Below are 71,298 nucleotides of genomic sequence, written 5' to 3' on the forward strand. Positions count from 1 at the left end.
CATTGGTCATAAAATTTAATATTGGTAAGGAGGAATATAATATACTGTGAATATATATATATATATTTAAAGGTTTTATAACTATTTTTTTAAAGAAAAAAAAAGAGCTTTTTTATCCTAATAGTTTTTGGTTATAAGTATATCTTAGTTTTATTAGGAAATTGAAAATAAAAATAATAAAGGGTATTTATTCTATTTTGGTTTTATAAAAAGGAAGAAAAAATATATTTATTTTACTTTTACGTTGTTTTCAACTTTGTGATGCTAGGGTATTGGGTAAGTCTTCTTCTTCTTTTTTCTTCTAATCCTAAAAGCTGTTAGGGTTAATATTAAGGGCTTCCAATCTTAATTTAGGGTTTTGGTATCCATTTAAGATTGTTAGGAATCCAATATTTTTGATCAAATTGTGGGACATAAAAAGGAAGATCTTGAATCTTTGAAGTTGACCAAGTTGGTTTTTCTTATCTTTTTATATTATATGATATTATTTGAGATGTTTTGGAGTTCTAGAAGTAATGATTAAGATTGAATTGAAGAGTTATTATTCAAACCGTAATCTAGAATTTATATGGAGATCTATACAGAGTGACTGTTTGAATTTATTTAAAATATTAAAAATTTTATTTTGGCACTAAAATTTATATGGATGAAAATAGACATGTTTATGAATCCATAGAAATTTATTTAGGTTAATTTAAATCTGTTTTCAATTTATTACAAAATTTTGAATTTATAAATTCTATCTGGTTTTTCTGTGCGACTGCAATATGGTTCGTATGTAAAAATTTCAAAACAGATCAAAATAGAATTATTTTTATCTGAAAATTTGTAAGCTAAATCCTCTACATGTCTCATATTAGTATAAAAAAAAATGTTTCAAATTCATGATATTTTGGCTGTGGTGATTTTATAAGTTACCTATACACTATTATCTAAATTTATTTTCTGGTCTATTTAGCAAAGAATAAAATTCGATTTAAAATAGTTTTTTTATCTTTATTTGACCTAATAATTTTTATATAGTATTCTTACTGTATATAGTTAAACTCTGTAAAATATTACTGCTTTTATATTTTTATTTTATTTTTAATGAATTTTTATGTAGATCAGACTCCCTGTGAATAAGAGTGTCAATTTGCCCTGCATATCCCAAAAACCGCAGTGCACCGTCCTTAATAGGGCCGTTTTTTTCCAAAAAATTGGAACCGTTGGGCGGACTCAGGATAAAACTTTAAAGCCCGAATTGGGGATGGAACAGGACCGCAAAATAAAGAACGCGACCCAAACCCGCCCCATATATATATATTTATTAATATTTTATATATTTGGATTATTATATTTTTTAAGGATGCATTTTATTATAAATGTAAATTTGGACCTTGATGTATTTTATTGTATTTTCATTACATTTTAGTCACTTTATTTACATTTTATTCATATTATATAAATTTCTCAAAAAAAATTATATCAATTATAAAAAAAATAAACAGGAAAAACATCCCCGTCCCGTCCCCGATTGGGAAATCCTCATCCCCGCTCTGCTTCTAAAGAAACAGGAAAAACCATGGGGATGGGATAAAAGTTCCCCGTGGGAACGGGGATGGGATTTTAAAAACCGGCTTCGCCCTGCCCTGTTGACTTTCCTACCTGTGAAATGCTGATTTTCAGTTTCCGTCAATTAGTTACTAAATTTAATTTGACCATGCTTTCGACCCTTGTTTGGCTTTCAAAATTTTATAGAAGTATATATAAGTGTTTAGTTTGAATCGGTAAAATTTCAAATGAATACAAAATGTCATGAAAGAGAAACAAATTGAATATTAAATGAAGATTTCTAAAAATCTAATAGTTTCAGTATTTATTTGTTAACTTTTCAATGAGTTTTGAATAGTTTTTTCATTATTATTTTATGAAATTGTTTTAATCACAGTAACTTATGCATGTGTACAGCACCCTCATAATTTTTCAGGCTTAGATGATATCGTTTGAATAAGGAATTAATTTCTTGTTTAGAGACTGTTTATGGATTAATAGATTTTTATTTGGCTTTTGGTGATTTGATCTTATTCTAGGCTTATGATTTTAAGATTTAAGAGTTAAGCTATGATGATCTTATTGTATCAACTCTTATTCATTTAGTTTGGATTTAAGAGCTTGATTTTGGGATTTATAAGTAAAATAATTATAGTATATGATGGTTCTGCTTTATACTTATGAGAGATTGTTGGTATTATCCACAGGTTGTTAATCTTTTATGGAGTTTGCGGATCAAGGTAAGTTACTGGACTTTTTAACTGAAACCATAGCAAATATGTACTTATGTTATTGATTTATTTATGTTTTTCTATAAATTTATGTTGTATGAAATATATGTATTGTACAAAGAAATTATTGGATTATTGATATATGTATTTTTGCTCTAATTGTTGGTACTTAGTAGGCATTTATGTGATATATTATGATATGTTATGATATGTTTTCGGGTTTTAAGATGAACCATGTAAAGGTATTTTCTCTAGTAATTTATGTTTCTTTACCTTCGAGTTTAGACGTATTGTTTCATGTGGAAGGACCTATTGATGATCATAGTAGAAATATGACTTATATCTTTAAGTATGAGTGCTTGTTTTTAAAATTTATGTTTCCCCACTTGTTACATGCGTCACACTCGAGTTTTTATGGATTACTGATGGATAATATTATGTTATGCCAAGTTCTACTAGGTAGTTAACAATCAGAGTTTATAAGAAAATTATATTTACGTTATTAAAGATTATTTTTGAATATTTATTTACTATCATTTTAAATATTTTTTTATTTTTGTATTTATGAAAAACTCGGTAGCTTGCTGAGTTTTATACTTATTATTTATTGTTATGGTTTTAGGTACACCATAATTTCAAGATAATTGGATTTGACATACGATAATGGTGTTTAGTTGTTTTTGTTTTTTTATATTAATTAGCGTGAAAGACCTTTTAGACGTTAAAGCTTATTTTTGTTCATGTTTTTTTGGAGATATTTTTAGGTATTCTTTATAAATGATGTTTAGAGAGTTTTTGTTCTTTTTTTTCTTTTTTAATATTCCGCAATATAAGTTGTACTAAGTGTTTTAAATTTGACTTTTATTATATTTCAAGTATTTTCAAATATGACTTTGATTACATTTCAAGTATTTCACTTGGGTATTATGGAGGCAAGTATAGTCCTAATATTTTATCTAAAATAAAAAAAATTGGAAAGTTTAAGTAAAATATGATAGAATGAGAAAAAATCGTGTGTAAAACCAACGTCCCTCAGTTACCGGATATAAGTTGATGCACAGGAGACTGATGAATATTCTCCCGTCCAGACTTTTATGTTTCACGAAAGGTAGCCTAATTTGAAGATTACAATCCTATTGAGCAACTTTCTTCAGAATTTTGACCATATATAAATCGGTGTTTAAGGTTCATAAATATATCCAGTTTTCAACAAACAACACATCCAATATGATTTATATTTGTTACCATCTATTGCAAATTCAAAACCAAAAAAAAAAATATATATATATATATATATATATACACATGTTGTTAACCATATGGATAAGAAGCCCATTTGAATTAATACGAGTATTCATATCATATACACCCCCGAGTTGATCATTCAAATATATATCAAGTGACCAAAAAAAACAAAAATGAACATAGAGATATCGATAGCTGAATAGCTCCAATTTTGATTTTGTTCCAAAATACATTGCACTTCTCATTTGTGCACAAAGTTCATACGCAGTTGAGAAATACAATGACCAATATTTCCCCAAGTGTAAAAAAAAAAAAAGTTTCTTTTTTTCTAAAATTAACAATTTAAACATTATATAATACATAATTTGTTTAACAAATACTTGAAAACACCACCCATGGAAAATTACCTACAGAAAGAGAGAGAGAGAGAGTTGTCTCTATTCCAAAGCATTGGCACCAGCCACAATCTCCAAAATCTCTCCAGTAATCTTGGCTTGGCGTTGCCTGTTGTAAACAATAGACAGAGTCTTCTTCAACTCCATAGCATTGTCAGTCGCATTGCTCATGGCACTCATTCTAGCAGCGAGCTCGCTAGCCAATGACTCCTGCAACGCCCTCAGAATCTGACTGTTGAGGTACAGAGGCAGCAAAGCGTCCAAGATCTGAACTGGGTCTTGCTCGAATTGCAAAATCGGAGAGAAATCCACCGTCTCTGTTCTCACGACGCCTCTCTCCACCGTCAATTTCCCTTCCTTGGTCGTCAACCTGAAAAACTCATCCTCCGCCGCATCCACACAGTTTCCGTTCACGTCGCAGATCTCACCTTTGGGTGACAACGGAAGCAGAGTGTGGATCACCGGGTCGGATTTCACCAGGGAGACGAATTTGGTGTAGAGAAGCTCCACTTTGTCTACCTCTTCGCTGACGAACAGAGAGAAAACGTCGTCGGCGATGGCCTGGGCTTCTTTGGCGGTCGGAAGAGAGCCGCCTTCGAGGAACTTGTCGACCGGAATATACGGCCGGCGAAGAAAATAAGAGTTGCCCTTTTTACCAACACTGATGACGGTGTAATCGAGACCAAGACCTTTAAGCTCGGAGATTCTGGCTTCTGCTTTTTTGATAATCGCATTGTTGAAACCCCCGCAGAGACCCCGATCGCCGGTGACGACGACGAGGGCGACTTTCTTAACGGGTCTAACGTTGGTTAGAGGGGCATCGATGTCTTCAGTCTGAAGCTGCTCGTTGATGTTGTAAAGGACTTCAACCAGAGTTTCGGAAAAGGGTCTGCCATTGACGACGGCTTCTTGAGCTCTACGGACTTTTGCAGCTGCGACAAGCTTCATAGCCTCTGTAATTTTCTGGGTATTCTTCACCGAATCGATACGGCCACGGAGCTCACGGAGACCGCAGTGGATTGGGGTGACCGAAGAAGAAGAAGAAGAGGATCTGGAGGGGTTGGAGGAGATGGGTGAGTTTTGGGAAGGAAGCTGAAAAGGGCTGAGAAAGGAGCGGAAAGAGAGGGAAGAAGAGTCGGAAAGAGAAGGTTTTGAGGAGACCCACATTGTTAAATTGGAGCAAGACATGGCTGGTGATGGATGAGTTGGAGAGGAAGAGGAGGGAGAGGAGAAGAGCGGGTTTGTTTAGGGGTTGCTTTTGCTGGTTTAGATGGTTTTTGGCGAGAGAAAGCTTATCTTCATGTGTGAACTTCTGGTATGGAGTAAAAGTGGTGGGAATGAGTGGAGGGAGATGGAGGGAGTGGATGAGGTTTTGGGATAAGGATTTTGACCGTTGGTTATTTGCTCTTCGGACTGGAATTTTTCATTTTTAGTTTTGTGGGTCCTATCTGACGTGGAACGATCTGAGTGGGTACCAGAATGACAGTGAATTTTTTTTTTTGGAGACTGGGAGGCTCTCTCTTCACTTGAAGAAAAATATAAATAGTATATGCGGCTCTGCGACTCAGATTCTCCCATCGCTAAAAGTGAGAACAAGTTCTCTTGGAACCCCAGTAAAAAAGTAATAAGTCTGTCCAAACAAATAATAATAATAATAATAGTAAAAAGGTAGGAAATGATTGAAATTCTTTATTCATACAACTCTGCAACAACTCCCTTCTATAATATTTTTCTTTCGACGCGTATTAATTATAGATTTGAGATAGTATACACAATGTAAAGACATAACTGTCTGTAAAAATTTTCAGTAAAAAAGTCTGTAAAATTTACTTTTGACACACACTAATGGGCATTCACCAAAAGACACAGACTAACAGGTAATTTCTAGCTTAAGATATGGAGGAATTAAGCCCTATATAACCTATCTTTTTTAAATTGTCTAGTTGTAAGTTATTTTTTATGCTTTTCCGGTACTAGTAATATCATCTTCAACTTCTCAATTATATAAGCCAAGTCTTTAATTTTTTCTAATTTATGTCAACTATTAAAATAATTGAAAGAAAGAAAATTGAAGAGCCACACACTCACACTGCTATATGTAATTGGTGGAGAAGTCCGTCCAAGAAAAAAAAAAAAATATATATATATATATATATATCATTTTTAACATTTATGGACACTTGCACCCTAATTCTTGTAGCTAGCTTGTAACTTGGATTGGAAGTTCCTTTTCTCTTGACATGGTTTTCTGTTATGCATGATAGCTAAAATGCAAGGAATAATTTCCGTATGAAACAAGAATATAATTAATTGAGTTGGCAAAGATCATATTTTATTTTTTATTTTTTTCTGTTTAGATTCAAATATGTGGTAAGTCGGCAAAGCCGTTAATTATAAAATATATATATATATATATATTCTCATATGAAAAGTAAAACAAAACAATACTAAATTTAGAAAGAAAATATGAACTAATTCTAATTTGTGAAATCATAAAAAAAAACAATATGAACTAATTCTAGTTTGTGAAATCATAGAAAAAACAAGTCTCGGAAATGAAAAAAACTTGTATAAAGTGGTGGTACCAAATCAGCTGGTAATACTTCCAATTATTTAAGTGTCATATGTTAAAAACATGCCGTGATATAACTTAGGTTAACATTCTAATTAATTGTTTTTCATTTGTTTTTGAAAAACGTAAAAGCTTTTGCAGGAGGTGCTATTAGGCTACAACTTCCCCTTATGTATGAACTTATGAATAAACCAAGAACTAAAAGCTACTAATTAAACAAAAAAGTATAACCATCCTCTATGTAAAAAAATTTCAGTTTCGTGTAGTGCGCCTTTTGCAGCAGCTTTCTTCTTGTTTTTGATGTGGCCTGGCTTTTCCATTTCCATGGTGAATAAGAGCTTCTCTCATTTCAGATCTGAAATCTCTTAACCCAAGCTTTTGCAAAGAGAGGTAATTGGAAGTAGCTAAAAGTTTGATTTCATGAGAGAAAGAGAAATGTCTCCCACAAGGAATATCTTTTAACTCTTTTTTTAATTGTTACTATAAGCTCATGAAGATACATAGAGAACCCATGAAAATGGTGGATTTTCAATATAATTTTCCATCACCAGATTGCAAAATATGTATCTTTTTTTTGGGAAAAAAAAATGATTTAAAACAATCATTTTATCTTTTCTAAAAATAAAAATCAAATTTAATAAAAAATCATGTTTACCTTTCCAAAAGCATAGAAACATAATTATAGAAAAAAAAAAAAAAAAATCGCTGCTAATGTTTATGGATATGAAAGCCACAGTCAAAGGAAGAAGAAACACTTTATACACGCTCAAAATGTTTCAACTTTTTGAAAAAATAAAAAATTGATTAACTGGAAGGAGGACATGGAAAATGGTTAACATGTGTCACACAATGACTTGGAGTGGTACCAACTGACCTGGTACCACCGTGTCATGCAAATTTTTCTCCTCAAGAACAGATATTCATCCTGGTGTAATTGAAGCAAGAAATTGAATTGGAGAAGATAAATGGCATGCACCTAAATGATATAAACAGGATTATGACTTCAAAATTCACAGCACATGTTTAATCGAGGGGATAAACATTTGCTTTTTTCAACTATTACGAAATAATTACATCCAACATTTGGTATAATCTTGTAGTGATGCAAACCAAATGTACTGAATAAACTCTTCCCACACCACTATTCTTCACACCTTTTCCCCTTGAAGCAGTGGGCAGACGATGTCATTGTATGATTGCCTGTCAGGAATTACTCCCTCAATCACCATGTAATCATGCAATTCAATAACTTCCTCTGGACTGCAATTCTTACTAAAACTGTTCAGAAGAGTGGTATATGTTACAGAATCAGGCATGATTCCCCTAAGAATCATCACCTTCACAAGCTCCTTTGCATGTTGGATATATCCCAACTTACACAAGAAGTTGACAAGTATATTGTAGGTGACTATATTCAATGAAATTCCCACCTTTTTCATCTCTGAAAACAAAGTAAATGCAGAGTCAATATTTCCACTAATGCAATACCCATTTATCAAAGTGTTATAGGTTATGGCATCAACAATACCCATCCTTTTTAATGCATCTAGCAAAAGTTCTGCAACATTCACTGATGCCCCCTTGCATAAACCATTCATAACAGAATTGTAAATCACCAAGTTGGGTTTTTCCCCCACCTTGACCATTTCATCATAAAGTTGAACTGCACTTTCTATGTTCCCTTCTTTGCAGTAACTATCAATCAAAGTGCCATAAGTGATGATGTCAGGAACTATACCACGAACAACCATACTACCTAACAACTGCTTGGCTCCTGCCAGATTTTTGCTTTTGCACATATAATTTATGAGGATATTATGAGAAAAGGCATCTTCAGCAGGATTCTTCTCAAGTATTTGGTTATGGAACCTGAGAGCTTCAGTCACATGCCCAGTTCTGCAGAGTCCTTTTGTGAGGATTGAGTAGGTGAATTGATCAGGGAATATACGCTTTTTGATCATGTCATCCAATAGCAACGAAGCTCCCTCCAAATCTCCTTCTTTGTAGAGCCAATGGATGACTGAATTATAAACAACAGTGTTAGGAATTAAACCCCTACTGACCATCTCATCACATAGTCGAAGTGCATTCTCCAAGCTCCCTCCTCTTGCATAACCATCTACTAGAGTAGCATAGGTCCTCACATTAGGCTGTATACCATCCTTGGCCATTTCATCAAAAGCTTCTTTTGCAAATGATACAGTGCCGACTTTGCATAATCCATTAATGATGCAATTGTATGAAACTGAATTAGGCTTTATACACTCCCCTGACATCACTCCAATCTTTTTAAAAAGCTTTAAGGCAAGTTCCAAATCACCCATCTTACAAGCTCCATCAATCATCATGTTGAAAGTAACAACATTTGGCCGAACACTGCTCTTCAACATCCGGTAAAAAACTGAGATTGATTCAAATACTTTACATTCTTTACAAAGAGCATATATTACCAAATTTAAAGTATTGATATTTTCAACATAACCATATGAAACCATTTCCTTGTACACCTTCCAGAACCTACCAATATCATTCAACTTCAAAAGGTGACTAAGAAAGTTATTCCAAGCATGAATAGTGACCCAACAACCATCCGCTTTAAGCTTCTTGATGACATCATAAGCGCCTTCAGTGGCTCCGCATTGAGTACAAGCCCTCACCAAAGCATCAAACACAGCCGGACTCGAATCACAGGTTTCATAACTTTTCACCAAACCTTCCAAAACCTCCAATGCCGACAATTTACTTACACTCATTAGACTTCCCATAAGAGACAGGGCATCCTCAAACCTCCTTGTATTCACCAATACATGAATTACAGTGCAAGAAGATTCAAGCGAGTGGGAAAATTTCATGCCGTCTTCAACCCAATTGTAAAATTCCAAAGCCAACTGGGGAAAGACCCTGAACTCGCCGACCACACGACTTACTAATGAATTGGTGAGACTGGGTGATATTTGCTCCAAGAATTTCCATTTCCTCTGTTTCAGGTTAATACAAATTGCTCTGAAAACAATGTCCTCAGCACTTGGGTTTGAGAACTTCTTGCCCACGTGAAAACCACGGGTTAAAAGATAGCTTCTTTTGGGTAAACAGAAGCCTGAAAACATAGAATGCTAGGAACCCAGTTCATCGACTAATCCAGTTTCTTCAATATTATGCTCAAAAGTAAAGAAAACCCAATAAAGTATAACATCAGGGAAGAATAGAACTTTACAAATTGAATGATTCTAAGATTATAGGCAACCCCAAAACAGAAACACCTACTTTATGGCAAAGCAAAAGCCCTGTGATTTCTACCAAAGGCTATGCAAAGAAATAGTTAAATGATTTAAAGGAGAAGAGAGTGAACCGACTTAAAAATGTTACCTCTAAAGCTTCTCGCTTTGAAGTTTGAATGGAAAGGGACCGTAAAACTGTAGCAGGAACAATATGCTGTTCAAACTTCAAACCCCAAAACTCTGTTTTGCTGGAAAAGCTTCGGCTCTCTTTGTTTTCGGTATATGCGACACTCAAGTCTGGGCTTTGGTTTGGATTATCGGCCTTGAACCCATTATGCTCCTTCCTTTTCATTCATTCATCTATTTATTATTATTATTATTATTTTTATCGACTTAGAATGGTCGTACAGCATGTCCTTGGTGCAACTATAAAGTAATGTTTCTACCAAAAAAACTATATGTTATCATGTATCATTTAATAAACACTTGCAAAAAACAAGGAAATTATCCTGAAAAAAATAAATAAATAAAAAACCCACAAATTATCCATCGGACTGTTTATGTAATGAATTAAATTAACCTTCTATTACTAATAATGAAAAGCCACATGGGCATCTTATGCAAATGGTCTAATAAAGCCCACTAAATAATTTCTGATACATGAAATTCTATGGTGAGGACGGTTCGCATGAAAATCTCAGTATTAGTAATGTTTTTTTATAGTATTAACGATGGTTTTTTAGAAAATCGTCACTAATACTATGAAAAACTGTCACCAATATTATGGTCCGCATGAAAACCGTCCGCACCATAGATAGACTACATAAACATATATCATGTTTTTCACCAAAAAAAAAAAAAAAATTTGGTTTTTACATGTCTAATAAATATTGTTGTATTGTTATTAGTTTGTTACACCGCACAATCTATAAATGATTGCACACAATGTTTGTTTTCTTTACCTAAATATATAGAACAACAATCTTTTTCTTCTTTTATTTATATTTATTACTTTATTCTAACACAAATGTCATCGCCTTTATAATCCTTTGTATGTCGCCACTCTATTTTGTTTTATTTCATTTTTCTTTTCTGTATGTTTAATGCTTTGAAAATGATCGCCTTCAACTTGATAAGTTTTCCATTTGTTATCATACTTCTGGCTAAGAAAAAATCGTCTATTCTACGACATGGCTTCCTTCTGACATTCTAGGAAGATTTTCAGCTGCCTTATCGAGAACCGGAAGAGAATTATGATACAAACCAAAATTGTCTGTACATAACTTAGAGCTTGGAAACCACTTGCCAAAAGGATTGGTGGCATCCAAGTAGAAAAAATATGCTAATGAACTAAAGCTAGTTATAGACAGAGCAGGGACTAACTAACTTATTTAAACAATCACACCTGCAATTTTCTACTCTATGGTCGAGCTTGTATTATTTCTGCAAGCATGTTTTCTGGGTTTCCTCATTATAGGAATTGCAAGAGGACCCAAGCTGAGTTGGTGTTCCATGTTCAAAGCTTGTTTCTGTGTTGTGACTTCTTTTGTGCTTGGTTTGGTCTTCTTGCAAGATCTGCTGGGACGACACGAAGCCAAATTTTTGGTAGCATCACCTTCACCAATTAGACTACCATCATGTTTGCGCAACATGTGCGAAGGGTGATCTGGTACAGATGAATGTAAACTCAACCATGAAGATTTACAAGCAGCATCCTTTGCTTGACTTGTCAAACCTAACTCCAAGGAAGGAATTTCCTTCCCAGGGATGTGAACAGTGCCTTGAGAATTAAAATCATCAGTTCTTGATTCACATTGTTTATCACCACAATCTGCTCTAGGGGCGTTCTGTTAACAAAAGCAAGGAAATCGTAGGTTAAGACATTGAAAACAACAATTAGCCAAGAACAAATATGGTTACGGACAAGTCTTACTTAACGATCAAAAGGAGCAACATGACCAACAATATGTTTTCAAAAACCAAATTGGCCTAGCATTTGAGGTCGCCTTCAAAACAAGTTTTATACTTCCCATGTAATCCTTTATTTATAAGACTTCATATGGACAAATCCAAAGCATGTGCAATTGTTCTTCTCCAACCCCGAATCCTTAATTCTTGCCTATGTTCATCCTAAAGGGGTTTTTGTTTGTCTTTTTTAATTAACTGTGCTAATTAACACCGTAATGCTAGCTTTCTAAGACACCAGTTAACAGAAAAATTTCAAGCAAATGTGGAAGGCCTTTTTCTTTAAAAGTTGATATTCATGGTTTGTTGGGACAGTTGGACTTTTTAGGGTTGATCACCTATCCTCTACTAATATACATTTTCGTAGAAAAACCTCATTGTGGTTAATTTATTATTCATTTATTTCTTAATTGGCAATAAAACATGTTGTCAGTATAACATGCTTTCTTGTGAAAAGAATTTGGACGCCTTGACAACAAGGGAGACAAGGTGCTAAAAGCCTAAAATAATATAAGGCTAGACCAATTTCAACATGACAGAAGGAGATTCTAGATAGAAACATAGTAATGAATCCCAACATCTCAGATGGCAAAAGGACGAGGGACAACAGAACGGGGAATAACAAAGTCTGCATCTCGTTGAGTATTGAGAGATACAAATGTAGTTATGCATCCCAACATATCAAATGGTATAACAGGGACAACAGAACAAAGAGATAGCCATGCCCATGTGTAAATCTTGGTGAGAAATAGAGACAGAAATAACATACTGCATCCCAACACGTTGTATAGCAAAAGAACATGGGACAACAGACAGATACACCTAAGTGTAAATCTTGTTGAGAGATGGTGAGAGAAATATAGTAATGCATCCCAACTTGTCAAATAGCAAAATAATGGGGACAACAGAGCACAGAGATAGATAAATGCAAATATGGGACAAGAGAGAGAGAGAGAGAGAGAGATAGAGATAATATTCTTGCTAAACCAAAATAAGACACACAACAATGTATTATTATGTGAAATCAAGCATCAAATCAGTCAAGTGTCGCACATTGTTGAATTTCTTAAAAGCAGAGCCTGGACTTTCTCTTAAATTGTACTGGGGAGGAACCAGGGAGGAAAAGGACAGGCTAGATCTTGGGTTTGAGTTCTGCCTAGCAATAAAACAGGCTTATTGTGGTGGAAATCGTTCAAAGAGGACAGGACAAGTTATAAGAATAAACAGAAGAGAGAGAAATGCTCTCTGCACAACTAATTATCCCTATGGTATTGACTAAAAAATGGACCTACACTACGCAGATTTGAAAGAAAGGAAAACAAGAAAATAAAAAAAAATAAAAAAATTTGCATATCCAACCCTAAGTAAGACAGGATATAAGACTTTGCAAGCAAATTTGTTAGGTGCATCTACAGCTGGTTACCTTGAGAATATATTTAAGATTTGCTTTTAGTCTTAATGTGTTACAACTTAAAAGAAACTTATGGAATGCCAGATGGTGAAACTGAAGGACAATACTATGTGTCAAATGCCATCATCCTATGTTGCACAGAAAAAGGGTGACAGTGAACTGTCATTAACCACCATATGAAAGGTGAAGCAAATTACAATGAGGCTACATACAAAATTAGTGGCATTAACTATCATGTCAATCCTAAGCAGATATATTGCATGCTTATCACAACCGATCCCGATATTAACAAAACAAAAAGGGAGAAATCACCTTAGCCTTCACCTCAGCAATTTGCTCACAGCCTGATCCCTCCTCTGCTTCAGAATCAGCCATCTCCTCACACTCAAATTCGACATTTTCTTCATTTTCTTCATCAGAATCACTTAACTCTTCCTGTTCCATCACAATCTCTGGAAGAGACTGGTCAGCCATATCGTCCACATATCTTCCACTATTATTACTTGGTACAACCAATGTGTGGCCACCTGAAACAAGCATGTGGCTATTTGATGGAGAATTTTCAGCATGCTGATATAATAAACTACTATTATCTTGAGCTTCCGGCGCACCTCCAGAATCGGCAGCATTTATTATTGACTTGACTGAGTTATGTGTGACATCTCTACCCCTAGCTTTCCCCTTTCTAGATGTAGAACTCAGCTGGATCTCCAAGTCCAGTTCTTTCCCTCTCTCATCAGAACTAGGGTGTAAGCCCCTTGCAAGTTGATTGCCATCAATCAGCGACTTATTTTGACCAGCATCAAAAGAAGAATGAATTTGATTATATTTGCCTCCTGAACTAACAGATAATTGTGCAGTTGAACATGCACTTACTGAATCACTATTAAGATAATCGGTTCTTTGCAGAAGAGGATGGAAATCAATACCCCGTGAGGTTGATGACTTCAATGATGTAGTACAAGAACCAACATGGTTTTCTTGGTGAGGATTGTGTAAAAGACTTAGATTTAATTGTGGTTGATTTCCTGAAAAGAAACTGAAAGAACTGGAATTGGTGGTGTTGTAGTTCAATGGGTAACAGGGCTGTTGTCCATCTTCAGGGGTCTGGAACAATAATGGATGCATCTGCAGATCAGAATCAATGTTTCTTTCTTCCTCTGTACATTTGTCTTTGACAATTCTAGATTCTTGTGCATGAAAAATTGTAAGACTATCTTTCATTAGATTACTATTTTCCTGTCTATATTTTACAGCATGGGTGATTCCAGAACTTCCATCATGAGGAATTCGAGAAACTATATTTGGAGTTGCAGCATCACCAATACCACTTCCATGAGCAGAAATCACTGAAGCAGCACCAGAGAGTGAGCCTTTAAAGGCTGATTGAGGGAGTATGCGGGCAGATGGTGGAAGATTGACAGGGGGCAAGTCTGGTGCTAATTTAACTAAGTGTGCACCATTAGTTCTTCGAGCTCGATAAGGCCGAAGGTGAAATTGGGATTTCGATGTGCCTAAAGACTTGGAAGATACTGAATTATTTACTAAAGTGGTACTAGGCCCTGATTCTTTAACACCAATGGAATGAAATGAAGGATGCCGGGGATTCTTAGATAGAGATGGAAACTGCTGCACATTACTAATCTGGGACTGAGGAACTTCTCCAGGCCTGTAATTATTTAGCTGTTCTTGTGACAGCATAGCACCATGAGGGTGTCCATTATTGGTATTTGGTCTCCAATCTGCTAAAAAGGCCTCATGGACATAAGTTTTGCCTGAATTATCTATGTAATCATCTGCAGTATTATTCTCTCCACCAGAATTTTCAGCATGGCAGTCCTGCAGTCAACACCAAACTCTATAAGAATATTACCATCCACTAAAAGAAATAATCAATAATCCAAGCTCAAACATAAATATTTTAAATCAAGTACAAGGCTGAAGCCAAATTCACTTACACTCCTCATAATACTCACTGGATTAAAAACACTTAGACCATATTACATACAAATTCATATACACAAATTATAAACAAATAATACCATGCCATACAATGGTGGTTAGTCCTTCCCCTTCCATAGGTTGAATCCAAAATCTTCAATGCATCACATTTTGATAGTTAATTTTGATTTCCATATTCTAGAGTTCTAGAGTATATTGAACCTCAGTTTCAATCTATTCAACAAATAATAGGTGCATAATATATATAGCCCAACCTACAAAATTTATAATGGAAATTTGAGGTTGTGACTAAATATGAGCCACTAACACCACTTCAATATACAATTAAAATTGATTCAGTTGTTCAAGCCTTAATTAAAAGAAAATATACCTCTTTATTTTGCCAAATTGATGAATCAGCAATTTTGCACTTTCTTCTTTTTGATTCGTATAATCGCCGCTTCTCCCTTTTTGCTGCATCAAGCTTATATGACTTCTGAGTACCAAGGGCAACCCGCCACTGTCGGGGCAAGAGGGATGGATCTCTATGTGGGACAACGAATTGCCATACGGACATCCAATTATATTTAAAAACCCTAAGTCCCTGATAAATTTGGGCATATAATAAAACATGTGTCAGAGTCAAAAATAAATTATAGATCTTCATAATTTCAAGAGAATCATATTCTAGATATATAGATGAAACACACATAAAAATTTGTATATTTAGATAGAAAAGAAATTCTATGCGGAAAGACATACATACAGAGATATATCTATATGTCCATACATTTAGTATGAAAAGCTTTGAATAAATTACCTCCTGAATGCATGCTAACTCTTCTGTAGTTAAAGGAGAAGTTTTCATCCTCCTAACTGCCTGCATGAAGTTAAAGATAATTATTGTAAAATTTTCCTTATAAAAATTGTAGACTGTTTGACTACCAATTTAATAACAAACCAAGGTTCATAACTGTGACTTGTTATTAACCCGAACTATTAAGTCCACACTCAAATCTTGAAAGTTGATTGCATAAAATATACCATATGAAATAATCATCCCAAAAACATTCATTTCTTTGGTTAAGCATGATAACTTGTTTTATAGAGTTGTACATCCAAATCCAATCACATTCTAGAAAGATACAACACAACTATAGTTTAATTTTTCTATTGATATATCTAAAGAGTTTGAGAAGAGAAGCGAGATAGAGGGAGGGAGGGAGGAGGGGAGAGAAAAGATTTAAAAAAATCACACACAAACACATTTTAAAGGGTTTGGTGCGTTTCATAGAAAAGTAAAGACATTGATCTCTACCTTCAAAGAACAGTACAATGCTTTCATACTGAATCACCTAATAATGACCATCACCGAATATAAACATAAATTGAAATTTACATTCTATATACTTTCCACATACCTTTATTGGATTTTCTGGCGCTTTAGATGAGCAACGATTTTTCTGCCTAACAAAAATCTGTAACAGAAACAGCCATGTTCAATGAGAAAAGGTTATAGTCACTGAACCACTAGATGTATTTTATAACTACAACAGATCTCCAATTGACATTACATCTATCTTAAGAAAACCGATTAATAACAACCAAAAGGAGACCTAAACAACCAGAATAGCATCAAGTATACACGGTGGACAGGTGCAAGAATATATAGAAATCTCACATCCCTATCCCATATTCTAAAACCCTCAAACTAAAAATCAAAATTCTGAGGAATTAAAAAGTCTATGAAAAATAATATTTTCTCAGCCAGTCAGAGTAATATATAAAATATGCCAAAAAATCAAAGGTAAAAAGAAAACAAGCTGATTCTAATATCATAAAACAATGCCATAGTCACTAAGCAATCAACCTACCAGAACATGCTATTTTTCCCTTACCAAGGGTTAGAGAAGCTCTCAAATTTTCACTAAATCATGATAAGTCAAAAAGTTTCTAATTTTCAGAAAAACCTTACTGCTTCATCAATCATCATATCACCTGTTCTAATAGCTTACCAGTTACCACGTGATTGCAGCACTAAGTTTTATACGAATTAGTAAAACTAATTAGAGAAATGATATTTGGCCCGCCAAAATAAAACATCAAATTGATTTTCAAGTGAAACACTTTAATATATACTTATAGTTAAATAAATAAGATGAATTTAATTTGTAACAGTAATATATGTCCAATTAATAATTTAATGTGCTTTTTAACTGTTAACTTTAAAACTTCTAAGTCAAATAAATAGAATGAATAATTCCTAATGAGAAATATTCAGTTCATAATTCAATTTGCGTTTCTTGTAAACATATTATAGTTAAATAAAGGTGAATAAATATGTAATCATATTTGTTATCTTGTCTATAACTAGATTTTAGTTTTGATTTTAAATGTAATCTTTTTCTATTTGATAACTTATATACATATATATATATAGGTGTATATTTTAAATAATTGCTACTAGTTAAACTTACTACATGTAATAATTAGTCTAAAAAACTAAATTAACTTACCTATGGATGTATTATTATATTAACATTGTTACAGTATGGCAAATATGTCTATATATAATGTATTTTTTCAACTAATTTCTTTATATCTGTATATTATATTTATGCCAAATAAATATGTTATTCTTTTCAAGGTTTTTTTTTTAAATATCACAATAATAATCATATATTCTATAATTGTTCATATTAACTATTATATATGAAAAAGAAAATATGTATATCATAAAAATAAATTTTATATATATATATATTTACACTATGGCCACCTAAGCAAATTATCCTAGTTTCACCCCTGCTCATTTGAGTCAGACCACATTTCTTTTATTTATTAAGCATCAAACATATACAAATCTAACTCAAAAGATACACACATGAATGATGAATGAAATATCATGTAAATTTTATCGCTGACTGATTCATGAAAATACTTTTGACTTGCAATTTCTCTGCCAACCTCTATATCCTTGGCAGATAATATAAATGAAGGAAAACAATAGCAGAAAACAAGAGTAATTAACAAATCTTGATGTACATAATATGGTCTAGAAATGAATTACCTGATGCTTAGATTTGCAAGGAAGAAAACGCTGTTGAATTGCTTTCCAATCTGTATTATATTCCATCAAGCCTAGTGCCAGCAATCTGTATCGAAATACACATTAAAACTGTCACAAGCAAGTCTAGTGAACTATACTGTAAAAAAACTATAGGTAGATGAACAGAAGAAATATATAACTTAAAAGATCAATTTCAAGAATTTTGCATCTGTAAAGCTTACATTCAAAACAATTATCATTTTTTCCAAGCCACGTCACATGGTTTTATAAACATGACAATTTGAAACCTAGGGGCTGATTTGTAAGAACATATGCCATAATGCAAGCTAGTCAATATATGTTAATTCCATTTTAAACAGAATAAAAAATACTACCCAAAAACCCAAAAAAAAATACAACTATAGGCCCATAATTTCTTTCTTTTTATTTTAAACTAAGAAATAAAAAAATCATATTCAGAAGAACAAGCAATGAGAAACGGTTGGCTCCATTTTTCCTGTGGCATGGATCATGACAAGGAATTTACTTTAGAAAAAAAGCAATCAACTAGATAAAGTTTATCATAATGCTAGGCTAACTTTTTCAGTAAGAATGCAACTCACTCATCTTCTGCATCTGTAAAGAGCACCCTATTTGCATGCGCTGCAGGCGGTGGTTTATGTGGAAATAATGCTGGATTAAACAAAGGAAAAAATCTCTGAGACAATTTTGAAATTTCCCTAGGGACTAAAGCAACTGACTGTTTCTTGGTATTTTCAACAAGTGTAGCAGCCAATGTCTTCTTGGGGGGTTGTTGACTGGAAGGAGGTGAAACTGTATTGATAGCTGAGGAAGCGGTTCTGCTTGAACCTTCACAATTAGATTGAGAAACTGATGGGAAACTAGGAAGGGGGAATAAAGGCTCCCTCTCAAAGCGAGTATCACAACTAGACTCCACATGACGCCTTCGACTTTCCTGGACCGCTGTCAAATTAATTCCAAAATCAATGGAAAAACGAATAAAGATTAAACTTCTAACCAAACATATGTGTACAAAAGCATGAAAAATACTCTAGACCATCATGACATACCATTCTCTACTTCATTCATATAGTTTCCAACTAAACTAAGTGGAGCTGCATCCAGTATGGTTAGCACTGGACCACTTATATAAGGCATCCAGAAAGAGCCCTCAACATTTCTGAAAGAACCCGCCTGAGATTTAGAAGTACTATCACATGTTCCTTTTGAAGGTGAAACATTTTCAGAAGTGGAAGCCTGATTATTTGTAGAGCACATTTCATTTGCAGTGTAACTAGGAGACGATTCTGAAATGCATTGTGTGGGGAAGAATTTAGGGACATCATTTGGAACTGATGAGAAAATATATGGAGTGCAAAAGCAACTGCTGGGATATGATACAGATTTCCATGCTAGCACTTCATTGCGCTTATGTAGCATCTCAAAAATCAATTTCTGAACCTGGGAGGCAATGTGAAGCCGAGAAGAATCAAAAGCACACAAAGAAAATACTTGAATGAGTAATTGTACATGCTCATGGATCAAACAATGCAACTGGCCTATTTGGTGAGGTGTGAATCCATTTATATAACCATCTTGTGCCCGTGAAGAGAGACAGTTTGACACCGTCTCTGGCATAAAAGTTTTCCCATCCTGAGTGGAGAATGATGAAATTGGTCCATTTGGAAAAACAGGTAAAAGGGGACGCAATGGTCTCCTTGTCTGTGCTAAAAACTTCTTCTTACAGTGCGAAGAGGATTTTTTGCGACTATTTTGTCTAGTCTCTGGCCTGCGTCCACTTATCTCATAATCCTCTTCAGTTTTGTCCCTTCTTTCATCGACATCACTCTCAAGTGCCTCTTCAAGTTCAATCTCAAAGTCTGCATCATTATCCTCGTCATCATCAGCAATTTCATTTTCTTGTGTTGACTGACCTCCACTATCTCCACCTAGCAATACAGCAGCAAGAAATTTTCTGTACTCCTCTTCATCATCAACATTTTGAAGGTCATCTTCATCATCTGTTTCCTGAAGAAAAGTTTCAAGTTCATCAAGTGTAAAACTTGCTAGTGAATAGCGAGCACGGGTACGTCTGCAGATTGCATCCTCATTATCTAATACAATCATACGTTCCTGGGAATCAGTGGTAGCACCTGATTCTCCTGCCCTAACATCATTAACACCAATTCCACTGCTTGAAAAGTTACCCTTTTCTTGAACAATTTCACCTTCTGTGGGAGAAAGCAATGTGGACACTCTTTTCTTAAGATCTCTGGTAGAATTATTTGGGAATTCCTTTTCAAATGTACCTTCAGAAGAAGCTACAGTTTGCATCACCACTTCTTCCTCACCATGATCAGGATCTCCAGCACAATTTTGCACTTCACAGGTCAGCTCTGATGAATCAACACCCACAGTACCAATAATGTTTTTGCCACAGTCAACAGCATCTAAACCTTCTATCTCAGAACTTAGACTTGAAGAAGCTTCTGGTGAAGGGGTTTCCTTAAGAAATGGATTGAAATCTATATCCTCCTCCTCATCCTCCTCTTCCTCCTCATCAGGTTTCGTGGAACTCTCATTGCATTCAGACAAATTTGTGATACTAGGTAATGCACTATGATTGCTGAGATACCCAAGTTTGGTTGATTGGGGATTCGAACATGAAGCCATTTTTCACATTGACTATAAAAAAGTTTCTGACAAGTAGGATTGTAATAGAAACATTGAAGGGGTATGCGCGCAAGATGACAAAGAATCACCTATCACTACCTGAAGCAATGCAGAAAGTAGAAATAAAAAATAAAAATTCAACATCAACAACAAGCATAGCATTGAATTGATCAAACAAATATCAGGATTTGCATCCATGGTCAATTCGATAGCTCATTGACATGAAAGATAGGAAAAAGTAAATAGTTAAACAGCATAAATTTTTAACAAGTCGAATGAAAGAGCATTGCTATTTATCACTAGCGGTGAATATCAGCGGTGGGATCCTTGCTTACGTGTTAATTAGTAATCGGTTATGTTTAAATCAATTTTACCTTTCAAAAAACTAAATTCCTATATGGAAAAGTGAACTCTTAGCATGAACTAATTAGTAATCTCACGAGTGATATTTACCAATGGTGACAAATATCATTTTTCCCAATGAAATGAGCATGCAACTCTTATTCATACAAGTATTTAAGCATCTGTTTGACATCCTGAATACCAAATTTCTTTAGCAACCGAATGGAACGGGTAGTACGAACTCAACCTTAGGAATGCGAAACTTTCATAAATTATTTCAAAAATAAAGTAAATAAACCAAGTCTATTGCATCAAAATCGAAAAAAAAAAAAATAACAATTACAGTAACATGTTGATCCCGAAATCGAACTAAACATGCAAAGCCTACGTTTTTCAGTAGTAATTTTCAAAAGCTAATCTTTTTTTAACCAGCGAATATGCAACATTCAGAAGCATAGTTGCAATTGGAATAAATTGCATTATATATAATCTGAATACCAAAAAACCCTAATCCGCAAAAATTTTGAAAATCACGGGACGAACAACAAAAATAAACGGCAAAAAGTAATCTGATCACAATTTTGCAATTCACATTCAAAACATAATTCAAAACCAAAATTGAAAAAAAAAAATAAAGAAAGAAAAAAAATGGGGTCGATTTACTTACCGACTAGAATCTCCGTTTGAAAAGATTTGGGAAGCTTCGAGGGAGGGCTTCAAGGTCTGTAACTCAGGCAGGTGTCGGATAAACGAGCAATTGTTTTTTTTCGTTTTGTTAAAGTGCGAGGAGAGCAGCGACGAGAGTTAAACGCTGCGTTTTACCATATCTAATTTCGTGAAATTCCAGAAGTACCCTCGAGGCGTTAATCGTCTTTGTCTCCCCGATAGAGATTTTAGAAGGGTTTTCAGTTTTCCAGAAAAACGCAGAGAAGAGGAGGCAGAAAAACGATGGAGTTCGAGAAAAGGAAAGCGGCGACGTTAGCGTCACTGGGGTGTACAGAGACAGACAAATCACCGAAGGGCACGTTGGACACCCCAATCATACCCCTTCTCGACGCAATCAATAGCCACCCTTGTTACTTCACTACCAGTTCCTGCTCTGGCCGTATCTCTATCCTTTCCCAACCGTCACCCACCGCAACCTCGAAGCCAAAGAAGAAAGCCTCAGGCGGCTCATGGCTCTTCATCACTCACGACCCCGCCGATCCCGACTCGGTGCTAGACCTTCTTTTTCCTTCTTCCCACTCAACTCAATGTCATCCTCCATCCCAGCTTGTTTTCAGATTCGAGCCCTTGATAGTCGCCGTCGAGTGCAAAGACCTCGCTTCGGCTCAGTCTTTGGTTTCCATTGCTATAGCTTCTGGGTTCAGAGAGTCGGGCATTACCAGTGCTAACAAGCGGGTTATTATTGCAATTCGGTGTTCGATACGTTTAGAGCTGCCACTTGGTGATACCCAGAAGATTATGGTGTCTCCCGAGTACGTTCGGTACCTTGTTGAAATCGCTAATGAGAAAATGGAAGCCAATAGGAAGAGAACCGAAGGGTTTCTTCGGGCATTGCGAAGTAATGGTTTTGTGGGGTCGAGTGTTGATGATGGAAGCTCCGTGAAAGGTTCAGTGGAGGATAATAAGAGTGCTTCAGTGTGTGGTGGCGGCGGTGGCGGTGTTGCTTGTAATGGTGATCAAGATAGGGAGCCCGAATTGCAAGGAAGAGTTCGGGATGCTCATTCTGGTCAGTGGTTCAATAAATATAATATGTGATTTGGTGATGGAATTTGATGATTGCGAACTGTTTGATTTAGCTGTGTTTGTGTTCTACTTCTATTGATTAGCTGTTGGAACTAGAAATCTCCGCGCTTGGCCTATCCTGATTCCTGAATGTGAGCAATGATGAGGACCATGCATCATATAGTTTGATTGCAATAACAACATATTTGTAGTCTTGAGTATTACCATTGCGTACTAATTTGCATTTGATTGCAGGACAACTTTCCTTTTAACGTGCAATGAAAGCAAGTCTGAGTCTTTGAAACATTGGCAGGGTCAATAGGAGTTCACAGTTCCAGTTTGTCTATTGTTCCGATGGTGATTGTTGGTGAACCTGTTGAGAGCCTTTTCATTTGGGGTCACTCAGCTTGTACGTTGGGCAGCACAAACCATAATAAAGTTCTTGTGTTTGGTGGCTTTGGAGGCATGGGACGACATGGACGAAGAAACAATTCTTTGCTGCTCGATCCATTCTTTGGCACATTGAAAGCATTTGGTGTAGAGGGTGGCCCGACTCCGCGCTTAGGCCATACATCTTCTTTGGTTGGGGATTCTATGTTTGTTATTGGTGGTAGGGCCGACCCTGAGAAAATTCTGAGCGATGTGTGGGTCCTCAATATAGCCAAGAAAGAATGGAAGCTCTTAGAATGCTCTGGGGACGCTTTTCCTCCCAGGTGATGTTTTACTGGCTCTCTAGCGTCTGAAATTGTTCACCTTTTTACTGCTTCATATTTTTGAAATTGAGTTTTCATAGCCATGTTTTATGGGTTACTTATCAATGTAGTAGTTATTGTGATCGAAGAAACCAAACTTGCCATATGGAAAATTAGAAGGAATGTATTGTCTTCCATAAGTTTTGTGAATATCTGATCTATCTGCAGTATCACTTCAAGCTTTCCTGAAATATTCTATACTGTCCATTTGTTAGGTGAGATCAACTTAATCTTACAGCAAATTAATTTCAAATCCTTTTTACATGTTTCGGCTATATAGGCATCGGCACGCTGCAGCAGTTGTTGGCCCAAACATATATGTCTTTGGTGGGCTTAACAATGACACCATCTCTTCATCTTTCCACGTTCTCAACACAGATAATTTGCAGTGGCAAGAGTTATTGGTTAGTGGGAAGCAGCCTTGTCCTCGGCATTCACACTCTGTTGTGGCATTTGGATCTCAGCTATTCCTTTTTGGAGGATATAGTGGTGAAAAAGCACTTGGAGACTTGTACAGTTTTAATTTAAAAACATATCAATGGAAGAAAGAAACTACAGCAGGAAAAAGCCCACATGCAAGGTTCTCGCACTCAATGTTTGTTTACAAAAATTATCTTGGTGTTATTGGTGGCTGTCCGGTTAGACAACATTTTGAGGAGTTGAGTATACTGGATTTGCATTACCTTACATGGAGGCATGTGAAACTAAATTCTGTTGGCAAAGATTTGTTTGTTCGTAGCACAGCCAATGTTGTTGGTGATGATCTTGTGATGGTTGGGGGTGGTGCGTCCTGTTATGCCTTTGGAACGAAGTTTAGTGAGCCAATGATAATTAACTTGCTTCCCCTGCAATCTTTGGATGATAATCTTAAACCAGCTGAAATTCAAAGAGAGCATGTTACTCACAAAAGTAACGGGAAAAGTAGAGAAAAAGATGAAGAGCTTCAAGATCCACAAACTGAAAACATGCAAACCTTAACTGAAGCTCATGGCCTAAATTTTGAGATGGTATTACCTGTTGCAAGTGACGGAAATGAGCAGCTTGCTTCATATTGGGTTCTGCAACTTGAAAGAAAACATGCTAAAATGGGAAAGGATATATTGAAGAAGTTTCAATGGTTAGATCTCGAAAGGAAGGTCTACTCTAGTGAAGATGGAACATATATTTGTTTTCCGGTAAATGAGAAATTCTGTGAATTGTTTTGTGAAAAGCAGCATTCTTTGAGATATGGAGTTGAAGGACAAGATAATAATATAGTTGAATCAGTTGAAAAAGGATCTTTTTTTAATGAGGTCGACTGTTTGAAAGCCTTGAACATTCTGAAGGAACATGGTGCTACCAAGCAGAGAGATGAGGTTGTTGAAGTAAGAAAAACTGCCAAATCTCCCTTGAAGATAATGAATGAAGCTGTAGCCTTTCTAATAAATAATAACGGTCTACCTGTCAGCCTTTTAGAGGAGCTACCCACAAGGTTTGTTTTCCTTACTTCACTTCTTTGATATTTTTGTCTCCATAATGATGTGAACCATATAATATCATATCATGTATGCTCTCCAGTTAGAAACATGTATAGATGAGTTTCCTGGGGAGATTTTTATTGCATAAATAATTGACTATTCTACTTTGGAGGATGTCATGTCTATTTAAAAAATTAGTTTCACTCATGAAAATTTTGTTTGCCTTTTCACTTTTCTACTTATTTTTAGATGGGAGCGACTTGGGGATATTATTGTGCTTCCAGTATCATCTTTTAAAAGTCATTTATGGGACTCAATTGGAAAGGAGCTCTGGCCTACTATTGCGAAATCACTTAACACTCACCGTCTTGCTAGACAGGTTAGTTATGTATGATTTCACAGACAGATATTTCTGCTGACCTGTTCGTTTTCACTGCCTGCTTTCTTTTCATTACCATCTAATTGTACTTGTTTGTGATGATTTGGTAAATGTAGTCCTTATGGTTCTGCTGGCTGACAGCCTGACACTGGATGTTATACCGTGGATTAGTTATTTTGACTATTACTAAGTTATAAAAGAAAAAAGAATGTATTTTATATGCTTAGTACAGTGCCAACAATAACATAGATTCGACTTTCATATAGCAATATATTTTTTCCCCTGAAGTTCATACATATTGACTTTTTTTTTTTTTTTTCTCTGTACTTATGGGGATAAATATTTTCTAATTCTGATCTTGGATGGAAATCTTTTCACAAATGTTTCTATCTATCACTCCATTTGGCCATTTGCTGATGGTATTTAATACAAAATTCAACTGGGGCCTAGAAATTTAATACAATATTCCAGCATGAATTACAGAAAGTTTTATTTGAAGTTTCCTTGCTAAAATTCTTTTGTTATTTTAATTATTGGTTAGTTAATTTTTTTGCTGATATATCCACAACTTTAATTTACTGGTACTTGGTAGGGCCAGGTTGCGCCAACAGGTACAAGGGATAGTAGTTTGGAGATTCTTGTGGGGGATAGTGGCTGGGTTGATCATCGAGAAAATGGAATTATCTATTCTTTTGATGCTACCAAGTGCATGTTCTCCTGGGGCAACCTATCTGAGAAGCTCCGAATGGCCCGTCTAGACTGTCGAAATGAGGTTATTGTGGATTTGTTTGCTGGAATTGGATATTTTGTGCTGCCTTTTCTCGTCAGGTATAGCATAATCAAATTCTGCTTAGTTATCTTATGCCTGAATCTTCAATTGTATATTTGTTTCTCTCTGACAGTCTCTCTCTTCTCCATGTATGTTTTATCTGTTTGGAAGTTTAAAATCTTGGTTTGTTGGTCCCTGATGGTAAATTTCTTCAAGTTATGAAATTCTAACATGTTGTATCTGTCAGTCTTGTCAGCCTATGATAAAGTTTCATTGAGCATATGGAGATATTTTATATCCGAGGGAAGTCAGAAGTAGACGACACTTAAATTCCAAATGTTTTGTAGAATTACAATCTGCCTAAAAAATTGTTAAAAATGGGAAAGCCATTATAAAAAAAGGTTGCGTGGAGCATTGGGCTAGTACACCTTGGGTTCTACCCATTGATTGGTTGCTGTCATGGATGCTCTAGATATGAACATTTCCACTGCTTTATTAATTTCATACTTAAGGTCTTGCTTTTATTGCATTTTTCAACTGGTATTATTTTGAGTAATAAAGTTGGTTGGTCAGGGCCAAGGCAAAACTAGTTTATGCTTGTGAATGGAACCCCCATGCTCTTGAGGCACTACATCGTAATCTGCAGTCTAATTCAGTTATTGATCGTTGTATCATACTTGAGGGAGACAACAAGATCACAGCACCGAAGGTACATTTTCACTGTTGTTGTTGTTGTTTTTTTTTTTTTTTTTTTTTTTTTTTTTTTTTAAATATACAATAGACTAGTAGTCTAGTATAATTGTTTTCTAAATTCTGTTTTGTTCACACTTAGGAAGTGTTCATTTATAAATGACCAATCTGATTCTGATTGTTACTGATTGAGAAAGGATGATTTATTATGGAAATTGCATATACTGAAATGAAAGTCCATTGGACTTACGTCAGAATTAGTTACGCCTTAATCAGAAGTAATTGATGTTTGTTAAATGGATCATTTTTCACTGTTTGTTTTAGGCAAATCTCTGGATAAAGAAACAAAGATATTAGTTGGTCTGCTTTCTTTCAATTATGTTTTTGGTATGTCTGAAAGCAAAGTTGTGATTGCTGAGTCTTGATTGTTTTCTTGCAGGGAGTGGCTGATCGAGTTTGTCTTGGTCTTCTTCCAACAAGTGAGGGTAGCTGGGTTACTGCTGTTAGAGCATTAAGGTGAAATGTCATTCTTTTCAGTGTTCTTTTTGTCAAATGTCAGGTTATATTATGATAATGTCTTATAGCTAAATAATAGATGCAGTACCTTAGTTGGAAAGTATTAAATCCTCATTAAAAGCCAAAATATAGTTTTGGCTCATGCACGTGCTCTTTCTTGTCGAATGACATAATTCTAGATAGTTGTTTTGTCATGTTATTATAGATCTGCTTAAATTTTCTTGTCTTAAGCTAATAATAAATTGTATAAGCGACTAACATAAAATGTTAGTGATATAACCTACAATAATAATTCCTAGTTGGTAGATATGCGTGTGTCCCTCATAAAGATTATCGTTTGCTGCCATCTTAGCATGGACTCAAGTTTTGGTTCATACCAAAGATGGCTCTAAAGTTTTACCCAGTGGGTACCTTAGCCTCGGGTCAGATTAGGTTTGTAAAGCTCTTCAATATGATGTAAACTTTATCCAAATATCAAGAAGTTCTCTGCTATGGTGTATCTCCCAGTTTAAGCCTTTGTTGTGGATTCAGCTGTGTTTTAACTCTTATGATATTCGTCGGCTTCTCATATCTACTAGTGTCTTTTTGTTTTAGTTTTGTTTACGAGCATCATTTTTATGATGGTCATTTTAATTGTATAGGAGTGAAGGTGGGATACTACATATACATGGGAATGTGAAGGATTCGGAAGAGGGTTTGTGGACTGAACATGTCTTAAACTCAATACATGAGATTGCTAACAACGAAGGTAATATTAGAGAAGTACAACGACATTTCATGGAATGTATCATTTTGTGCCTACTAAACACTGAAAAAAAATGTTTGTAAGCAGGTTATTGCTGGGAAATTAAAATAGAGCATTTGGAGAGAGTGAAATGGTATGCTCCACACATCCGTCATGTTGTAGCTGATGTAAGATGTATACAGACACAGAGATAGCAGTTGAAGGAATACCTATTGAAGATGGCAAATTTTTCATAACCCACATTTCCAAGGGGTCCTGGTAACACAATGACCATATATTAAGGTTAGATGAGATTCGTAGGCTTTGATAAAATATCAAAGAAGAGTGTGAAAGTAGTAAGCGTTTGTAGTGAAGCTTTCTATTGAGCTTATGTTATGATTTTAATGCAGCAAATATCCTAGGATGAAACGAGCTTTATTTGGTAATGCGTATTCCTCCATTGGCTTTTGGAACCGGATTGCTTGGAGCTCTTAGACTTGGTGCTTGGCTAATGGGTATATGATGTATTTGTTATTTCCAAAATTTTGATGAATATCTCAAGTGTGACTACGGTGTTGATGATATCTGGTAGCAACAATATTTAAATTTAAATTTAGTAGAAACGAGAAAATTAGCTCTTTATATCTTAAGTAGATTGTATTTATACGAATTATATTATGATGTAATATATTATGATGTTTGAATTATGAGTTTTGTTATTTGTCAGTATTAAGGATAATTTTCTATGACAGATTTTAATTTGAATATTTAATTTTATATTTTTATATTAAAATTTTAAAAGTAAATTTTTTAATGATAATTGCCTAAATTATTAGAATGTGATCTAACAATGTAGATTTTATTAATAATTGTTTATAGTATTGATGAATAACTTTTTTCTTAAGAGTTAATATAGAAGGGTAATTAGATGGATGACATGTGGATTTCATTTTGAAAAGGAATTGAAACAGATATGGTTCAGGGACTGGGAGATATGCTTTTTTCACTAAAATGTTGCTGCAAAATGCAAACCCCTTTTAAAAAAAATAAATAAATAAAAAGATAAATAAAACCCATGTCTTTCGGATTACGTATCCTCAATTGTCAACGACAAAACTAATGCTAATAAAACTTTTGCATGCCAAAAAACGACATAAAAAGCTTTGCTAGTATAATATAATATAAATACAGAGTGGAGTTATGAACAAGCTTTATGGGTATTTGTTGCTGTAGGTCAGTTGGCAAGTGTAAGGTAGGTCAGTCGGCAAGTGTAAGGTATATTGATTGAGCTTATTAATTTGATTCTCATAAAATTGGACTCATGTGTTGGCTTTTGGGGTCTTGTGCTGCTTAATTTTGTTAACGTAAACAAGCAAGAAACATGGCCCTCATTCAAGTTTGACTACAAGCTACCAAGTAATTTTTTTTTGGAATCCATGCTAAAGAAAATTAGCCCAAGAAAAAAAAATTTAAATGTTTATCCCTATATTTTAGGTTCTACTAAAGAAAATAACAACAATAATAGTAATTTACTTTAGTATTTTCAGTTTAGGAATATTGTAGATCATCTAACATCAAATCAAATGTAAATTAATTTTGAAATTGTTGTAACGAGTAATTTTTATTTTTAGTTAATAATAATATTAGATTTATCAAAGTATTAATTAAATTTGTTGATTAAATAATATGACAGATGATGTATCAATATTTAATTAATTTTTTATTCAAAAAATTATTTTTTTATATTTAAATTATATAAATATACTAATCAACAACAGTTAAATATTATTATTTGATAAATAAATTTAATAAATATTTTAGTAAATATAATATTACTATCTAGCTAAGTAGTAGTTAATAGCTTCATCCTACGTTACCATGACATTTTGGATGGTGAAATTCACTTTTTCAAATTAGAGATATTAATTTGACAAGGGAGATAGTATAGTAATAAGCATTTCAAATCTAATACCTTTCTTTTAAGGTTGAAAACAAAAATCGAACCAAAAAACCAAAAAAAAAAAAAATGACTTTAATTTGTAAATACTAAAGTTAGATCCACAAATATGTATATTTATATACATTTATTTTTCATAATTCCTTGTACAAAATTTTTTTAAAAAAATTTACAAATTTCATTTTTTATTTCCTTTCATTAATATTGAACTCTTGACATTAAATATGTGTTTGGGAGCAGTTCCTAGAGGTCCAAAAACATTGAAAATAGGTTAAAAAATACTTTCTATCACGTTTGCAAAAACCAAAAAAAATAAAAAATAAAAAAAATCATATAAATGATTTTATTTAATTAGTTTTAGAGAAATTACTTATTTTGGTGATTCCCCTTTTGGTAATTCCTCAAGAATCATTTCTTATCGATAAATGAGTCTACGTAATCATTCCCAAACAAGTTAAGTGATTTCCACCTAAATTATTTTTTGCAAAGTAAAACATGACAGTAAAAAATTTAATTAATTAGCCAGGAAAAAAAAAAGAAAAATGGAAAAGAATTAATTAGTATATATTTTTCTTGGTAAGATGAAGAATCAACTAATGACTAGTTTTTATTTTATTTTAATGCTGAGACAATTAACATGAAATAGGTTAATGAGATGCGTGATATGCCATCGGAAAGAGGGCTACACGTGGCTAGTTTGGTAAGGCGTGCACGATGTTTTATAAATCTAGTCAAAATGAATTAATATGAATAACTTTATTATTATTATAATTATTCACCCAAAAAAACAAAAAACTTTATTATTATTATAATTGGTAGTGGTCAATTTTTATTCCAGGTGCGGATCTCCAGAAATACATATTAATCGATCCATTTTTACCAATATATATATATATTAACTGATCGCTTTAATTAATAACCAAATCTATGAAACTTTCCCAAAAATATATATATTATCCAAATCTATGAAATTAATGGTTTTTCTATATGACAATGTAGTTGGAAAAACGGATAATGTCAGAAGTAATTTAAACGTAAATATGTAGTCACATGTTTCATGGTGGAAAGTATTAATCAATCCTATTGGAGGGTCTCCCATAGCCCACATGTTCTAAATTGTTTAAGAAATGATATGATATATTTTATTAATTTATAAAATAGTCATTTTTTCTTTAAAACCATTCAAAATTAAAATTGATCTGGATTGGCCTAAATTATGCGAATTTCAGTCCACTTTGGATGAAATTTAAAAATCTAATTCAGTTTCATTATCAAATAACAAAATTTATATATCCATATTTATGTAATTTTAATTTTTCAATTAATAAAAAATACTTATAAAAAAAAAAAACAAAGTGTTCAGTTTGGAGGGTAACCATGACTAGACACTTTTAGGAGCAAAGTGGTAGCTCTCATCACTAGACACTGTATCTATCACCATTCAAGTGTTGGGACCAGCCCTTGTGAACGATTGGACATCATCATGACTAGTCGGTATTCCACCTTCTACTCCACTACATAGGTTACTAATTTTTGTTACAATTTGGAAAATGTGAACTGTCGGTGGCAAATACTAGGACCCTCACTCTTGCATGCTATAACTAAGTTGATGCGATGTCTTTTCTTCATATACATTTCTACAAATGTACAATTTTGTAAACCTTGGTCCTGATTAAAAAAAATCTCATTTTCACTTTATATTTTATACGGATTCCTTCTTTTTAAGAATTATTTTTCAAATTATATAAATGATATAATTTGTGACGTAATATATTCATAAACATCTTAATTATTAATGATTTAAAATTAAAAAATTTTAATAAATAAAACAAGTAATAATTTTCTTAACAATTTTTATCAAATTGTCTTCTTATAAATTTAAAAAAAGTTATCGGTGGATCAAATTTATATTATTTTATATATTTGGTAATTTTATCCTGTATGAGAGAACTCAGTACATATTGGAGTAAAATATACATATTCAATGAGAAAGATGCGCACATAAACCTTAGGCCCCGTCATCTAAGAGAAAGAAAAAAAAAAATTATATATATATATATATATATATAGAATTTATATATGGTATTGACGATCTGCATGTGAATCATAAAAGTTGACAATAATTTTTTAAAAAATTATCATCAATATTATTATAAAATAAATATTAACGATTATTTTTTTGAAAAACTATCGTGAATACTAAAGTATCATCCGCACAATAAAATTTATATATATATATATATATATATTACTGTATCTATAATTTCATCATAAAATAGGCATTATATAAAGAGATCATGCAACGACAGTTTCCATTAGCTAACCCTGTGGGTAATTTCCATTTGGATTTTAGATGCTCTCAACCATGAATAATTAATAAGATGTAGGATGCCCTCTCTCTCCGAAAAATAATAATAACGATGTAAAATACAAATGTATATGGTCCCCTGTGAAGTTGCTTCCTAACTTTATCTTTAATTCTTCAATTATTTTTATTCAAACTTGAAACTTTATATATATATATTCTCTCCATCAAGATCGTGACATTGCCTTCTTTGCATTTATCATTTATGTCGTTTTAAGTCATTTCCGGTCCATTCATTATCATTGCCTTTGTATTTTAGATAGATTAATCCAATAATAGGATAAATATTATACATATATATAAATACAACTTGCTAAAAATCTACCAATTTAGAATGATATATGTATACATTATTTATATAAGTATATATGAACATTCGTGTGGATTAATTAATTGCATCCTCCACTCCTAAATCCTCCATTATCTGTGCATTGAGACTTCAGTTTATAATTGAAATGAAAGCTATGTTGTAGTCATTCATACAGATGTAGTTAAAATAGCAGAGACAAATCTCCGCCAATGAAAGTTGAGAGCGTGTTTGTCCTTTCAACTAAGCGACAAGAATCATTACACTAAAAGCTTTTCTCTCCTAATCAGCCTCTCCAATCTTCATTACTTTCTTGTTTAAGTTCTTGCCCAAAAAGAAAATTAAAAAATAAAAAATTATTGTTTAAGCTCCCTTGGAAATGCGTGATAATAATTAGGACTAATAATGCAATAGGAAAAAAATAAAACAAAAAACTAGCACTGATAATGCAAGTTAAAGGGGCAAATAGACCCCACTTGACTTGAAAGTGAAAGCGAGGGTGTCTATTCACTTTAGCTACTTTCTCCAATGCATATAAATGTTAGGGTAGTTTGATATTTCTATAACTTCTGAAAAAATCAATTTCAGGTGTATCTAAAAAAAAAAAAAAAAAGATTAATTATTTAGTAAACTATGATAATAAACTATTATAAGAAGCGAAGTTACGTATAAGTGTTTGGTAATCTTTAATGTAAAATTGATACAAAATTTAACAATTATTGAAATTGATGTTTTATATCCTTTTATAACAAAATAATTTATATACAATGATTTTGTATTTTTTTGCATTAAAATTGAATTCAAATATATTGTTAATAATATATAAATATTATCAATAACTATAATAAATTTATAATAAAATAATATAAAAATATATATTAACTTCCACTGTGAGTGCTTTATAGGATAAGGGTAAATATAAATATAAATATAATTTTGATGATAAATTGAAGATGTTCTACAATTTTAAAATAGTTTATTTTATTTATAAAAGAATTAGAATTTTTAAAGCACTCCTCAGTTTAATTCTCAAATCAATTTTATAATGTCAAAATTATTTAATAATTAGGTCAAAATCATTTTACTAAATATAAAAGTCTCTTCAAATTGTGGAAGAATGGACTGTAGAGAGATCCCAAACGGGCTCTTAATTTTAATTGATCAGGAAACTGATAAAGGACTTTCAAGTGCGGCGGGTTCATAAAGTGAAAAGGAAAAAATCGAACACTTAAATTTATTCTCAAATAATGAATAGGCTTTTAGTCGATTATGGGGGGAAGAAAAATTGTTTATACTTCTGATTTAGATTTTTTAGTGCCGATAATTAATTTTTGTAAGATCATATACATTAAAAATATTTCAAATAATAAATATAAATCAGTGTTTATTTTTTATTTTATTTTATTTTATTTTTGCTTTAATATAAATCAGTATTTATACGGTATAGAAATTGATATTTTTTACCATTAGCAATTTAACATGATATTTAAGAGGTATTTTTTAATTTAATTATATAATTTATTTTTTATATTTATATTATAAAAATATACTAATTTAATAATATTTTAAAATATAATTATTTAATAAATAGATTTATAAATATTTTAGCGGTATTGGATTAACTAAATACGAAGGAACACGAGTCCCGATATTCCAATTGTTATTTCCTCTGTCCACATGTTAGATGTTTGTCGTTTGTGAGCATTCTATACTGCAACGTCTTACTTCTTCTTTTATTATTTTTTTTTTCCTAAAAAAAGATATTAGCAAATTTTTCTTTAGAAAAGGTTTAATTAGCAAATTAAAATTAAAGAGCTTTTTTTTTTTTTTTTTTTTTTTTGGGGGGGGCAACTAGCAAAAGCAGTGTCGGTACGCATTGGCGGACCCACATGGTGACCCCTCAAATCCCTTTCTCTATTAACTTTTTTTTTCTTCATATATTTATTTATATGCTTACAATTTTACCTTTAAATGAGTAATTGTGCCTCTCCCTCTCTCTGTCCTAAGTCCATATTTTGAATTTCTTTTTGCACTTTTTTAAATATTTTCTCCACTTATTCATTTTTCATTTTCCATCTCTCATTTATTTTCAATCAAAATTGTTTATTTAATTCAATATTTATGTATAATTTAATTCATACAATACTTATTTGATTTTTCTTTTTAATATAATATTTCATTATAACTATAATTAGTTAATACAGGTATTTATTTAATAACAGTTTAAATAAAAAATATGTTTATTATAATATTTACCTATTTTATTTGATTTTAACTAAAAAGATGTTGAATTATCACTTCTTTTATTTTACTTACGATTCTTGTATTAGTTTTTTCTTTTTCTTTTTTAATTTTCAATTTACTTTTTTTTTTCAAGTTGTTTAAGTTTATATATATATATATATATAAAACTTCCTAATGGTCTATGATGATTACTAAATCATATTAACTAGATCATTGAGAACGTATTTTTTCCTAAAACAATTTATCAAAAATGAAAAAAAAAATTCTTTAATTTAAAGAATATTCTCATTACTTTGACTACATTGAATGAAAATATTGTATTTTGTATATAGTTTTATATATCCAAAAAAACAAAAATTAAAATATAACTATATGCTATTTTATAAGTAATCCCGTTGAAAAATTTTCCTAGATCCGCCGCTGTGGGTATTATCAGTATCAATGCATAGATATAATGAACATTCATGTGCCTTTGGTCCGATTATTCTTTTAACATTAATCTTTCAATAATATATGATGCCTGCTTAGTAACTCTCAAGTACTACTTATGGAACTTTATCCCAAAAAAAAAAAAAAAAGTACTACTTATGGAATTTTCCAAAAGTACTACTTTTGGTAGACGGAGATTGGTTTATTTTACTTTTTAATCTTAATAATAGTATTGGAAATGGATGGTGATTAAATTTAGCATAAAATTTATTTAAATCTTGTATTAAATATATATATATATATATATACATATTTTAACTCAATCTTGTATTAAATATTGTTTGAGTAAATTATCTAGCAAGTACTTAATTTGAACTATATATATACTGACACCATACCTAATTAATTTGAACTATTAACCCCTAAAACACATGTTATTGGGTGAAGCTGAACATCAATTTGAGAAGTTTTTATGAGTTTATGAGCGCATGGGAAAATTTATTATATGATAACATCGTATCAAAAATAGAAAGGAAAAAAAAATTTATATACAACCTTATGTTTTATTTTAACGTCACATAATTTTATACATGACTATTCATCATTGACTTAAAGTTAAGCGCCACCGTTAAATTGCAAGTTTTTCTCTTTTAATATTATTAATAAAATAATAAATAATAATTCCAAAAATATTAAGAAAGGACATTATATGATAATATTATATGTATATAAATAATTAATAGTAGATGCGTTGTTATTATAAATATATAAAAAAAAAAAAACAGAAAAGAAAAAAAGAAGAAGAAAGTGGATACGTTGAACTCAATGTTGCTTTGCCTCGAGATTCCACTCAAATAAATATAAGTGATGAGTGAAATACGTAACAAATAGATCATACACGATATCGTGCTTTTTTACTTCAGTCTACATACAATACTAATCCTCAATTAGATTTAGCTATGTAAGTTTTTTCCACCGAAATGGCAAATTTATTGCAGGATTTAAATGCGAAAACCCAACTCATTTTCTTATAAAACTAATAAATAAATTAAAATAAGATACAAAAAAAAAAAAAAATCCAAAAAACAAACAAACCAGTATTCCACCGGTAGATCTAACTGCCTCACTCATTTTATCAATGCTAAGCTATGAGACAAATACACTGCCAACTTTCAGCACCAAGGACCGTAAAAAGGTATTGAGTTGGCAGTAAATGGTGAAGTTACAGTACATAGCAAAGTGTTAATATAAAAAAAGGGTTCAAAAGTATCAGAATCATAGCCCCACATTACAAACAAGTGTCCAACTTCTTCTTTATTTTATTGTCCACGTAAATAAAAATCCATTATCTTTTGCTCTATTTAAGAGAGACTAAACTCACAGAGTTCTTTAAATCCAGTTGGATCAGTGACTGAACATCTCACTGATCATAGTTGCTAGAGAGAAAAGAAGGAAAAAAGAAAAAAAAAAAAAAATGGGTTCCAAATCTCTCTTCCTCTTCTTTGCACTGCTATGCTTCTCTGTATCCCTCAGGTTCGCTTTTGCAGACAATGATGAGGAAGCTGATCCAGGTCTTGTTATGAACTTTTACAAAGATACATGTCCTCAGGCTGAAGACATTATCAGAGAACAAGTTAGACTTCTCTACAAGCGCCACAAGAACACTGCTTTCTCTTGGCTCAGAAACATTTTCCATGACTGTGCTGTTGAGGTATAGATTTATACATTCAATTTGTAGTTGCAGAGTTTTGTTGGTATCTTTTTAATGTAACTAATTTTTTTTTTTTTTGTCTGGTTAATTTTGGTGGAAATTTAATAGTCATGTGATGCTTCACTGCTGCTGGACTCAACGAGGAGGACCTTATCCGAGAAGGAGATGGACAGGAGCTTTGGGATGAGAAATTTCAGGTACATTGAGGACATCAAAGAAGCTGTTGAAAGGGAATGCCCTGGAGTTGTTTCCTGTGCAGATATTCTTGTTCTCTCGGGTAGAGATGGCATTGTTGCTGTAAGCCCTTGACCTTTTTTTCTTTCACTATCTCACAAGTATTTCCACATCTTTCTGTTTTTTATTTTTTATTTTTTTATTTTATAAATTCAACCCTGTTTCCATCACAGTATGATCCAATTTAAAACATAGATTTCTTTGATAGCTGAACTTTACTGCTGAAGAGATCTGAAAGTACATGAAGTTTTTAAGTTTGTTAGACTAAAGGTGTTACTAGTTTCTAGTTTTACCTTTATTTTTGAGCTCAATAATCAAAAGGGCTGCTTCAGATTGTCCTCTTTGTTACCATAACGGCAAGTGGTTAAGGGTCTGTTTGGCCATTAGGCCATTAGATTTTAAAACAATTTTCTGTTCTATAAGTTAGAAAACTGTGTTTAACCATCATTTTTCAAAAACAATTTTAAATAATAAATTAAAAAAAATAAAATTAAAACATGGCCGAACAAAGTCTAAATTTCTCGAGCTTTGGTGTTGATTTTCATGGGGATTTCTAACATACAAATTTCTTTTTATGGTACTATTTTTTGCCTAATCAGCTGGGAGGCCCTTATATCCCTCTCAAAACAGGTAGAAGAGATGGAAGGAAGAGCAGAGCAGAGCTTCTAGAGCAATACCTCCCTGACCACAATGAGAGCATGTCTGTTGTCCTTGAGAGGTTTTCTGCCATCGGCATAGACACCCCTGGAGTGGTTGCCTTGCTAGGTATATATATTATTATCCATAACCATCATCATCATCATGGCCGTGTATGTGATCTATGTCACATACTCACATGCATAGTGGGGAGAAAAAAAATCCAATTTTTTTAAAAAGTAGTATTTTTAACCTTTTTTTGTTTTGGTGACCAACAAATTACAGGAGCACACAGTGTCGGTCGAACCCACTGTGTGAAGCTGGTGCACCGTCTTTACCCAGAAGTTGATTCAGCCCTTAACCCTCAACATGTTGAGCATATGCTTCACAAATGCCCTGATGCAATCCCAGACCCCAAAGCTGTTCAATATGTGAGAAATGACCGTGGTACCCCCATGGTTTTGGACAACAATTATTACAGGAACATATTGGACAACAAGGGCTTGATGCTTGTTGATCATCAGCTAGCTGTTGACAAGAGGACAAAGCCTTTTGTGAAAAAGATGGCCAAGAGCCAAGGCTACTTCTTCAAGGAGTTTTCAAGAGCCATCACCATTCTTTCTGAGAACAACCCTCTCACTGGTACAAAGGGTGAGATCAGGAAGCAATGCAATGTTGCAAACAAACACCACTAGACAACCTTAGCTTTTGGGAAAAAACTACCGTGCCTCAAACTTTTTTCTATCCCTTCATTGTTATGCTGGATTAGAAGAGTTTGAGATTTGCAGAAATAATATGTTTTTTTTTCATTTCATGTCTGGTATGCACTGTTTTCTGATGTAGGTTTGTCATAGTGGTGATGTTAAATTTTAGGATGTATGTATGTATGTATGGATGGTGGTTGATCTATGTATGATGCATGGATTGCAATGATGATGGTTATCCATGCTTTGCAAGCATCTTCTTTTGATGGTAATTATTGCTCATTTTGATATATGGAGCAAGAGGCATCCCTCATGGATGTCAGGACCACATATAAATTACATTTGGGATATATAGTATTTATAAAATGGAATGAATGAATCAACCCCTCTACCCTACCCTTTTTGTAAAACAAGTTAAAAATGGTACATCAAAGTGCCCCGCAGGTCACACCAAGGAAAGAAAAATAATATATTAAAGAAAAGGGATAAAATTGAAAGGATAAGATTCTCTTCTGTTAGCAATATAGCATATCATACCCTACGTAATCCAGTGGTAGGTAGAGGGTTAAATAATGTAGTTCGGACAAAAAAACAAAGAAAAAAAAATGGATTTCTTAGAAGTTAGGAGTAGATACTCTCTCTCTCTCTCTCTCTCATACACGCGTCCATCTGGTTCTATTCAGATCAAGACATACAGATAGGGCCATTGAAGGTCCTGTCTTCCTTTATATGGTAAATACTATGGGGAACATCACCGAAAACTAAAGAAAATTACTCTCAAGAACATTTCCCTTGAGTTGCATTATTAAACTAGTACAAACTTAGAAACGGATTGTTGACTTCCATGAAATTGTTTTGTTTTATAAAATGCCCAAGTATTCAAAACCTGTTTCTATCACTTTCGATTTTTTCACATCAAGTCTGTTCCTACCATCACGTAAAAGCATAGTGTGAGAAAAGTAATTTCAAAATTATGTTTTGTTTCTACTATAAACCATTTGATTCGTGTTTATTCAACATTCAATGAGGAAGGTGCTGATTGCCTTAGTCACTGTAGACAAAAAATGTAAGCAAAAGTAACTTGAAGCTGTATTGCACATGAATTTTCAAAGTCACATCTACCATGTTCACTGAGAATATTAAAGGAAGTCCAAAATTACATGCATCAGAATGCACCAGCGATTGAGAATTTACATAAAGTACACATAATATACCATGGTCAATTTTTGAAACTAGCTAACTATTTTCCTTTGGCTCTATACTGCTTGAACTGCTATCAGAGTCAGTACTAGCTTCCTCCATCAAGGCTATGTCATTTTTCACACCACTTGCCATTTTGGGTATAAAAGGGCTGCATGAAGGATGGCTGTAATAAGGCTGTGGATGAATGGAAATGTAATTTCCACTAGAAGGGAAAGATCTATAGCCACCATAACTAGATGTATAAGGTCCAGGAGGGTACGTGTTTGGAGGGGGCCAATACATGAGAGGCATGAAAGCATTTGCAGGCTGTGGTGGGAGCATTTGATATGGAGTTTGATTACGGCAAGTGGCATTATTAGTGCCTGAACTGGAAGTCACCGTATTTGAGATGGATGAGACAGCTAATGGTGTCTGAGACTGTGCCTGGGCAGATTGGAATGCTGCCACGGCATGAGTGTGAATGGCACTGTACCCCATTAGCCCAAATTGATGATGAGGTGGTTCGGAGCTTAAAGGCATAGACTGTTGAAAGGAGCACAATCGTTGCGTGTTATGAGGCTTGGTGATGGAGCTTGATTGTTTCTTTCCTTTAGATTTTGTCGAACAGTTTTTCCCCGTAAACTGCTGAGTACTTGGGCTTGCCTGCTGAAATAGCAACAAAGTAGTGAATGCTCAGATACTAACTTTTTTCTAACATAAAAAAATGAACAAAAAAAAGAAAAAAAAAATAATAATAATAATAACTAGTTCATCGGTGCTAATATATTTGTTTGTTCATGAGTTATTCAACCGCCCTTGAAAGCTGATTTAATTTGTTGTTGAAATTGACATCGCTAGACGAGTAGAAAGGGCTAAAACTTTTATCAATTCTGTGCATTACTCAGATAATGAAAGAGCACACCATCATTGCCATGACTGTTGGTTGGCTTGTGTAAAGCACTAAACTGATACAATTACAGTCATGTGGATTGCAGCTTTTTAAGCCTTTTGACACTGCAATAAGTTTTTAAAGCTATGTATTTGGATAATTGAACAGAATGACATGATCTTACAGTATCACTTTCAGTAGAATATGGAAGAAATAATTCCTCCCGCTCAGCGTCCTCATCTGTCCTGCAACATGAACAAATTAAAGCTGTATTTAACTTAAATAGATGATGAAATTGCAGCTACTAAGAGTCCATTGGACTTGAACAATACCAACCAATACGAATTCAATTTCTTCAATTAAGTTCTTCAGTAATATTTCCTATTATTATTATTCAGTAAATGATCCTATCTCTTATTCTGTTAAACTTGGTAAAATTATTTATCTACTATGTTACAAATATGATCAGCTTTATCAATGATATTAACTTGGTTTTTTAGACGCATATTGAACAGTTTGAATGCAGGCTTAGAATGCTATTTGATTGTGAGAATGGCATTAAAAATGTGGAACATAAATCCATTATAGACTGACTTAAATTATTGGGGTTACCCAAATCTTATATTTTCTGCTCTATATTTGTCCTACTAGTTCGCAGTTTGACATACCTGTAATATTTCTGAAGCAAGTCCAAGTTCCGGTACTTGGTTTCCCTCTGAACCAGGTCATCAGGAAAACCAGCCATGAAGAGAAGTGTTATGCCTAAGGCCTTGAAAAAGAAGCTTCCACTTCGAATATGGACTAGCATCGCCATTCGACACATAAGTGGCCCAAAAGACTTTAGCTTATTTCTTCCCATGCGCTGTCTGACATATCTGGAACAAAATAAGCTGTGACCACTTATAGAATATTAAGCAGAAAACTGAAATGAGACACCTTTAGACAATAACTAACTAACAAGCAGCTATGGCATTGTTCATTTGTTTTGTATTGCACAAACATTAACTGGTTGAATGGTACTCACTCATTTTGGGGCAGATTTCTTGTTCTTCCCCCATACTTTATACATAGAAATAAGAATGATGGGCAGCTAGCATCTGATGGACGCATAGCCTTCTCTTCTTCCAGTATTTGAACAGGACATAATATTGGATTCTGCCGATTTGGATAAAATACCTTCCTCCGAACACCAGGATTCTCATATAGAACATGTTCCTAATAGATAAACTTGAATGGTTATAAACCAATGGGGGCAAAAGAACAACCAAAAAGGGCAAAAACTTTCAAATACAGAAGCAAAATCTATCAACAATTTACAAGGGGAATATGCTTATCTTATAAGAAGCATGTCAGGTTTTGCACCTTGAACAGGATTTTAGCACCCAAGCTGGGGATGAGATCTTAAAAAAAATAGCATTGCCTGCTAATTGTGCTGAATAACTGTTAGAGGAAGAACTAACAACTTTCTAAATGCTGCCAAAAGCATAATGACCATTTTTAGTAATTTGGGAAACACAAAATAATTGTTCAGCCGTTCAAACATTCCAACTGTAAAAATTTCAAATGCCTAATAATTTCATAGTCTTCTGTTCTATTAGCAGGCTGCATTAGTAAAATTGACCTTGTTTCTGTTGGCTAACAATAAATGTTTGAAAACTGAGATGAAGTGGACAACCATGTTAGTGAATTGTGAATTGACAGGGCAAAGGTACAGGTGACATTTTGGAGATCAGCAAGGCTTTGTTAGATCAGAATCACAGATAAATTAGTCTACTTTGATCCACTTTGACACAATAAAAACGATCATTTCCTTGATGGAATGTATCTTCTAGCAACTTAATGGGTAGCTTTTTGATCAAAACTAAAAAAAATAGCAATTCAGCAAAAATAATCTGCTTACCCCAGGATTTGTTGGAGACACATATGCCTCTCCCTTCCTCAAGATGCTAAAATGATTGAAGTCCAGCTCATAAATATCTTCACAACCATGCCTTATGCCAAGAGATGCAAAAACTATGATCTTCCTTATAGTATGAGATTGAGCATTCTTTTCTTTAAGTCCTTCCGACTCAATTATTCTCTTCACTTCCTTTGGACAGAATGCCACCTTTGGAGGTTTTTTGTTCTGTGATGTGCTCCCGAATCCTATCTTACATGTCTCATTTCCCATAGTAAGGCTACCCTGCAGTGCCTTATAATTGCCGATACTTTTAACATCTTTGCTTTGTTGATTTCCTAGTTCTATCCCATCACCTAATGGATACATATCCGGTAACTGTCTGTTTCCCTCTTGGTTTACACGTGAAAGTGCAAGTTCATCATTCTGAGCAGCAGAGGAACTCAGGACACCATTTTTCAGTTCATTAACAAGTTTTGAACTTCCATTAGCAGCTTGCCCTTCTTTATGGTTGTTGTCGTCACCATGGTCTTCTTCATGATAATCATCGTCTTCATCATCATCACTATCATCTGTATCATCACAATCTGCAGTTGAATCACCATCTTTGGCCTTTTCATACTGCAAAAACTGGGTCTCATCCATGCTCATCCAGTTGACTAGGCGTTTTTCTAGCATTGGCTCTTTCTGGGACAATAATTTAGTGTCGTGGCTCTTCTGTGAAGCATTTTCAGTACTTTTGATGATATTTTCACTTTCAATGCCATTACTTGTATTCTCTGTTTTCTGTCTTTTAAGCTTCTTGAAGTTCCTTTCCAATAAGGCAGGGCAATTCTCCTGAAATAAAAACATAAGATTTTCTCTTTCATGTCATTATTTATACAATTTAGATGGGGAAATTTTTTGAAAATATGTTCACAGAAATCAACATTGAAATCATGACCTTACTATTACATTTAGTGAAAGCATAAAAAAAAAAAAAAAAAAAATGTAGGTACCAGAGAAATATATATACATATATATATATATATATATATATATATATTTGGGATTCTTCCATTTTTCTTACATAAAAAAAGATCGTATATTTCTTCTTATCTGATTGCTTGAACAAAAGTTCCATCTCTTATTTGACTTTATCTTTGTAAAAATGTTTGTGGTAAGATAACATGACATTTATAAATGATTTATATTGATCAACTCCTTATGCAGTTGGAAATCAGTACAATCTTTCAAGGGAAATATATATACATATTGCAAACTAATAGAATATCCTTCCATTGATTTACTGGAAGTAAACAAAATAAAGAAAGTAAGGAAAACATTCAAAATAAAATAAAATAAAAAGGAAAAAGTGAATAAGAAAGAAAGAAAGAAAGAAAATGGTACTATTTCATGAGAGGGAAAAGATTGTTTATCCAATATTTGGCGTATTTGAGATTCAAGAAAAGATATCCTCTCCGAAAGCTCAGCATTCTTCTGTCTTTCCCTTTGTAGCTCTGCTGAAATCTCTGCAACACTGTTACTGACACTCTCTGCTTTAACTTCTTGTTCTATTGCACATAATGCCGATGCATTGACCAAGCTAGCGCATGATTGGAGCTCCACCATTGCCGTAGCATAAAAAAAAACACCAGATTTCAAAAATTTTACCAATACTCAAAAAGGAAAATTGATAGATACCCACGAATCAGTACAAAAGGAAAATTGATAGGTACCCACGAATCAGTACAACTCAAACAGGATGAAAAAAAAACTCTCCAGCAGAAGCTGACATTCAAAAATAGCAAAAAAATCAGAAAACTTCCATAGTTAATGCATTGAGATGAAGAAAATGCAAACCAAACTAAGAATTAATTAATGGGATAAATAGAAAGAATGAATGAATGAAGCAGTAGTACTATATGTATATATAGATTAGTGGTATAGTAGTAGTACAAGTCAAAGTGTGTTGAATTGGAAGAAGAAGAAGAAGAAGAAAAAGAAGAAGAAGAAGAAAAGTTGCTTCCCAATGGATATGGGGGAATGAAAGTGATCGATCGGAATATGAGGGGGAGGAGTGGACTAGTACTGTGTAGTTTGATTCTCGTGGAAGCTAAACATGCAATTACACGTGCAACTCTCCCTATCTCTCTCTCTTTGGATTCTGATTTTCCCACACACACACACACTTTCATTTTCCCAAACACAAATCCACCAAACTCTATTCAATTAATTGCAAAAACATATTTTAACTTTAAAAGGTTTTTTTTTTTTTCCAAGTCATATATATATATATATATATGTTTTCTTTCATAGAAATTAATATAATAAATAAACGTTTTTCTATGATCTGGGTGTTAAATATTAGATATTGGCCAATTATAATAATGTTATATCCGAAGTGTATAAGTCCGGAAACATATTTTTATAAAATTGTTTATTCACCATGTTCAAAAAAGTAGTGCCAAAAAATAATTATGCAACCATTTCTGTACAAGTTCTTTTTCCTTTTTATTATTTTTATTTTATAGTGTCATCATTGACTTGGTGGAATAGTTGGGAAACATTATGTTTGATAAGATTTTTTGTCAAAAATGCTTATTGAAGCTCTCTCTCTATATATGTGTGTGTGTGTGTGTGTGTGTATACACTAATAAAAATATAAAATCAAAGAAGATCATCACCACCCATATCTACAAATTATTCACGCGGTTATATAGAATTATTTATAAGGTAATTAAGTAAACTCCACAGACACTTAGGATCCCATTATGCTACTTAATTAGCTTTATTAGGCTTTCAAGTTTATATAATAATAATCAATTTGAACGCGCACGGTTTTATTCTTTGATTTTTTTGTTCTTTTTTTTTTTTTTTTTTGGGTAAATTATTCTTTGATTGGTGATAACAACTCATTATCTGAATATATAATATCAATTAGCATTATCTTCTTACGCAAGTAGTGATGCTGTTAAACTTGTTTTTAGGCAAGCTATAGCCGAACTAGGAGCATCCAAGGCTCTATTCATAATATAATTCCTCATTAATTAAATTAGTTGGGGCTTAATTAAGTTAAAAATGCAATAACTTACCTACTTCTTCGCTGGAAAAGGCAGTTTTCAAATTGACTTTGGCATCTTTATTTTGGCGCGCTTGATTCCATTTTTTTCAATTGCTTTTAGCTATGCATATAATGGTCAGGAAATAAGTTTAGATTGTTCTTATAAAATCAGTCTAATGGGAAACTACTATTTTAAGTTACAAAAGTTTTAGAGCTTGAATATTTAACATCTTCAGTATGAGAAAAAATGACACAAAATAAATTAATATAATGTTAAAAAAATATTCAAATAATTTTGGTATTAGGCTCAACTTCTCTAGGAATTGACAACAATATAAACAATTGGAAAAAGAAATTGTCATTGTATCAAAGTGCATTATGGACATTTTAATGACATATACAAGTAATCAGACGGTTTTACCAATTATTAATAAAATGATGCAAAAATCAACAAAGGGGATATGATTACGGGAAGGGATGGTGAAGGTATAAAATATGATGTGTGTCTTGACCAATGAGTAAGACATTTTCCGAGGAAAATGATAAAGAAAATGAGCGCCACACGTGCATATAATATGCTTAATGGGGAACAAGTACAATATAGAATACAACCTCACGTGGAAAGGGAACTTAAGTGCTTGTCTCATTGACACAATTTGTGTCAGGGGAATATGAAGCTAAACCTTGGATGCCAAACTTCTAATTTTAAACTAGAGACTCTCCCCAGTTTGCTCATCCCCCTTTTTATTTTTTTTTCTTTTTCCCCTGATGTTAGTGACAAACATGACCTTGATACTATAGATTTTACCCCTAAATGAAGCAGGACAATTTAGTAATTTCACATGCAGGGTTGGCCTAAATGGTTGAAAATAGGGGAGTTGTAAAATCAGAGCCTTAAAATATGTTTGTTAATGTTCTTTCTCGAGGTTTCCTGGAAACTGTGCTCGTGAGAGGAAAGGAGTCGTATAATGAGTATACGCACACCCCTTGATTCACTGCCTTTCTGTGGAAAATGTGATGGTGAAGGGAAAGGGGTCTTATAATAATATTCTATGAAGGTACCTTGGAGCTTTAAGGATGGCAAGTGGGGTTGTTTGGTTGTCATGTTATTATCATTTTTTTTTTTTTTTTGTTTTCTTGTGGAACGTGTAGAAGTAACATTAAGCTTATGGTTCATCATATTTATGAGTTCCTCTAAGTTGAAATTTATTGATCAGCTTCACATGAGGGTGTAAGGTTATGGTTTTATGAGTCATGTCAAACCCATTTATCAGGATGACCCAGATGTGAAAATAGTTCAGATTCAAGGATTTTTCCTTTTTTATGGCCAGCAAAACAATATATATATATATATATTTATATATATAAATTAGAGAATTGGAGAACCACCTTTGATGTTCTTCATCTCTGTTATATTTCTAAGTTTGTTTCTTATGTGAACATTTCTGGATTTTGGATCATGGTCTAAGCTATGCCTGGTTTTGTTACAAAATAAAATAAAATAGAATAATATAAAATAATATTTATAATAATTTTAAAATTTTATTTATTTTATTATTATTTTTATTTAAAAAAAAAAAAAAAAGGGTAACAAGCCAAGCCCATATTACTCTTCTTTAATGAATAGTGGGCAAAACATAACAACTTTTTTTTTGGGTAAATCAAAACATAACAACTTGGAATACAAGATTTTTGATACTTTCTTGCAATGCATGGAAATCTACTCATACCCACTTCCCCAACGTTCCCTTTTTCCCTCCTTTTCAGGTCCAGAAAGATTCTTGTGGTTTTTGCATTCTCTGAGGATGACTATGAACATTGATATCAAATAAGAAAAATGTGAGACTGAAATTTTCTTGACTGTCAAGCTTATTTCTGTAAAACCCACATCGATTACCAATAATACTAAACTTATCAACATATTCATCAAATTTGTTGACCAAATGACATGACAAAGATGATGTAGTAATATTTAGTTGGCTTATTTTGTTAATTCACATTTACTTTTAAGGGTTTACTTATTCAAATTCACTCATTTAATTTAAATTGTATAAATATATCAACCAGTAACACTTTAATACTTGTCATTTAATGAAAAAATTTGGTAAATATTTTGATACTTCTACGGTATTGATTAGTGTTTTAAAAGGCGTAAGGCGTTGTAAGATGGTAAGGTCAAGCTTTAAACCTTATGAGCCTAAGCATGCCTAGATAAAGCCTAGACGTAAAAAAGCGTTTCACAATTATATTATTATTTTAATTATTATAAGGCTATTAAGTAAACAAAATAATTCATATTTTAAATGTCAAAATATACATAAATCTATATTACTTTTGTATATACAATAAATATGAATTAACATGTAATTGATCATAATAAATTTATGAAAATTCATGTTTTCCAAGTTTCCAACAATAGATTAGTTTCAAAACATATATATTACAAATCTACAAGTACTCAATAATTCATAGATTAATACATATTTTAGCTATTACCATAATCTACCTCTTGTTTAATTCTTTATCGAACTTCAATTCAATATTTATATATTCATTCAACTTATTTTTCGTGTCATTCGATACAAAATCATTTTCCTCGAGCTCTCTAATTTCAATTTGAGCATATCAAAACCTTTTTTAGGTGTTAACATATCATTCTCCATCTCATCATCATTATAACCTTTGGCAATCCATGTGCATTACTAGCATCATTTACTAGTAGAATCTTTAATTTATTACTCTTCTTTTTCTTATTCATCATTTTCTTTTTCTTTTTTTTTTAAAAAAAAAACTTAATATTAAAAAAGCTTATATTTTTTAACAATATATATATATATATATTTATATATTCTTTTTTAATTTCTTATGAATTGTTTTTTAATATTTTTTAAAAAATAATTTTAGAAAAAAAAATTTTGAATAAAAAGGCTTGCGCCTTTTAGCCCCTAGGCATCCATTAGACTATCAACATATCGTTGACCGTCTTTTTCTAAACCTTGTTACTATGCGATGCATTATCTAAAAGCATCATACGTAGGTGCGCCTGGTGTTGATTACTGTTTACTGAAAACCATATTCATTTTTTTTTTCCCTCCTTTTTGTCTAATATGGTATCAAAAGCATATGGTTTTTTGTTATCTTTGCCGCGAAGCAATAGAATCAGAAAAATCCAACATAGATCTCCTTGGTTACTCCTGTTAGTTGGCAATGAGAAACAACAACAATAAACACCACCAAAATATTAAAATCCTTACCCTTGCATTGGTGTTGCATACTCAGGTAGAGGAAACATGTCAGAGTAGCAGCCAATTAAAAAATTTCCCTTTCAAGTATCCACCAGTGCACTCTTACTTTTTCTTTAATCCCTAAAAAGGAGAAAGAGGATGTGAAAAACGAAACAGGAGGAAAAGGAAAGACTTTCGTTTACTTGGATGATGAGGTTTGCTTCACTTTTGAATGCCTGATTATCTATCACAAGCACTAAGCATAGCTTAAACCAACCTTTTCAAAATTTAATTAAAAATGCCTGATCCTTTTTTTTTTTTTTTTGGATAAACAAAAAATGCCTGATATATTATGCGTGAGCTCTAAACCAAATGAAATAAAGTATAGCAAAGGGAAATATGGAAATAAGGAATCTTTCAGACACCCTTTTCTCTTGGCATATCTTTCTTTGTTCTCTCTCTCTCTCTCTCTCTCTCTCTCTCTCTCTCTCTCATTTGGTTCTCTCATAATATACTTTATATTGAAAGTACTAGATTTGGTTCTCATTTAGTGATAAAGAAAATTTTGCTAATGCTGAATCCTAGATAAGAAGGAAAAAATACGAGCAGAACATTGGCATCATAACCAACTGCACATCATTCGTCCACTGCATTAAAATTCATTATTTTTCACATGGTGAGATCACTTGATTAGAAGTCATAGTTTCAGGCTAAAGGGGAAATTAAAAGGAAGTCGGAAAACGGAATAACCAGTAACTCATAACTTCTCATGCTGAAACTGACCATTTTTGCGTGCAAGATTGAAAAATAAAATAAAATAAAAAAGACTTCTAAGGGAAACCATCTCAAAAATGGTTCAGTCCTCCCTGTAACTCAAATAACAACCATCTAACTTTGTTACCTCAGTAAATAGTTAATTAACGTAAAAATGAGTTTTCCTTGTTGTTGAATCTCACTTACATCATAACACACCTCTGCTGGTGGGGAACGTAACTAAAAGAGCTTTCCTGGATGTTGAGTCCCACTTCTCATCATTGTACAGAATTCTGTATAGTTGATCCTCCCATCCTATTGTTGATATAGTATAAGCATCAAAATACTACAGAGAACTCAAATAACTTTAGAAATGATAGCAAAAACTTACATTATCAGTATCAACCTCAGAGATTATGTCTCTGATACTGGACTCATCACCAATTCCATGCTCCTTCATAGCAGTCTCTAATTCATCTTTTGTAATAAACCTGTCATGAATTTACAGTGACGAATTTTTTTACCTTCTTTAAAGACCATATGCAAAACCAGAAAAGTGTTGGACTTCTTTGGAATATATGTTGGAGGCTACTAATTATTAATTAACCAATCAATTTAAATGACACTCATGCAGATCTCACTTTTTTCATATACGAAACTTTCTTAAAGTTACTTCAGCATCAGTACATAATACAGTAGATGTTTTCCTTTTACAACAGAGAAGATAAAAACTCAAAGTGCCATTAACAAGAATATTATTTTAACTTTGTTTTAGAACACGTACGATGTTGACCATATATGGGCAGCAGGACAATTTATTAGTATAACTTATATAATAAAAAAATTCAAAATTAATTAACTCTTCTTTTATCTGCTATAAAGTCAAATAACTTATTAGAAAACTGAATTGCTGGTAAGAGATTAAGCCGCAAAACAATATGTTCAGCACACATATAAAAGCCGAGAACTCACCCACTATTATCCTTATCAAAGTACTGGAATACTTTGTATAGGTGGTCGTCCCTTTCTAGTCTGTGTCTATGCATTGTGGCAGATATAAATTCAATGTAATCAATTGATCCATTTCCATCCACATCAGCCTGATATGTATTGCATGCAGATATCACAAACATGTGAGTTTGGTATGAGAAGTAAGGCAAATAATAGCCAATGCACAACAGATCTAGCTCCTGCATAATTCAATTACTCACAGCTTCCATTAATTGCTTGACTTCGGGCTCTGACAGTTGTGACCCAATACGAGCCAAACCTGTCTTCAGTTCTTCATACGTGATAGTGCCACTCTTGTCAGTATCCATGTTGGTGAACATTGCTTTAAGACCTTTAATTTCTTCTTCAGATAGATTTTCTGCAATGACCTGGGAGAATTTTCAAAATACACTGACATTATTAGGTCAAAAGAAAACAAGGAAAAACCTATCTAGATCATTGTAGCAAAAAAGTAATGTCATTTTCCATAAATAGGTGCTCTGTACTCATTTGGACAAGTTACCTTCAAAGCAAGCTTCTTGAGCTTATTCATTGCTCTGAATTGCTTCATCCTAGAGAGAACTGCACTATCTATTGGCTTGTCTGATGCTTCTCCACCGTCTCTAAGCCACGGATGTTCTTCCATACAAAATACCAAATGTTAGTCAAACTGACCAAAGATGTCAAATTATCTTTATTGCTTATTGAAGACTAAGAACCACAATGCTACATCTGAGATTCAGTAAAGTTACAAAGCTTTATAATTATTCTTAGAATGGATTGCAGCTGACATTGAATTTGATATGACGTTAGATTCAAAGTAAAAGATGCTTTGTCAAACATATTTCATTGTGATCATAAAAAAGAAACTTTTGAAAAGGAATCGATTAATTGTACAAGAGTTTATATATAATACAACAGCAAGATTTGATACCAAGAACTTCTGCAGGAGTTATTCGCTTCTTTGGGTCTTGTGTTAACATCTTCCTAACTAGATCTTTAGCACTGTCTGATATAGATGGCCATGGCTGACTCTCAAAGTCAATATGTCCTTCCAATACGGCATTAAATATTCCCTTCTCAGTTTCTGCAACACAAGACATGGAATATGGACATTGTCAACTGAAGTGCTTGAAAAGAAACTAAAAATATCAAAGGGATTGGATCTTCCTGTGATCTGAGCATTTGCTTTACATTTTAATACCAAAGTTGTTTTAATGCTGATACAACAAAGGCAGACAATAAATCTTATCGGCATAGGCTGACCAAATCTTTTGCAAGAATCTGTTGAATTTGTACTTACCAGCCCAAAATGGAGGTACACCACTCAGTAGAATATACAGAATAACTCCAGCACTCCAAACATCTATTTCCTTTCCGTAACTCCGGCGCAATACTTCAGGAGCAACATAGTAGGCACTACCTACTATATCACGATACACCTTTCCTGATATGATTTTCAGATTACATCACTTAAAAGAAGGATTCATACCCTTGATTAAGAAATTATAGTACAATTACCTACAAAATATAAATGAGATATTAAGTGTACTAATCAGTAAGATAAGCCAAATGCAGTAACTAGGAATGACAGCTGCCAAGCCTATCAATCACTACGAACTACAGAAAATATGTTCAGACCAAACTCTGTATTACATATTCTGCATGAAAGATGGAATTACTTGTTCCTAATGGATTATAAAAGTCTAAAATAACAATAAAATTTATATACCTCTGTTAAAGTAACAACTAAGAGAGTTCCATCCAATATAATTATTATTTTTCATGGTATCTAAAAGAAACCCAAATGCCTCTTGGGATCAATATAGGAAACTTGTAATTGTTGAAAACAAAGGATTACAATAAAAGAGAAAAGCAGTCAACAGGAGTACTCATAACCAGTTCTACTCATAACATATTAACATAAATAATAGTAGAGAAAAAGGCTGAAGGATCTTAAGTCTATGCTGATAACCTAATACGTATCATAAAACTTCCAGCTCAGCAATATTGAGGTTCTTCCCAGGTATGATCAGTACATCAGGAGGAAGTTCCAACAATTCCATAGTCTACAGACCACGGTCAGAGGAAGAAGAATGAAGAAGAGATTGCATATTTCTCTTTCTAACTTTTCATTCGTAAATGAGGAGATAAAGAAAAAATATCAAAACTCTTCTACTCAAGCCCACTAAAAATATCTAAAATACTCCCCCCATTAAGTGTATTGAGGAAATTTTTTGTAATTTCTCTTATAATATTTCTATTCCATCCTAGGTTGTGAACAAAGCTAAGATGTAAGACTGACAAAAGCATTACCCATTACCCCCACTAGGATGCTTCTCGGATATCACTCTAAGATATCAGGTTTCTCAAATCACATAAGAAGCTTCATTGAACGTGAGCCAGTAGAGTCGAAACACTTTATAATTAGAGAAAAGCAATACGGACACAATATGAAACCATCTACTGACAAACTCGACAACATATAAGCTGATTGCTGACATTTAAACATGATAAAGTACTTGATTAGCAACAGTATATTGGCGAGATAGAAATCATTTGAACTCTTACTACTTAAACTCAACAGGTTAAACTATATTACTTTTAATTTAGAGCTATAGATAAGCGATTACAACTTGACATTTGAAAGCACTTCTAACCATTATAATAAAGACAAAGTTAGCTATGGTTACTAGTATGTTCTATAAGAATATAGTTTAGACTTTTAACGAGGCTTGAAAAACATATTTCCTTAATTACTAAAAGATAAAGGACAAAAAATTAGAAAGTTGAATAACTGGACACTAAAACTGAGCACTGTAGAAGAAACCAATCAAATTGACATAAATCAAGCAAATTGGTCATCCCAGAGGACAGTTATTCAACATAATCAAAATTAAAACTTTGACAACTAAAACTTGCAAGAAAATAGATGTATATACATTTTTAAAAAATGTTTTGGAACTCACCTTCTTCAATGTAAACAGACAAGCCAAAATCAGCAGCCTTCAACATAGCATTTTCATCCTTACTAGAGAACAAGAAATTCTCAGGCTTGAGATCACGGTGCATCACACCCATAAAATTGCAAATATGCACAACATTCACAATGGCCCGGCAAATCCCAGCAGCAGCTCTCTCAGAATAATGGCCCTGCGCTATAATCCGATCGAAAAGCTCCAAACCAGCACAGAGTTCCATCACGAGGTGAACAGAATACGTGTCCTCATAAGCTCCTTTGAACCCAACAATGTTTGGTTGCCCAGACAAATGCTGCATGATCTGAATCTCTCTCTTTATGTCATCTCTGTCACTCTTCTTCACCAGCTTCCTCTTGAGTATAGATTTGCAGGCATAAGCATGACCAGTAGAATTCTCAGTGCACAAATAAGTAATACCGAATTGGCCTCGACCCAGTTCTTTTCCAAGAGTATAGTACTGTCTGATGTCATCAAACTGCTTGCCCAGTATAGCATTTGAAGGAGCAACATCGACCATCTGTGGCTGTGGCTGTGGAGACTTTGGTGGCTGTGGCTGTTGGGGCTGTGGTTTTGGTCTGGTTGGTGGGTTGTGAGTTTGAGGGACAGAGACTTTCTGGTTCTGAACCATTGGCTGTGGTTGCTGATGAGTTTGGTGATTTCTAGCACCACCACCGGTGGCTGCTGCTTCATAGCCATTATCGTCTTCTTTTGAAGTGTATTTCTTGCTCTGATGGCAACCCATTTTTGTCTACAAGGGATGGATGGGTGTGAGAATTTCGGAATGGAATACAATTTCTTGCCCCTTTTCTTTTTATTTTTTTATTTTTTTTATTTTAATCTTTTCAAAGCAAAATTTGAAACCAGACAAAGTTGGTAAAGAGATGGAAAATGCTTAAAATTGGGAATGAACCTGCCAATACACATGTGATTTATAAATTTTGAATTTGATTAGGAGAAAGGAAGACATTTCTCTGTCCTCTCTCTCTGTTTTGAAATGCAAAACCAAAATATGAAAATTGTATTTATAGAAAAAAAAAAAAATTGTATGAAAAATTATAATACATATGTCATTTATGTTAGACTTTATTTAGATTGTTTAGTTATTTTAGAACTTAAAAAGAAAAAAATAAAATAAAAATCTTTTTTTGAGACTGATGAATCACGTGAGACTGACCCTTTGAAAACTTTTTGGGTGAATGAGTTATTGATAAGTTTTTACACTGTGTGTGTGTATATATATATATATTAGATGAAAGCGACATTGATAGTTTCAGTAATTGGATCACTTTTATTTGTTTATTTATAACTTAGGTAATTTGTATAAAAAAAAAAAAACAATTTGATATATGTTTTTAAGAAAAACTAATTTATTAAAAATAATTCCTTATATAACAAATTAAGATCTATTATTTAAAAAGAAAAAAAAAACAATCAATTAGGATCATTCTCCAACTAAAATTCAAAAAGAATCAAGCCATAACACATTGTCTATAACTAATTTATGAGCTACTACATTTATTTCTCTTTGAGCAAATGAACATCTAAAATTGCCAAAAGAAAGATAATGAATTTTAATAGCTAATAAACAATTAAAACCGTCTTCATAATAGACACGGTCATCTTTAAATCACTAAATAATTCATCAATCTCAAAACTCAACATAAAACTATTGCTTTATTCAAAAGCCTGAAATTCATTAGTTAGTGGACTTATATGAGAAGTGAAATGGTTTTGCAAGAGGTGCCATTAAGTAAGATAGAGTGTGTTAGCTCCATCGGTTTGAGCATCATCATCCATGCCAATAAAGGATATATTCGAATTTACCGGATGAGGCTAAGAAAAAGAGAAAAAAAAAAAAAAAAAGTGACGTTAAGATTCCTTTATCATCAGGAACAATTATTCTGGTTTCTACAATTTCATTGTCATGTGAAAGAAGACCCACATCTATTTTATAATTTGTCGAATTTGGATTTTGCTAGACTTGATTACTATGCTACTCCCTTGAACTTTCTTACGATTTTTTTTTGCATGCTTTAAATTTCAAATGCATCTCAACCATGCTATCAAGTAACAATTGATTAGTCTTGATAGATTCCTTATGTGGAAAAACGTTCCTTCTATTTTGTATACCTTAACTAAAATAAGCAAACCTCTCCTTTTGGAAAATAGATAAAGTCCAATAACATAAATCTACTAAAGAATAACAACTCTAATTCTTAATTATCAAACAAAAATTTGTCTCTTTCCAAATTTGTTTTGCATTTGAACACATCCATAAAGCATGTGACACCGACTCATCACCCCCACAACATATATCACAGACTTGCTTGATCTAAGTTTCTTGCTAAATAAATTTTCAGCACACAACAAACCTGCAATACTAACTCTCTATAAAAATAAAAATAAAAAGATTGTTTAGTACCTGTAAACCCCATATCATTCTCTAACAATTTCTCTCTTTTCCTCATTCAGAGACTACCAAGTTTACACTACAACCTATCATAAGAGCTATCAAATAACCAAAACTAACTGAATATGTTCCAAAATCATTAAAATGTCAAGCAAGTCTATCTCCTCAACCAAAACCACCAATGGGAAGACTTAAAATAATATTAGCTTCACCATATGATAAACAAGTTTTAATCAAACTTGAATTCCACCTACCTACGGTGATAAAAGCTCAAAAACTTGTGCATCCTCTCCTAAAACTCTCGGAGACATCACTCAACGAGAGCTTGAAGATGGCAACCATGAATGGGTATTGATCCAAATTTTTGTATCATCTCCTACTCTCCATATACATCCATGTTTTATAACAGCACAACACCCCATTTCAAGCCATACTAAAAACGTAATGATCTATTGCCCACTCTTGCCTCCATAATATAACATGAAGTAAAGTATTATTTTATAAAAGAACTCTTCTAGCCAAACCATTAGGATTGTTAATTAGTCTCCAACATTACTTCGCAAGTAATGCAAGGTTAAAATCCTCCAAATTAAGAACGAAAACCCATGCCACCATGAGCCTTGGGTTGACACAAATCACACAATTTGTCCCCACTCCTTCAATGAATGCCTTTATTACTCCCATAATGACTCCACTAAAAAATAAACATTTAAACATTATTTTATATATATATATATATTTTTTTTTTTTTAAATTCAAAGTTTTTTTTCTGAAGAAATTATATCTAGGAGTTATTAATTTAAAATAAAAATTATAAAGCTTATTTGTTTATTCTTTTGGACCCAAAAAAATAAACTAGATTAATTATACATTGCAAACATTATTTTTTAATATTTTTAAAAGAAATTTTTTTTTAACCATTGTGAAATTAAAAATAAATGCTTAGAATTCTAAAAATATCAAGGAAGAATATAAAATTGATCTTTATTTTTATTTTTTTTAAGGCTATCTTCAAGGCCCTCTCCACTCATAAGATTCGAATTTTTCGTAGACACAGATAAAGTGCCCGTTTCATCTTTAAAATTGATCAATTGAAAGGTGCAAAATTTACAAACAGTTATAATCCAAAAAAAATTATAAACAGTTTCGTAAAAAAAAAAAAAAAAAAAAAAAAACAGTCGTGAGTCCACTGATAATTTTGTGGTGGGGACAAATGATAAGGTTAGGTGGTCTTTTAGAATTAATAATAAGAAGCTCATTGGCTAATTCCGTTGAAAGTATAGAATTGCTTTTAAGCCAAAAATAAATAACTTCAATAAAAAAAAGTGCAGAATTGCTAAGATCGCGGTTTTACCTTATTTGGTTTTATAGGCTTCTTATATAATGTCCATATAAAACTCCAAAATCCAAACATTACTTTTACACTGATTTAGGATTTTTTTCTTGTATTGATCCTATAAAAGTATCTCCAACGACATTATCAACCTTTCTTCTTTTTCAGAAAATGGCTTATTATTATGGATTTGGTGTTAGCAATTATGATCCAATCGTTTATCTTGGAAAAAAGTATCATTCTTTGTTTAACTCTTTGGCAAATGACAAAATAGAATGCTATGACAGATGTGGACAATGTGGTAAAAGATGAAAAAGTCACACTTGATTGTGTGGCAGTTGTACTATAACGGTGATGGGCTGCCGAACTTTTAAAAGTTGGTCATGTGCTACAAAAACTTTTTTCCCTTTTTTTTTTTTTTTTCAATATGCTTCAAAATTTGATACTCCTGTAAATTATTTTGTTTGGGTGGTGGGCCGATGATTTTCATTCTATCGCACTATGTACTCAAATCAAGATGATAATTTTGAAGTTATGAAAAATAATAATAATGAGAAGAAGATGAAGAAAGAAAATATATAATTTTGGAAAACAAATGATGTTATATTATTACAATAAATTTATTTTTTATAATTTTAAATGGCCTTAATGTCATTTATTAATAAATTACTGTATCATTTTATATCTAAACTTTCATCAATAATTTTGATGCATGTGGTGTTACTCTAATATATATATATATATATATATATATTTATATTATGAATAAAAAAATATTTTATGTTCGTATTAAAAGTACCGTGTCAATGATTCTATATCACATGGCTATTATAATAGTATAGGATTTTCCAAAACAATAACAAATTTATAAAAATTTAAACCATAATTTTCAAATCCACAAATATATTGGTTAAACAGAATTTCTCCTACTAAAGCTACTAGTTTTGGTGTTAACAATATTATGTTATTGTCACAAAATATTTTAGTGTCAAATTGTCACAAAATATTTTAGTGTCAATGTGCATACTTTTTTCTTCTTTAATCATGTACTCAAGATGGATGTGTTAATTAATCACACTATTTATTCTTAAATTTTTTTATTTTTTATTTTAATTTCAAAGGGAGGATTTTTTTTTATCCAAGTTAAAGATTGAATCTTGAATCTAGAGATATAGTCTAAGTGGTATAACTAGTCGGCCAGAAGTACATTATGAAAGTTAAATTATATCCAGTAGAAAGTGCTCCAACAATATATATTAAACTTCTTTTTAATAGGATGAAAGAGCCAGAATTCATTGGAATTATTACATGAGAAAAGTTGATTGTTCATTAGGAACTTAATGTGTATATTTATAACATAATTTATCCTAATCTAAAATTATTATTAAGTTCAACAACAAAATTTCGGATTTTTAACTTCATTTATAACTTATGACAATTTGATCAAATTCAAAAGCTAGAAGTCCTCTTTGAAGACAATCAGTCTCTTCTATAGTAGATGATGTTCAACTCCATATCTTAATTCGAATATATCTCAGTGACTAAATTTCTATACTTCCTCAACTTTTTTTTTTTTTTCTGGTAATATATACTTCCACAACTTAATCAATATCTGCTAAATAAATAAATAAAACTTAATAAGTTCGTCAATAAAATTGTATTATTAATTATTTTGTTTGTGGTTGACTAGAAAGTCTCTTTTCCATGGAGCACCAGCCATATATAAAAATATAAAGTGTAACCATACATCTCCAAAAGTCAATAAACAAAATTCTGTGTCTAATATAGTTGATAGATCATGGATGGTCCTATGTTGGTACATTCGGTATCTAGAGTAGAAGCTGTCCCATACAAAAGGACCACCACACTTCTTTTATTTATTTATTTTATTTTTATTTTTTTATAGAACGACCATCTATTTTTAAACTCTTCACGATAAAATAAAATAAAATAAAAAAGAAAAAAAGAAAAAAACCTCTTCTAAAGTTCATATAATAGTTTTTGTTTTTGCAATATTCTTTTTTTTTTTTAGGGTCAGTGTCCTCAATTATTGTGAACAGACCTCTGGTATTCTAACATGAAATTAAAAATATATGTGGGGATTTCCAACTCCACTGCTTTTATATTTAAAATAAAAATAAAAATTCAAGATGTATGAAATGAATTTGATGTTAATATTATTCTCAAATAGAAGTATTCTTCTGTTCATATTATTATTCTCTTTTTTTTTTTTTTTTTTGTGTTCTTTTACCGTGTTTCAAATATGTTTGGAAGGAGGGAAAAGTGTAAACAAAGAAATAAAAGGAGGAAATGTAATTCATAGTAGCTAATGGGATCCAGTTTACATAAATTCAATAATATTGTAATTGAATATAAATTTAAATGATAGGTGAAATTATTCAATATATATAAATGTTTTGAATCCATCTATAATATATTTGTATATATATACATATATATTTCAAAAAAAGATAATTGAATTTGATTTATATAAATTGAACAGAAATTCAATAATAACAAAGTCATTCGATATATATAGTTTAAACATTTTAAAACCGTCAAAGGTTATGTATATTGGAAAATAAAAAATAGTTCAGTTCCTATAAATCATATATATCAAATAGAAATTTAATAATTCATTTTTATCCAAGTGTTGTTGAGATGAACGTGTATGTGAATAGTCATCTGAGAATTAAAATTAGAGGTTGACTCTTGAATAGAGTGGACTAATCTCAATGGGAGGTGACTTATTTCATTAGGAATGAGGGTTGTTGAAAAGAGTCAACGAATTTAAATGAAAATTATGGTATTCGAAGTGTTAAAATTAATGGGAATTTAAATTTTTTTGGAAAAATAGAATTTTTATGTACTTAGATCATTTTTAGAAAGAGAGAATTGTGGGCTCAAAAATAAATCTAAAAATGTGAGAAAATTGAGTGCAAAATTAATCCCCCAAAAGGGTTTCAATTTCAAATTCTTTGGAAATTAATTTTATATATTTGATTAAAAGACAATTTTATCCTTAAATTTTAAAACACAAATTAATTAATTACTTATAAATCTTAAATATTCCAATAATAATAATGTAAAGTTATTTAATTTTATTTTAAGGGCATTAGGTCTATTTTATTTGTATAGAAAGTAAAAATTAAATCAAATTTCAATTAGTGTATAATATAATGTGTTTATTAATTTTTATAGTACAAATAAAACCATCCTTAGCACAATAAGTTTAACTACCATAAAACCTCTTCTTAAATTTAATTATATTTACTTCAAAAGAGAAATGCTACAAGTAAAAGGAAAAAAGAAAAAGAAAAATAGAGATCTCGAGACTACAATCCATGTATGAACTAGTAGGAGTTACATTTTAAGTGGCAATTTATGTGACGACTATTAAAGGATCTTTTCTTTTTTATGGTTTAAGTATTCAAAATTTAAATTAAATTAAATTTATTGTATCTAATTAATATCTGCTACATGAGCTAAGATTCCACTAATGATTCGGTGGTGAAAATATCAAAATTCATTAATAATTGTCTGATAACATGGTCGGTTTTTAGTTTTAATTTTACTTTTTTTGTTTCATTTTGTTTTTTATTTTAGTTTTCTCAAATGTTCGTTAATGATAGTTAGAGTTTGCTAAATATCTAAGTTAGCTATAAAGTTAAATAAGGAAAAAAATATAATTACAAAATTGAATATTTTTAATTTTTTTAATTTTTATTTTTATCCCTTCATATTTTTTTGTGATTTAAAATGTTTAACAAACTATAATTATTATTAGCATACAAGCAAATTACAAACAACCATGTTGAGAAAAATAAAAACTAAAAGCCAATTATGTTATCATCACCATCAAAATTGCCACATCATTTTACAACTAAAATTTGGTGCCTATGTTGTTGCTTTTGATTAGTGTGGATCTCTCTTTAATCCTAGACTTTGGTGTAGAAAATGGCCCATCAGTTTTTTATCTTGGATTTGGACATTCTCTTTACTTTGGGCTTCAATTTGCATAAGAGCCTATATTGCCTACAATGCATTACCAACGGAGGAATTTGGTCCAATATCCCTATTAGGGGGCGTTTGGTACGCAGGATAAGTCCGAATCGGACGGGATTGGACAGGATAGGTTCGGATCGGACAGGATCGGACAGGATCGAATAGTGCAGTACTGTGTTTGATATAGTTCTGGACTAAATGTTGAACTAATTATCCCATGTTTGGTGCAGGATCGGACTGGATTGAACTATTTGATAATTATAGTTTTTATTTTGTTAAATATGAAAAGATTTAAAATTATATTTATATTTACAAAAAAATTAAATATTATATTTAGTTAAAGTTTTATTATTACTTATATTCAATATTTTTTCTATAGATATTTATATGTTCAATTAATTAATAATAAAAATAATTTAATGATATTTATAATACATTTGTAATTTTTTTTAACACTCATAAACTACTTACAATAAATGAATAAAGGTCTAATTCTATACCATTTTAAGTTACTAAAAAACCCCATATAATAAGAATATGAGAATATGAGAATATTTACATGAGTCTTTCTTTAGGGATATGGTTGTTTAAACTTTAAACTAAGCAAACTTTAAACCAAGCTACTGGTATAGCGAATTTCTAAAATACATTTGCAGTGTTAATCACAAAAAAGAGATAATATTATCAAACAAAAGTAGATGGAAGTAGAATGGCAAAAGATGCCATAATACGTGTATTCCTACAAGCAATACTACTATCAAATACTTATGCAGTAAAATGATAACCTGTATAAGGCCCTTCACATGCCATACGTTATGCTTCAAAACTACAATATTTGAATCATCAGGATGCAGAGAATGCAGTTCCTGCCTCACAGACTCTATACATGCATTATGCTCTGATGACAACTGAATGGCAAGAACCTCCCCTGTTGCCTTTACAGCTCTCCCCAAAACAGCTCGGGAATCATCAAAGTTAGCAATGTAAAGGAATCCACCACAAACAACACCAACAAGGCAGCAAGATCCAACTGCTGCAATCTGTGGTTTCATAGGCCATTGTCTGGTGACAACAGAGAGAAAACCCTCTTCTGTTGCTTGAAATGCCTTCCGTATTACATCTGCAGACATAGACTGCTGCTCTGAAGTAAACCCTGCAGATTTCATTCAAAAAAGAAAATTTCACAACAAGGTTTTTAATATGGATCATAGAAGCTGCTATTCAACCATAAAATTTATGTTCCAAACTTCCAAGCTACAATTAACTGTCAAGAAACGGTGGGGGAAAAAAAAGAAAAATGGAAACTCAAAGTAACTGAAGTTTATTGATATGAAAAATCCAAGAAAGTAAAATCCACCAATCTAAAAGATAACTATTTGGCTTATTGGGGTAAAAATCTTTCATATTTTTAAAATTAAGACTCAAATGGATAAAAATTCTCTCTTTTATAACTTGGAAAGGTCCCAGCCAGTAGAGGCCGGCTACATTATCATATCCCCATCACCAAATAGCCAATCTCTCTCATAAACCTTTTTTTCCCCTGCAACTTTCTCAACAATCAATCAAGAGTAATAAGAATTTGAAACCATAACAATTGAAGCCAACAAGGTTGTTGAAAAGATTCCTGAAGCATAAAAATCCACTCATAAAGTTTAAAAAAACCACTTACTCTTGAGATGCTGAAAGAGGTGATCATTGATAAATCTTGAAGTCTCCGGCCCACCATGTCCATCATAAACACCAACAAAAGTACCACATGGACCAGACTCATGCAAGCTCAAATTGCTAGACTCAATCTGGCTCTGATCCTCGAGTAAATTGTTAGCCTGGACTACAGCCATTGAGAATTCACCATTAAAATGCTGCCCTGAATCTTTGTAAACAAACAAAAAATGAACCATGGCTATGGGAAATTTGAACGAAGATGCTTATAACAAAAGTAAACACATTCATACATGCGTGTTGCGCAACACAGTAGAACAACAACTATCATATATATCATAGTATTTCTTTTTTTCCCCACAACATAAAAAACAAAGCTAAAAAAACCTCCTTTCTTTCTGAATCAAAATTTCTTCCCAAAAAAAAAAAAAAAAACAGAATCATTAAATAGACCAAAACAACCCAGCAATCATCAAAATCAAAAGAGAAAAAGGCAAACCCAGATTAACCCATTAAACATCAAAATCAAAGAAACCCAATACAAGAACAAAGAAAGATTTTTAGCCTTCCTGAGAAAAACGCTTAAAAGCCTCGAGAGAGGAGAATAGGAATAACCCCAGCTTCCCACTATATGCTCCTGTCTCTCTCTCTCTCTCTCTCTCTATCTATCTATTTCTCTCTTTTATGTTGTAATCCCAGGTACATATATAAAGAGGGTGTGTGAGTCACTGCAATGTGCGTGTGCGTGAGAGTGGTCTTTTGTGTTGTGTGTGCCAGTCTGTGGCAATTCAAGGACAAGGAGGACATAGATGAAGGGAAAAGAGGAGGGAATTGTGGGCGTCTTCATACATGGTGCAGGTGATTGAATACAAGCCCTAATTTTGGTAAATCAAAATACAGACATTGGAGAGAACACGAAGAAGAAGAAATCTTACTAATCGGCCGTGTTTCTTCCTCAGAGGGATGCAGAGGTCTCGAGAGGCCATGGACGTTCACCGGGGAAGAGCTGCTTCGATTGTTGAGACGATCTGGTGGACCTGCTTCGGCGAGAGATACCAGCGAGAGACACCAGTGAGAGAGAGGAGAATGGGACGATGAGTTTGGGACAAAACTGACCCAGGTGGAAAACGGGTCAGTTTAATCCTGCGGAAGTGGGACTCTTTCACTGTACAGGTCAAGTTGTCCCATTCTCTGAATGTTACTTCCAAACACCGGACTGGGATACAGTCCTGTCCTGGCCTGCCCAGTCCGGTGAAACAAACACGCCCTTAGAAGGCCGTTAAGGATATCTACCCTCCCATCCTCAATCTTTTTTGTTTTACCCTTAATAAAAATTGTAAGTGACATAATTTCGGAGGAGGAAGAGAGAAAACAAACGAAGCAGGAGAACCAGCCAAAAAGCAAGCAAGAAAAAAGCAAAAAAGAAAAAGCAGTGACTGCAACAACCATGTCTTTTGAAGATCAGATTGGTGCAAGGCTTGCCTAGGATGCTTCCTCCATTCGTCTCTTCTCCTGAAGAACTCTTCAGTAGTTGCTTTGACATTCTCTCTCACTTTCTCTTCCTCTGTTTGTCGTGTTCCGTTCAAGAGAAAAATGGCTCTTTCCTTCATGCTCCAGAATAGCAATTCATGTTGATTTTTCTATTTCTTATTTTTTAATTTTTATTTAAAAAGGATAATCTAGAAATATTGAAAAATAAAAGAGTAAAATAAAAAAGATGAAAAAGAGATAGGTATATTTGATTAGAGGCTTTCAATAAAGGGTATTGGGCCAAATTCTCCTTGCTCGACGACAACCTTAACCAGCTATAATGTTTTAAGAAAATCTATGAACTTTCAAAAAAAAAAAAAAAAGAATACAAAACATTCATAGCTCCAATTCTTATTGGTGGGGTTAAATCTTTATTTTTTTTATTTTTATTTATTTATTTTCCCTTATTTCAATGATCTTTTTTATCAGGAAATTCATGTATAATATATATTTTTCCTTTTTATGTGGTAGCGAATGCAGCAGTAGATGGACTTGGAAACAGACATAAAACATTAGGCTTCAGGATACAAGCATAAAGGCCTTATGGATATTGTTTGAAGTAGTTTTCGGTTGCCACCATCAGTGCTTTTGGGCTGATGGGGACATAGGGTGAGGTTTTCTCCCCCAACTTCTTCTTCTTGTGAAGAGGAGAGGATAAGGAGATGGACTTAACAAAAAAACTAAGTAATTGGAGCTAAATGAAATCAATCAAGTGGACAGATAAAAAAAACAAAAACTAGATGACAGATTTTTTCTTTTCTTTTTTTGGTTTCTTTCCCTCTCTCATATATAAGATTCTCCAAATATAGTGTCGCATTGAATATTTGTTTAAGAAAACGAACAGTTTGTTCCTTCGAGAGAAAGTCCCATAGTAAAGTTTAATATTAAATATTCTAAATTCGAATTCTCATATATTCCAAGTTTATAAAATAAAACAAAATACTATAAAAATGCATCGACCCTCTTTATAAAATCTTTGTGAGTTAGAAAATGCATGAACAATCTAAGACAAAAGAAAATTGGGGATGTATGAGCAAAAAGTGAGGCCTCCCACTGAAAATCCTACAAGTCAAGGGATGATAAATGATACAAAGACGAAAGAAAACCAATGGTTGGAAACCCTTGTGAGGTGTGAGCCCAGCAACAAAGACTTTTGGGTCTCTTTCTTTTGAAAAAAAAAGTTTGAGAGCTATTTGGCATCCAGTCTTCCTCCTAATACTATTGTTCCATCTTTTTTACTGCACACATATACACATTCTCACTCTCTTTGGGGTACCTTCCTCAACTAGCATGCACTACAACCCCACCCTGCCACTATATATCACCTTCCATTGAAAGCATTTGGTTTCTCTCTCTCTCTTGCCTTGGGACCCATTTTTCCTTTGTCGCTTTATTTGTATTTTTTGGATTCTAACTATTGTCCATTCCTTGTTTTTATTCCATCCCCAAAAATACTTTTACAATTGGTGAAAGACCTTCGAGCTCTTTGTGCTCCGAGCTCATTCAATGTCGCACCACTTTTAGTACTTACACTACCATTAATCCACTAAAAAAGAGTAAAAAAAAAAAAAGGATGCTTTTTTATGGTACAAATCCCTATTTTGGTCTTTTTACCCCGCTAATTGTTACAATTGTGTACTTTGATTCTCTTTCACTCTTTAATTCCAACAGTATGTCAAATATATCATATTTATTGTTAGGTGGTTATTTTATAAATTTTTAATATGTGAAGAAATTGATTGCTCTAATGTTAAAATGATCAATTTGATTTAATATTTTAATTTTTTTTAATTATAATTGATTTGATTTAATATTTTAGTTTTTTTATTATAATTTTTGTTACATGTAAAACATTTAATAGAATGAGCATGTAGAAATAATTGTTTTAGAAACTACTTGATTTTATCTTCTAACATGGAGAAATTTTCACTTACCAGTTTTGTTTACATGGGAAAGTGTAAGTTGATCACTGTTGTATTTTGTTTTCGCTGAGTGTGAAAATTATAAGTCACCCTAGTGAATTTTGTTAGTAAACTGGTGCAACATCTGTGAAAGGGCTTATTTTTTTATTTTTTTGGTTAGACATGAGAGGTTCAAATCAATGAAATGCTTGGTTTTGAGACTGCATATACATTGTGAACTGAATTGAACCAAACCGAAATTAACCAATTTGAACATTGTTGAAAAATTGTCAGGTGGGATTTGCTGAAAAATTGTTAAATTATATTTATGATATTTACAATTTGGACATTTTTGTGAAGATGAGCTGAAAATCCAGTTAAACAAACTTCAAAGGCGTTTGCTTACACTTGTGAGATTATCAATTATACCACTAAAATAAAAAATAAAATAAAAACGTTGAACACAAATTTCCAAATTTCAACACCGGACACAAATGGAGGACCTCAATAAGAAATTCAGAATTGGGATTTGGGCTCACTAGCAACCGAGTTAAATTGGAATTAACCGAGTCAACGCGGATGAATCATTGCCCAAGAAAAAAAAAAGAAAAAAAAGAAAAAAAAGAAAAGAAATAGCAATTTCAACAACAAAATCAACCTCTATGCATGTCCCCCAAAATCAATCACAATTTCTTTTTATCGATGAAAGACTTCCTGCACTAATCTATAAAGTTTAATTTTTCAGCCATCAAACCCGGTTTGGCTCCAAACAGCATCCCGAACCCGGCTCAAATCCCGACCCTTGAGGGTCCGACCCACGCCTTCGAAAACAGAAGTAGCCGCCGCCTTCCCACTCCTCGCGTACTCACGCGCTAAGTACTCGTGCGGTGGGACCATCTCCGAGTCGTGATCGTCCCAACCGTCGTCGAGCTCGTGCAGCGACTCCACCGACTCGACTCGGAGTATCTTGCTCCAGTCCGGCACGTTCACCGGTGCCGACGTGGCCATGTGGTGTCCACATGGAGACGACGCCACGCTGTCATTCCCGCGGAACTGGTGCACGATCCTTGACGACGCCGTTTTACCCGATTCGTCGAAGGCCAAAGAAAGCCCTCCCAGTTGTCGGTCGTCCCTGGTGATTCGACGGCGGCTCCTGATCGCGATACTATTCCCATTGCTCTCGGCGGCAGAGGCAAGTGGGCTCCACTCGCCGCCGTTGTTGGAGGCGGTGGAGTGGTCACCCCCTCGTTCGGACCCGTCGTTTTCGACCGCCATCGACGACCATATATCATCTTCGCCGAGCTCCGATGAGTCCGTACCGTTAGACTCAGCTTGGCTGTGACCGTAGCTGTAGGCACCACTACCGAGCAGCCTTTCGCTGCGGCTGGTCGTCAGTTTCCGGCCCTTGGCCATCAAACATAATCTCAGAGTCCAGCGGCGACGGAATCGGGGAATTCCCGGCGAACGACGAACTGGTGAAGAAAGAAAAAAAAATCCAAAGAACGAAAGGAGAAGAGAAGCTAATCCTAGGACTCCATTATAAGGGCTTTGACATAAGCTGTCTTTGAAAGGTTCCAGATGTATATATAGCGCTTCCATTCCCCCACAATCCAAACCCAAAACTTTCATTTCATTTGAATTTCAGATTCATTTTGTCTACATTTCATTATAAATTCCTCGAATCAGATCTAATGGTGAGAATGGAAGACGCCAAGACTGTCACGAAACTGTAAAAAAAAAATTAAAAAAAAAAAAACAAAAAAAAAAACCAAGTTTTACATATATATATTCAACAGGGGTTATAATTCGGCTTCACGCGCTCCTGCAACTGCGGGTACTCCACACTTCGTCCGTGTTGGTTAGTTGAAAAACTATGTAATAATGTCAGACCAGACCAGGTGGTGAAAGTTGAAACTTGGAGAATGACCTCTCTCTTTTTTTATTTATTTATTTTTTTCACAGACCTTTCTTTATTTGGATAATCAATAATTCTAATTGTCAATCAAGATGATTACTAATTTTAGTAATTTGGGTTCTGTTCCTCTACAGCTGAGACGTCTTTTGTTTTCTCTGTAACCACCGCTATGATCCTGTCATTGCTGCTGAAAGATAATGGATAGTTTGACTCCAATACTTTTTTTGTTTTTTATCATAGCTCTGCAATAGATTCAAACCCGTCGTGAGGCGATTCTTGATTTTCTGTTTTCAACGCGCTCACAGTTATTATATACTAAAAGGCCAAAAAAAAAAAAAAAAAAAAATTAAAAACCTGTGTGGGCGAGGGATTAAGATTTATCCACATCAGTTTTTCATTCTCTTATCTCACCACCGGACCCCACTCAAAAAACCAATCTTGTGTTTGACTACGTCAAGGGCATCCAATCAGTGGGTCCCACTGTCCACGTCGGTGCCAAATCGAGTACCTCAAACACTTGCATATCCGCTCAACACCCACCACGTGTATATATTTCCAACTCCATCGGGTCCCATTTTTCCCCCGTCTCCATCATACCACGTGGCAGAACAGTGACCTGCTAATTTCTAAATAAATAAACAAAAAAGAAAAAGAAAAAAAGAGTTAGTGATGTTGTGCTAGGATTATGATAATGACTGGAAATTAGTGTGTTAGATAATTGGTGGTTTAGGTTGGTAATAAGAATTTTATTTAATTTTAATTTTTCTGTGGTTAAAATAATCCCCACTAAAGGTTAGAAAAGCAAAGCCCTTCTCCTTGATGGATGGGCACATTGGACGGTCCAGAAAAGAATGTGGGTGGGTCCTACTACGACTGTCGTTTCTCAAGTTAAAGAAACAAGCAACTTTTATCACCACCTTTCGATTTTATGATCTCACAATCGAAAGGCCCAAAAAAAAAAAAAAAAAAAAGCCCACCTATTGCATTTGCATTGCAGCCTTTTTGTTGTTTTTGATTGATTGTCGTGTAAAGTGCCATTTTTTGTGGAGGTATATGTTACATGGGATGGACCCCATTGCTCTGTTAATTTACATTGGCCATTGGTGTGGGACCCTCAATTTTGCAGTGACTGGACTTTGTCTGGGTCCCCCAAATGGCAACTGGTTGGTTTTTATTTTTGCCAGGTGTGGACCTTCGATTCCAAAACACAACACCGCCTACAATTGTACCTGTCATTGCAAAATCAAAAATTCGAAAAAGTATCCAATGTGGGTGGCTTTGCCAGTAACAATTTTTGATCCTACGGTTGGTGTTGTTCCATAACCAGGTAATCTGGGTAATCCAGATAAGTTCTACTTCTCCCCAGCTAAGTATTATAGGTCTTCGCTGTGGACACACAGATGATGGACCCGTTAATAAAATGATGTAATTGTGATTGTGGTGATTTCGACGTGGGATGGGATCAGATCAGATCAGGTTTAGGAGGAGGAGGTTGGCCACTGGTGATTCTAAATATTGGGCCCACACTATAACCGTCCAGCATCATAGGAGCCTATATTTTATGCATTTTGCATTAAAACTTTGCATGACCCCACCGCTTTGTTTCTTTATAATATTTTTATTATTATAAAATAAAAAAAATAAGTGACAGCCAAAAAAATACCATAATCACAAGGTGATCATGTCATTCTGTGAAGTAGGTTGATTCATATGGGCATTCTTTAGGCTTTAGGTGGTGCGAAAAAATACAAGATCTGTGTTTGTCAAATTCTGCAGAATCAGAATCTCACCTGCTAACTATTTTAAAAAACATAATTTAAAAAAAAACTCTCTTCCAAAAATAATAATAATAATGATAAAAACCAAAAACTTTTTTTTTTCTTTTTTTCTTTTCTATCATTAATTGTGTTTTCCATGTGAACCCATTGTTTTCCAGGTAAGTTAAAACTGTACTAGAAGATTAAATTAGATAATCATGTTGGCTATTAGACTAAATGATAAATTGTTTCATAATAGATTAATGGGTTTTTTAAAATTAAAATAAATAAATATTTATTAATTGTATCCGCAGTACAGTATCAAAAGGGGTTTGTGTAATGATTGTAGGAGGGTGGGAAAAACAGGTGGGATTATAAAATTGGTATTATGTATGTGAAAAGTGGTACAGTTTGATTAGTTTAAGAATTTTTTGGGGTTAAATTATTTATTAATTTTTATTTATTTATTTATTTATTTGTTGGTGGTGAGGCAAGTATAAGGGAAAGTTTATTGTTGGAGGCTTTGTCAAGTAGTGAAGGTTTTGGTGTCAGGCTTCCGAAAATACATGATATTCTTGCACGGCTGCAATTTGCATGGTGCAGCACCTCCATGGGTTCCAGTGGTTATTTTTATTTTTATTTATTTTTATTTTTATATCAATTTAAAGACACCACATCTCGAGAGAGCGTGCACCTTACTCGCCAATTAATTTTATTCACCAATATTTTTATTAATATATCTTTAATTATTGATGGTAATTATACATTTTGCTGCTGTTTAATGTTTCATTATTATTATTATTATTATTATTTATCATTTTAGTTCAATAATTATGTATTATTTTGACCTATTAATATATTGGAACTAATCATATAATAATTCACTCATTGTGTATGGTCTGGTCAAATTAATTAAAAATAATTACATAATTGAACTAGAAAGAAAATATTACTTCCTAATCTCGCAATATGAGAGTTTTTATCATTTGTAATTACAAAATCCCATAGTTTTGAGGATAAAGTTTTTATTTTTTATTTTTTTAAGTAAAGGATAAAATGTTATTAACTTTAAATTATTTTTAGCATGTTATTATTGTGTGTTTGTTCATTTTTCAAATTAAGAAAAAT

At 32.9% G+C, this 71,298-nt stretch overlaps 8 protein-coding genes and 1 long non-coding RNA gene across 11 annotated transcripts; 2 read left to right on the forward strand and 7 right to left on the reverse strand.

The window, feature by feature from the left end:
- Window positions 1-3,697: 3,697 nt before the first annotated feature.
- Window positions 3,698-5,270, reverse strand: LOC107421010 (ATP synthase gamma chain, chloroplastic). The gene has a single exon (XM_016030128.4). It carries the CDS (start codon window positions 5,090-5,092, stop codon window positions 3,947-3,949), a length of 1,146 nt encoding a protein of 381 aa, XP_015885614.3. The 5' UTR covers window positions 5,093-5,270; the 3' UTR covers window positions 3,698-3,946.
- Window positions 5,271-7,423: 2,153 nt separating this feature from the next.
- Window positions 7,424-10,131, reverse strand: LOC107419622 (pentatricopeptide repeat-containing protein At1g11710, mitochondrial). The gene has a single exon (XM_016028374.4). The coding sequence runs from the start codon at window positions 9,581-9,583 to the stop codon at window positions 7,625-7,627; it is 1,959 nt and encodes a 652-aa protein (XP_015883860.4). The 5' UTR covers window positions 9,584-10,131; the 3' UTR covers window positions 7,424-7,624.
- Window positions 10,132-10,924: 793 nt separating this feature from the next.
- Window positions 10,925-21,900, reverse strand: LOC107420273 (uncharacterized). Its single transcript, XM_016029193.4, has 9 exons — window positions 21,764-21,900; window positions 19,152-20,853; window positions 18,684-19,044; window positions 18,082-18,166; window positions 16,433-16,489; window positions 15,832-15,891; window positions 15,403-15,615; window positions 13,383-14,909; window positions 10,925-11,541 (listed from the first exon to the last, which is right to left on the reverse strand). The coding sequence occupies exons 2-9, from the start codon at window positions 20,752-20,754 to the stop codon at window positions 11,110-11,112; spliced, it is 4,338 nt and encodes a 1,445-aa protein (XP_015884679.2). The 5' UTR covers window positions 20,755-20,853; window positions 21,764-21,900; the 3' UTR covers window positions 10,925-11,109.
- Window positions 21,901-22,044: 144 nt separating this feature from the next.
- Window positions 22,045-28,818, forward strand: LOC107420278 (tRNA wybutosine-synthesizing protein 2/3/4). Of its 3 annotated transcripts, none has more exons than XR_003053326.3 (10): window positions 22,045-22,828; window positions 23,138-23,537; window positions 23,857-25,047; window positions 25,283-25,412; window positions 26,005-26,240; window positions 26,755-26,890; window positions 27,311-27,387; window positions 28,029-28,135; window positions 28,220-28,414; window positions 28,522-28,818. XR_003053326.3 is itself a non-coding variant. In XM_048462006.2 (9 exons), the coding sequence occupies exons 1-9, from the start codon at window positions 22,045-22,047 to the stop codon at window positions 28,324-28,326; spliced, it is 3,168 nt and encodes a 1,055-aa protein (XP_048317963.2). In that variant the 3' UTR covers window positions 28,327-28,818. The 3 variants fall into 3 exon arrangements, 1 of the variants encoding a protein (XP_048317963.2); XR_007237418.2 differs by having other exon boundaries at window positions 26,011-26,240; XM_048462006.2 differs by having other exon boundaries at window positions 28,220-28,818.
- Window positions 28,819-36,796: 7,978 nt separating this feature from the next.
- Window positions 36,797-38,970, forward strand: LOC107420772 (peroxidase 42). Its single transcript, XM_016029821.4, has 4 exons — window positions 36,797-37,124; window positions 37,233-37,421; window positions 37,958-38,123; window positions 38,280-38,970. The coding sequence occupies exons 1-4, from the start codon at window positions 36,888-36,890 to the stop codon at window positions 38,687-38,689; spliced, it is 1,002 nt and encodes a 333-aa protein (XP_015885307.3). The 5' UTR covers window positions 36,797-36,887; the 3' UTR covers window positions 38,690-38,970.
- On the reverse strand, window positions 38,691-40,540 carry LOC132799822 (uncharacterized). Its single transcript, XR_009634722.1, has 2 exons — window positions 39,821-40,540; window positions 38,691-39,778 (listed from the first exon to the last, which is right to left on the reverse strand). It is a non-coding gene; the product is annotated as an uncharacterized LOC132799822 (long non-coding RNA).
- A 9,136-nt stretch (window positions 40,541-49,676) lies between these two features.
- Window positions 49,677-54,651, reverse strand: LOC107419468 (calcium-dependent protein kinase 2). The gene is made up of 8 exons (XM_016028216.4): window positions 53,646-54,651; window positions 51,980-52,123; window positions 51,611-51,763; window positions 51,200-51,315; window positions 50,898-51,065; window positions 50,659-50,786; window positions 50,078-50,177; window positions 49,677-50,001 (listed from the first exon to the last, which is right to left on the reverse strand). Exons 1-8 carry the CDS (start codon window positions 54,397-54,399, stop codon window positions 49,927-49,929), a joined length of 1,638 nt encoding a protein of 545 aa, XP_015883702.3. The 5' UTR covers window positions 54,400-54,651; the 3' UTR covers window positions 49,677-49,926.
- A 7,375-nt stretch (window positions 54,652-62,026) lies between these two features.
- Window positions 62,027-64,203, reverse strand: LOC107420948 (probable protein phosphatase 2C 46). Its single transcript, XM_060816562.1, has 3 exons — window positions 64,003-64,203; window positions 63,075-63,278; window positions 62,027-62,558 (listed from the first exon to the last, which is right to left on the reverse strand). The coding sequence occupies exons 2-3, from the start codon at window positions 63,244-63,246 to the stop codon at window positions 62,068-62,070; spliced, it is 663 nt and encodes a 220-aa protein (XP_060672545.1). The 5' UTR covers window positions 63,247-63,278; window positions 64,003-64,203; the 3' UTR covers window positions 62,027-62,067.
- Window positions 64,204-66,875: 2,672 nt separating this feature from the next.
- Window positions 66,876-68,070, reverse strand: LOC107419529 (protein S40-5). The gene has a single exon (XM_016028273.4). The coding sequence runs from the start codon at window positions 67,909-67,911 to the stop codon at window positions 67,240-67,242; it is 672 nt and encodes a 223-aa protein (XP_015883759.3). The 5' UTR covers window positions 67,912-68,070; the 3' UTR covers window positions 66,876-67,239.
- Window positions 68,071-71,298: the final 3,228 nt, after the last annotated feature.

This window comes from Ziziphus jujuba, chromosome 1 (assembly GCF_031755915.1).
Source record: "Ziziphus jujuba cultivar Dongzao chromosome 1, ASM3175591v1".
Taxonomy (NCBI): Eukaryota; Viridiplantae; Streptophyta; class Magnoliopsida; order Rosales; family Rhamnaceae; genus Ziziphus; species Ziziphus jujuba.

Excerpts from the sequence above, each read along its gene's own strand:
- LOC107421010 (XM_016030128.4), bottom strand. The coding sequence starts at position 5,092 with ATGTCTTGCTCCAATTTAACAATGTGGGTCTCCTCAAAACCTTCTCTT.
- LOC107420772 (XM_016029821.4), top strand. The coding sequence starts at position 36,888 with ATGGGTTCCAAATCTCTCTTCCTCTTCTTTGCACTGCTATGCTTCTCT. Across the intron at positions 37,125-37,232 it reads TCCATGACTGTGCTGTTGAG|TCATGTGATGCTTCACTGCT; the intron begins GTATAGATTTAT and ends GAAATTTAATAG. Across the intron at positions 38,124-38,279 it reads TGGAGTGGTTGCCTTGCTAG|GAGCACACAGTGTCGGTCGA; the intron begins GTATATATATTA and ends AACAAATTACAG.
- LOC107419622 (XM_016028374.4), bottom strand. The coding sequence starts at position 9,583 with ATGTTTTCAGGCTTCTGTTTACCCAAAAGAAGCTATCTTTTAACCCGT.
- LOC107419529 (XM_016028273.4), bottom strand. The coding sequence starts at position 67,911 with ATGGCCAAGGGCCGGAAACTGACGACCAGCCGCAGCGAAAGGCTGCTC.
- LOC107420273 (XM_016029193.4), bottom strand. The coding sequence starts at position 20,754 with ATGGCTTCATGTTCGAATCCCCAATCAACCAAACTTGGGTATCTCAGC. Across the intron at positions 16,490-18,081 it reads CTTGCAAATCTAAGCATCAG|ATTTTTGTTAGGCAGAAAAA; the intron begins GTAATTCATTTC and ends TTTCTGTTACAG. Across the intron at positions 15,616-15,831 it reads AGTTAGCATGCATTCAGGAG|GGACTTAGGGTTTTTAAATA; the intron begins GTAATTTATTCA and ends CAAATTTATCAG.
- LOC107419468 (XM_016028216.4), bottom strand. The coding sequence starts at position 54,399 with ATGGGTTGCCATCAGAGCAAGAAATACACTTCAAAAGAAGACGATAAT. Across the intron at positions 51,764-51,979 it reads TGTACCTCCATTTTGGGCTG|AAACTGAGAAGGGAATATTT; the intron begins GTAAGTACAAAT and ends CTTGTGTTGCAG. Across the intron at positions 51,316-51,610 it reads AACTCCTGCAGAAGTTCTTG|AACATCCGTGGCTTAGAGAC; the intron begins GTATCAAATCTT and ends TTTGTATGGAAG.
- LOC107420278 (XM_048462006.2), top strand. The coding sequence starts at position 22,045 with ATGGAGTTCGAGAAAAGGAAAGCGGCGACGTTAGCGTCACTGGGGTGT. Across the intron at positions 26,891-27,310 it reads ACAAGATCACAGCACCGAAG|GGAGTGGCTGATCGAGTTTG; the intron begins GTACATTTTCAC and ends GTTTTCTTGCAG. Across the intron at positions 27,388-28,028 it reads ACTGCTGTTAGAGCATTAAG|GAGTGAAGGTGGGATACTAC; the intron begins GTGAAATGTCAT and ends TTAATTGTATAG.
- LOC107420948 (XM_060816562.1), bottom strand. The coding sequence starts at position 63,246 with ATGGCTGTAGTCCAGGCTAACAATTTACTCGAGGATCAGAGCCAGATT. Across the intron at positions 62,559-63,074 it reads CCTCTTTCAGCATCTCAAGA|GGTTTACTTCAGAGCAGCAG; the intron begins GTAAGTGGTTTT and ends TGAAATCTGCAG.